Source organism: Episyrphus balteatus, chromosome 2 (assembly GCF_945859705.1).
Source record: "Episyrphus balteatus chromosome 2, idEpiBalt1.1, whole genome shotgun sequence".
In the NCBI taxonomy this organism is placed as follows: domain Eukaryota; kingdom Metazoa; phylum Arthropoda; class Insecta; order Diptera; family Syrphidae; genus Episyrphus; species Episyrphus balteatus.
Genome location: NC_079135.1, coordinates 129,289,060 through 129,361,148, shown reverse-complemented (window position 1 = coordinate 129,361,148; position 72,089 = coordinate 129,289,060). Strand labels below are relative to the sequence as shown.

The window sequence follows — 72,089 nt, the reverse complement described above, 5'->3', positions numbered from 1 at the left end:
TTCACTAATAGTATGTCCTAGCACTACGTAATTCCATACATTTTTTTCTTGAGAAAATAAGTAATGTCTGGCGGCCCTGGTATCTTGCTCTATTACGGGCGTAAAATTAAATTTTAAATGAAAATCAAATCAAAAAAAATTTATGCAAATAACACGGTGTTACAAAAATGAGGTTTTAAAATATACGCGAGCGGAGACCTATCAGGTTTTGTAGAGCTTGTCGCACTGAATACGAAACGGTATTTGAAAATCCCCTAACACCCCCAAAATCTGGAGTTACGGGCAAAAAACGGTTTTTTGGACCTTCACCAATTGAAAAAATTCTAGCTTCGACATTTTTTTACCCATTTTCGATTTTTTTACAGTTTCTGATAGAAGATAAATATACCTTTTTAACAATGTATAAAACATGTAACTCGGTTAAACCACTTAGAATTTATAAGATGTCAAAGTTCAAAAATTCAATTTTTTTTGTCATTTGCCCAACTTCGGCATCAATTTAAAGTATATGTTTTCAAAACAACATGCTATTTAAAAAATATATTCTAAAACTATATCTATTTCCCAATTGATCGAGGTATTTTTTATGAAAATCACTTCAAAATTGGCTTAGAAAAAAAAATTTTTCGATTTCAACTCAGATACAGAAATTCGAACTTTTAGGTATAGAACAAAAATGTTGTTTCGGCACTTAGTGCCGGTTTGTTCACAGTCGATTATCTTTTAATCAAGGATTATTCCATACAAAAATCCTTGATTAAAAGATAAATCGAGTGTCAACAAACCGGCCCTGTGAATTTTAGTAAAAAAATTACTCACACAGAAAACTGCCTCAATTGATTCCTTATCGAACCGTGAAAACTATATGTTTCTATGTCTTCTAGTTTTTGGGAAAATTGAAAAATTATTTTATCAGATTTTTCTTTTTTCAAAATATTTTTTGTTTTTATTTGTTTTTATTTTTCAATTTTCTCAAAAACTAGAAGACATAGAAACATATAGTTTTCACGGTTCGATAAGGAATCAATTGGGCAGTTTTCTGTGTGAGTAATTTTTTTACTAAAATTCACAGTCTGGACAAAAATAGTATAAAATGAGTTTTAAAAAAATTTGTTTCCCCTATTTTTAACTTTGAAATCGATTATTTCAAAAACTATTGGTAATATTATATTGATTTAAAAATTAGAATCAAATGCACAATTTTGCCTTTTGGAAATGGTATCATTTATTACTGTAAGTGTTGCCGTTGTTTTTTAATAATTTTTTTTATTTTGATAATATTTTTTTAGAAAAATGCCCCTCCCACCTAAACGGGGGGAGATAGACCCCCCTCCTAAAGAAAAAAATTGTTTGTATTTAGCTCCTCTACAAAAACCCTTCATCAAATCCTGGAGCCCAACTTATCCTACTAAGTGCCGAAACAACATTTTTGTTCTATACCTAAAAGTTCGAATTTCTGTATCTGGGTTGAAATCGAAAAATTTTTTTTTCTAAGCCAATTTTGAAGTGATTTTCATAAAAAATACCTCGATCAATTGGGAAATAGATATAGTTTTAGAATATATTTTTTAAATAGCATGTTGTTTTGAAAACATATACTTTAAATTGATGCCGAAGTTGGGCAAATGACAAAAAAAATTGAATTTTTGAACTTTGACATCTTATAAATTCTAAGTGGTTTAACCGAGTTACATGTTTTATACATTGTTAAAAAGGTATATTTATCTTCTATCAGAAACTGTAAAAAAATCGAAAATGGGTAAAAAAATGTCGAAGCTAGAATTTTTTCAATGGGTGAAGGTCCAAAAAACCGTTTTTTGCCCGTAACTCCAAATTTTGGGGGTGTTAGGGGATTTTCAAATACCGTTTCGTATTCAGTGCGACTAGCTCTACAAAACCTGATAGGTCTCCACCCGCGTATATTTTGAGTGTTACACCGTGTAATTGGTTGTCACATTCAAATTTTTAGTGAATTTTTGCTGTAAATTGCTTCCATTTTAAAGGAGCCTGAAATCTCCAAGTTGGAAATTAAAAGAGCCAAAATCCGATAAATCGAAAATCTAAATTTTAAGGATCGAGTTAAAAGTTCAAGGAGCCCGTTTGGCGATAAATAGCCGGCTCTGGCAACACTGCCTTCTAATAAAACTATCTGCTCCTTTCAGAGACGAATAAAAATTATTCTAAGGAATATCAATCTCAACAAAAATAGTTTGTCAAAGCTGAAAGAAACCAAAAACAATTATGAATAAAAATGACGTCTAATTTTGAATATTTTTGAATTTGACATTTTTTTTTGTTATTCTGTAGAATAACAAGCTGGGTGATTGAAATATTCAATGTTGTTATCTGATTGTTTATGAGCCTAAATATCTTTATTCATCGGACAGTTAACTGACTGTTTATTAGAAGATTGAAAAATCGGGTCTTAAATAATATTATGTTTTTATTTTTGTTTATCAAAATTATGAGAAAAAAACTCACAGATATTTGAAAAACAGATACCTAAATTTATGATATCTCAAAATCTTAGTGATGGTTAATGTAACTAATGGTTTTTTGAAGCAGATATGAAGTTAACTCCAGTTTTCGACTACTGATTTGCACAAAAAAAGCAAAACATTAGAGAAAAATATATTTTTTAGATTAAACATCAATCAGCATTTCATTCAAATTAAGTTTTTGAGACTCTATAGCGAAAATAGTGATGAGTAGAGCTAAAAAAATAGACGCGATGGAATAAATCTGTAAACAGTTTTGAATTCAGCACACTCAAAATAATTTAAATCACCTTACAGAGTTCTTGCTATCGACTTTTTTTTATACTTTACTCAAAAATAATGAGATAAATATAAAAAAAAAAATAATTTTTTTGATTTCTTATTGTTATCTTTGTCAAAAAATAGTTGCATATTGTTAAAATGTACATTTTTATCTTCGAACTAAGAATTCGAATTTTTTCAATTTAAATTTATTTTTTGAAAAAATTTCCAAATTTTTATTGAAAATGGAGTTTTTAAAAATTTTGATAAAACATTTTTTTGTTAAGACTTTTATTTTTAAATGGCGTCGAAAAACTTAGCTACTATCATAGAAAAATACTGTCAAAAACGAAAACAAGTTCCAATTTTCGAATTGATTTTTCAGTAAGCCAGTAAATGTGTTTTATTTTTATTTTTTTACTTTTCGCACAAATCGTAAGAATACTTGCCCCTTTCGATTTTTAACCTAATCTATAAATATTATTAATCCTATATTTAATATAATAATATTAAAATATTTGCCACTGGTTTTTTATTACTTACAAATCTTTATAAAAAAAAGAAGACATTTTTCTGCTACGACTGTATTTAATTTCCTGATGTTTCTAAAAGTAACCAAGTTATGAATTGCAAAAATAAGAACAAAATATATTTTTCAGTCATTGTAACAGGATGAATGAGATTCATCTTATGCCACTTGCAAGGTGACTTGCAGTCTGTGCAATATTGCAATCCTTTTAACAAACTTTATGTGTGTATGTTGTCAGAAAGAACATAAAACATTTATGCAATTTACACCTATACCAATCTTTTTGAAAATTATTTATTTATATTTTGTTTGATTAACTTTTAGAGAAAAGTGGACAGCAATATGTAGTATTAGTAATTTTAGAAACAAAGTTTTGTATCAGTTTTTGCCAAAAATAAACATATTTGATTTTGTTTTGGAAAATGGTTTCAACATCAAAATTAAATTGAAAAATCCGTTGGCGTATAAAGAGACTCCTTTATTTGAAAAACCATAAAGAATCAATAAATTACAATACAAAATGGATAGCTGCTGTTATCAAAACAATGAAATGAGTAACATGTGTTATTTACTTACGGGTCGTTTTCAATTAAAAAATGTAAATACTCTACGATAATTTGCAAATTAATTTATTGCATTTGGAAATGGAATTTAAATTCAATTACATGACACGAAATTAAAAAAAAAATATTTATTTTAGTACGAAAGGTGAAAGGTGAAAAAAATAGAATTACATTTACAAAATGATGAATTAAATTTGCAAATTGCTTGTAAAAGGCAATAAAAAATATTATACCTTATTGTTGGGTAGATTTAACGTAAGATTCCGCAGTGGCACCGCATTCACGGTTCACGGTAATCAAAATAAATAAAATGCACGACTCTAATGTTACGGCTTTTTACTGAACAAAATGAGGGGAACATTTAAAATATTAACTATTTGCTGAATTTCATAAATGGTGTAAAAAAAAATAAAATCTGTTTTTCTAATTAATTAAACACCGTTTTAAACGATAAACGAAAGTGCAGCGCCTGAGATGGCTAGGTCACGTGGAGCGCATGGACAACAATGCTCCGGCCCGGAAAGTTTTCGACTCCAATCCAGAGGGACGGCGCAGTAGAGGAAGACCTCGTCTGAGGTGGCGCAACCAAGTGGAAGGGGACCTCAATCAACTTGGCGTGCGCAACTGGAAGCAGCGAGCTAAGGATAGAGCTGGCTGGCGAAGCTTGTTGGTTGAGGCCCAAATCCACAGCGGATTGTAGCCGCCTTACGGCGCTGGTCACCCTAAGTAAGTAAGTAAGTTTAAACGATATTTTAAAAAAAGAATTTTTTGAAAAAAATGTAATGATTCAGCCGTTTTTTTTTTTAAATAATTTTTTGTATATGAACATTTTCTGAAATTTTTCAAAAATAAAGTTGACATGCCATTTTTAAGAAATTATTATTCAACACATAAAAATGAAATTTCGATAAAATTCATTTACCCGTTTTCATAAAATTGATTTTTCAAAACAAGATTATGAAATATTTTTTGAAAAATCCAAAAATGTGTTTTTTGAACAATTCAAAAAAACTGTATATAATGATTGTTTAAACGTTTCTGTATAAAAATTTTGGTCAAAATCTGCTTTGTCGTTTACGAGAAAATCATAAATGAAAAAAAAAAAAAAAACAGTTCTATGACAGGTAACGTTAATAACGGTACAAAAATTATTTTTTTTTATTTCCAAAGGAAGTTTTTATGTGTTACACTACACACAAACATTTTAATCAAAATCGTTAGAGCTGTTTTTGAAATAAAAAAAATTTACTTTTCTATTTCCGTTTATGACAGGTACCGTTAGTTTGGGTCCTAAAAACTAATTTCAAATTATCCTCACCCACTACGGTTAGCTACCAAGTTTGAACAAAATCGCTCCATTAGTTTAGGCTGCAGCTCGAGGTACACACAGAGGTACTGCAGATCGAGATAGAGACAGACAGAATTGCCGGACCCACTTTTTTGGAATTCTCCATCATCTTAATGTCATGTAAAATTGTTATCTCGAGTTCGATTTTTTTTTTATCCTAAGCATGCCCTTATAGTACCTGTATCGCAAGTTAAAATGTACATAACGTGCGGTGAAGCTGCGGTGGCTTCGTGCACCTTTCTTTTGTTTAAAAAGCCTCACATGTATTCACTAAACTGCTGCTTCACCGCGTTTGCGGTTGTTTTTTCCAATACATTGTATGTATTGACCACACCATTAAAGTATCGACAATCTTGTGTATCCTGAGAAATGATTTTCTTCATCGCAGCAAGCTAAATGCTATTTGAAATTGAATCCTGCATGTGTGCGTTGAATTATTGCGGCACCGCTGCTGTATTAAAAAGTCGCATCTGTGCATTGAGACTCGAATTAATAAATCTAATAAATTGAGCCTTTCACATATACGATAGATGACGCTGCGGAATCACGGAGTATTGAAAGATGCAAATGCGGTGCCGCTGCGGGGAAACCGACGAAGTTACGAATACCAGAGTTACGGGCGACAGAGTTACGAGCGTCAAAGTTACGCGAAACCGAAGTTCCGAAAAACTAGAGTTACGAATTCTAAAGTTATGTTAAGCTATGATATGTGATTTTTGGGTTGGCAACAATTGCGAGGAACGATATGGAATTATGGAAATACAAACAAGAGATTAACATATTTCTCATTGGTCAGAACTAAATGAGTAAAGCGAAAATGGGTGTTATTTGTAAAATTTTGATTGGATAGGTACCTATAAATATACATATATGGTTTTGTTTTTGTGAGAAGATCGCAAAAACTTTGAAATAGGAAAAAAACATAAGTATACTTATGTAAGTTTGGGGGACATAATTGAATTTAACTTTTTATTTGTTCAACTAATATTGCAAATACGTTTTTTTTTTTTCTATAAATTAATATAATTATTCATAGCGTATTTTGTAATACCCACTTTGAGAATCGATATTCTCTTATTTATGTTTCCATAATTCCATATCGTTCCTCGCAATTGTTGCCAACCCAAAAATCACATGTCATAGCTTAACATAACTTTAGAATTCGTAACTCTAGTTTTTCGTAACTTCGGTTTCGCGTAACTTTGACGGCCGTAACTCTGTCGCGCGTAACTCTGTTATTCGTAACTCCGTTACCATTTCGCCGCTGCGGCATTGTGAATTAAAAAGGCACATGTATTCACCGCACTTAAGAACTGTGACGCTGAGGTATCGAAAAAAGATCACACCTAGCTACATCTGTCAGAAAATTGCCGCACAGTCAACGCACTTGTGTGTGATCACTGTAAAAATGAAACGGCTGCGTTATTGAGCGTCAAAGCACGCATGTATGTACCTGACTTAATGTGTCATTTACTGATTTCATATTTACTTCGAGTTATGTCATCTCCGTATCTTGCATGAAGTTGAAGCTGGGTGAGGTATTTAATATTGCCAATCTACCTAGGTCTCTCCTAAAGGTTTTTTCTTCCCCATAAGTTCCTAGTCGTAAAGTTGTGAACAACTCCCTTCTACACCTCAAAATAAAACCCTCAATTCTGCAAAACATCATCCTTCAAAACTGGAGATGCAATTATTTTTTGTCTTAAAAAAAAAACACATCCTCGTCAATTCCTTACAACACTTCTCTCTCATATAAAATTTTAAAAGCTCTAGGTACCCATATACTCCAGTCAAAGCGTCGGAAAAAAGGGCCTCACCTTGCGATGAGAGGCACTGTCTGTTTTTATTTCATGGATCGATGGGGGTATATTTAAAAGGCTTAAACCCAATTTCTCACCACCTGATCATTCTTTTTAGCGGAGTTATTCACAAAAATGCATTTTTTGGGATATTTTACTTCTAAGCTAATATCTTTGCTCCAGATTATCGTAGACCAAAAACTAAACTAAACATACATTCTCTTCCTTATAATATTTTCTATCGTTATATGTAATTTCATTGTATTTGAGTGAGTAAATATAAAATGGCAGCCATTTAAAGTCAAATTTCTGTTGTTAAAAAACACATTTTTGTCATTATTTCGAAAAAAGCTTATATCATGATTGACATTTTTCTAACCTATTTTGTAGCCCTGTTCATGTCCTGCATTTTACAGAATACAGAAATGAGCTCTTTATCACCAAAGATGGCCGAGCTATTGATAAATGAACGCATGCAAAACCGGTGCGAAAACACCCAAAAATATCGTTTTTTGGGAATAACTCGACTTCAGATTGTCCCACGGCAAAAAATAAAGCAATGAATTGTTCGTTACAACATTTTCTATCAATTTAGTGCACAATCTTTTTGTTGAAACAAATAAAAAATAAGTAATATTAAGTCAAAGTCGTTTTTTTGTTTAGCAAACTCTTGCCTTATTATTTTGCAAACGGTGCGAGTATTGGCTAAGAAAATAAAATATTATTGTAGTCCTTTGAATTATCTACAATTTAAAAAAAAAATTAACTCTCTACGACCCACACGCGCCGAGTAATTAATTTTTTAAAAAAGGTCCAAATGACCAACGAAAAAACATAAGACAAATTCTCTTATAACAAGAAACAATGAAAACAACCCCTCTCACTGAGAACTAGTATTCGAATCATAAACAAGGGAATTTTTTTTGAATTTTCGTACGGATTAATGCTTTCTTAAAATTATAATAGCTCGGCTCCCGTGGGTCGTAGAAAGCTAAATTTTTTTTTGAATTGTAGATAATTTAAAGGACTACAATAATATTTTATTTTCTTAGCCAATACTCGCACCGTTTGCAAAATAATAAGGCAAGAGTTTGCTAAACAAAAAAACGACTTTGACTTAATATTACTTATTTTTTATTTGTTTCAACAAAAAGATTGTGCACTAAATTGATAGAAAATGTTGTAACGAACAATTCATTGCTTTATTTTTTGCCGTGGGACAATCTGAAGTCGAGTTATTCCCAAAAAACGATATTTTTGGGTGTTTTCGCACCGGTTTTGCATGCGTTCATTTATCAATAGCTCGGCCATCTTTGGTGATAAAGAGCTCATTTTTTCTGTAAAATGCAGGACATGAACAGGGCTACAAAATAGGTTAGAAAAATGTCAATCATGATATAAGCTTTTTTCGAAATAATGACAAAAATGTGTTTTTTAACAACAGAAATTTGACTTTAAATGGCTGCCATTTTATATTTACTCACTCAAATACAATGAAATTACATATAACGATAGAAAATATTATAAGGAAGAGAATGTATGTTTAGTTTAGTTTTTGGTCTACGATAATCTGGAGCAAAGATATTAGCTTAGAAGTAAAATATCCCAAAAAATGCATTTTTGTGAATAACTCCGCTAAAAAGAATGATCAGGTGGTGAGAAATTGGGTTTAAGCCTTTTAAATATACCCCCATCGATCCATGAAATAAAAACAGACAGTGCCTCTCATCGCAAGGTCAAATGACGCTTTGACTGGAGTAATATAATTTCACATAAAATTGAGATACTTTCACCAGAGTGTGTAGAGTTGAGGTAAAAAATACCATTCATGAGGATTATATGACTTTTGGAATGCAATTTTAGTGGTTTTATATATTTTAGGATTTATACCTTCTCCTACCTTTCCATTTATGGTAGAAGTTATACAGATAAAGAAAATCTTATTCGAAAATATACTTTGTGGGATGTTTGTTGGATATAAGTTCGTTGAAGTTGAATAAATGATTTAACCACATCATGTTCGTAACTTTGATAATATTCTTTCTATCTCTCAAAATTAAAACGAAATTGTCACAATTAAAACGTTTTCAAAAGCCCCTAAGAGTCAAGAGTTATATAAAGAACACAAAGGTTACTTGAATGTTTGTCCTATCTCTCTCTATCTCATCTCGTCAACACATATAATTGAATAAAATGTTTGCTGAGTTAGTATTTTGTTCTTTTTACTTGCTTTATATAGGGCAAGTTTAGGATTCGGAAAAAAAATCGAACTCGAGATAACAATTTTACATGACATTACGATGATGGAGAATGCCGCCATTCTGTCTGTCTGTGTGTACCTCGAGCTATAGCCTAAACTACTGGAGCGATTTTCTTCAAACTTGGTTTTGAGTGATTCCCTAGAGGACAAATTGAAATTTTTGAAGTGAAAACTTCTTTAGTATCGTAATGATTTGAAACACGATAAATCGAAAAAGCGACGTGAAAAATCAATTGAATATAACTTTTTTGTTTTAATAGATAGATGAATGAAATTTATATTGTAGATAGGTTATAGAATAACTATAATTGTGAAAAATTTCATGTTCAAAATCCTGAGATAACGGTGAAAAGATTTTTTGATTTAGAGCCCGTACAAATTTTAATACACATGCTGATAGTAATACCTTTTATTTGATATATCACACATAACGGTACGTGCTCTACAAGTTACACAACCCTAAATTAAAAAAACTTGAAAAATACCTCAAAACTCTGGTAGATATCTGTTGCCGATGACCAGTTCAGGAAGTACCGTAATCTCAGTTTGAAACTTGGACATGGTTGGTCTTAAACAATTCGTACTTTTTTTTATAGGCATCGTAGAAATATGATTGAAGCGAGTTAACACTTCGATTCTATTCAAGATGAATCATCTTGAAGTGTTATTAAAATTTACCGGAAATATGACATCCGTCAAATAAACATCTTCAACAGTTCTCATGGTAATATGATACCAATGAGAACGTATAGCATGGATCATCGATCATCAACCATCAGCTGAATCATCCATCGACATCAAGTGGATGATATAGTCAGTTCATAGATACTCATCAAGCAAACCGGTTCTAAAATTGTAGTTTAGGTTATTATCTAAGTTCATTTAAATAAAAGTTCTTTTTTAAAAACCCAAACAGGAATTGCAATTATTAATTGGCGCCCGAGCAGGGACACGCGAATAGTTTTTAATTGAAGTTTAATTTTGCTAAGAGTGCAGTGACGGTTATTAAAACCCAGCATCGAAAAATTTTACTATTCAAAATTTTAAGCTATAGTGCATCCAAAGGGGAGAACAGTACAAAGTATCCTCTAGCCGCGTGTGAAATTTTAAAGTGAATAAATAAGTTTTAATTAACAAAATAAGTTTTGTAATGCAGTGACGATTTTTAATTTTAAAATCAAGCAGTGACGTTTTTTTTTTAATTTTAAATCCAGCAGAAAAATTTTCAACAATTTTAACTTGCGTACTAAATCTAAAAACTCAGTAGTCCTACTCAACATAAAACATTGAGAGGCAAAAAGTTTAATTACAACAGATCATGAGAAGTATACTTATAAAGTAGAAAATCAGAAAAATAATTAAAACAAAAAAAATAAAATATTTTTTATAAACATATATTCAGTGAAGTGAAACTGAACAATTATAAAGACAAACAGAGTGAAAGAGAAGAAAGACAAAAACAAAATAAATGAAATAAAGAAAATAAAAAAAATTTTTAAAATATATTCAGTACTCATAATAAAGAAAGACAGGAAGTGAAGAATAAACAAATATTTTTACGAAGTCATCATTGATCAGTGTTAAGCAGAGATTCAACTCTACATCAACAAATCAACAATAATTATATAGTAAGAAAATTTTTATTTAAAAAAAAAATATTTAATTAATTAAGGAAATTAAAAAAAAAAATTACTATACTTATTATTAAGAATCTTTATTTATAAAATTAAATTTTATATAAATATCTATAAAACAAAAAAACTCAATATGGCATTAACAGTGGATCAGATACATACGTTGATTTCTCAGACAGTAGCCGAAAGTACGGACAAACTAGATAAGAAAATAGATGACTTGACGAAATTATTAGGTAGATTAGCTCCCATTGATAACATTGAACCATACGAGGACGTTACAATAGACCCACTTATAACAACCACAGAAAGTTTAGAGTTAGTTAAAAGTTTGCAAAAGTTTGATGGGGAAAACTATATTAGCTGGCGGACATCAGTAATCCACTGCATGAAAGCTTATGAATGTTGTAAAGGTAGTTCAAGTTACTTTACAGCAGTTAACATATTAAGAAACAAAATAATAGGGAAAGCTAATGACGTGCTGACATCTCATGGTACGCCATTGAATGTCAATGCAATAATAGGACGATTAGACCTAACTTACGAAGATAAAAGACCAGTACACATGTTACAAACCGAACTAGCGAGTGCTAGGCAGGGGAAACAAACTTTGCAACAGTTCTATGATCAAGTTAGTCAGTTACTGACATTAATAACTAATAAAACAATAATGAGTTATGGGCCTAGAACGGCCGAAACTAATGTGCTCATTAATGTAGCCCGAGAGAACGCTTTGAGAGTGTTCATAATGGGATTAAATCAACCCATGAGTAACATCGTATTCTCTCTTAATCCTGGTGATCTGCCAAATGCGTTGGCCAGAGCTCAAGAAATTGAGGTAAACCAGAATCAAAGATTAAGGGATATAAATCCAAATCCACATAGAATGGATTATAATAGAGGAATACCTCAACTTCAGCTTCCACCTATACCAAGGTACACAAATAATAACAATAATAATAATAACAGACAGAATTTCATACCGAGACAGAATAATCAATTTGTTCCACCACCGCAAAGAATGGACTTAGCAAGTGGAAACTACCATCCTCCTAAGCCCCAAACAAATAACAATTATTACAATCAAAACAGATATTTACATAACAATCCATATAGGGACCAACGTTTTAATAACGAAATAAGAAACAATAACAACCCTTTCAAGCGCGATAGGCCACGAAGTGAACAGATTCCGGTAAAAACACCGAGATTAAATAATTTAGATGAAGGGGATAATTTTTTAGAATAAGGAACGACCTGCCTTTTATAAAAAGAACAGATCCAAAGACAGGCCGTATATTTACAATTTTAATTGACACAGGTGCAACACATAGTTACGTTAAACCAGGTTTATTCAAAAATAAAGATTTAGAAAGGACTACAAAGGTCAGAAGCGTCCATGGGACAAGCATTATAAACAAGTATCAGGAGATAAATATGTTAGGAATTAAGGATATTTTTTACGAAATTAAAGAATTAAAAGATTATGATATAATTGTAGGAATAAGAACACTCAGGAAAATTAAAGGCAAAATAAATATAGTCGATGGTACATTAGAATACGAAAAAGGCATAGTACCTTTATTATTCAATGACGAACTATTGAACAATTTGGCAATCTGCATGAGTACAGATGAAACCTATATAGAAAAATTGAAATCAATTTTAAAACGTTTTCAAGGTATTTTTACAGAAAAACCGAATTATCTTCCATATAATACGAACATAGTAGCGACTATAGATACTACAACAGACGATCCAATATGGTCAAAATCATATCCATATCCGCAAGCAGTAAGCAATTTTGTAAACAATGAAATAAATAATATGTTGGAAAATAATATAATAACGCCAAGCAGATCTGCATATAATTCACCAGTGTGGGTAGTTGATAAGAAAGGTACTAATGAAGACGGATCCAAAAAACACAGATTAGTCATAGACTACAAAAAGCTAAATTCATTCACTAAGACAGACAAGTATCCAATGTCAGATACTTTAGTAATTTTGTTCAATTTAGGAAAGTCTAAATTCTTCACGACACTAGACTTACAAAGTGGTTTCCACCAAATAATGATGAAAAAGGAAGACAGAGAAAAAACAGCTTTTAGCGTAAACAATGGAAAATACGAGTTCCTTCGTATGCCATTCGGGTTGAAGAATGCACCCTCTTTATTTCAAAGAGCTATGGATGATATTCTAAGACCTTACATAGGGAAATTTTGCCACGTATATATCGACGATGTGATCATATTTTCTGAATCGGAAGAAAAACACTTGGAACACATAGAAATCATAATTAAAGCATTAAGCGAAGCCAACATGAAGATAAGTAGTGAAAAAAGCAAGTATTTTATGCAGGAAGTAGAATTTTTAGGATATGTTGTTTCCTACAACAGTATTAAAACGGATCCAAAGAAAGTAAAAACTATTAAGGAATACCCAGAACCTAAGACATTAAGACAGTTAAGATCTTTTTTGGGACTAAGCGGTTACTATCGTAAATTCATAAGAAATTACGCTATGATCAGCAAGCCATTAACAAAGTATTTAAGAGACCAAGACGCAAACACAAAAAGTAAATTTATACCGATAGAATTAGATAATGAGGGGAAAAGAGCATTCCAAATTTTAAAAGACAAGTTAGAAGAAAATATAATATTGAACCAGCCAAACTTTGAAGAAGGTTTTGAATTAACAACTGATGCAAGTAACTCAGCCATAGGTGCAGTGCTTAGTCAAAATAACAAACCAATAACTTTCATAAGTAGGGGATTAAGTGTAACCGAAGAAGGCTATGCAACAAATGAAAAAGAATTATTAGCAATTGTTTGGAGTTTGAAAAATTTGAGGAACTACCTCTATGGAACAAGCGGCATCCATATATATACGGACCACCAACCATTAACATTCGCTATGTCAGATAAAAACCCCAACGCAAAAATGAAACGATGGAGGGAATTTGTAGAAGAATATTCTCCTATTATAAAATACAAACCAGGTAGAGAGAATGTAGTAGCAGATGCTTTAAGCAGACAAGAATTAAATATGATGGACTCGGACGTTGCAACAGTACATAGTACTCAAAGTAGTCCAGTTGAAGAAATAAAAAGATTAGGAGGTATAATTAATAGATTTAGGAATCAGTTAATCATTAAAGAAGGAAATAACAATAGTATTAGTAGTGAACAAGTACATAAAGGATACTGGCGACACACAGTAATATATAAAGATGAAAATATATTTAGTGATTTTAAAGAAATTATTAGGAAAGGCATTAATGCAATACATTCCAGCGAGGAATTATTATTTAAACTAAAACCAAAGTTATTAAGTGAATACCCCACTACTCAGTTTGCATATGTAACAAATATAGTAGAAGACATTGTTGACAAAGACACACAAATAACTATTCTAAAAAACGAACATAATAGAGCGCATCGTGATTCAAGAGAGAATTTCAAACAGATTACAACAAAATATTACTGGCCTGAATGCTTTAAACAATTATTAGATTTAACAAGAAATTGCTCTGTTTGCAAAGAAAACAAATATGATAGACATCCAGTTAGATATAGGATTGGAGAGGCTCCAATTCCAAAGAAAGGGGGGGAACGAATACATGCTGATATATACTATATAGACAATGATCAATTTTTAACCATGATAGATTCTTTTTCAAAATTTCTCATAGTAAGACATATTGAAAGTAAAATAGATGCTAAGGATAAACTCATTGAAACAATACCAATATTTGGCAGAGTTGAAACACTTGTAACTGATAATGAAAAGACATTTTGCACACCATCAGCACAACTAGAATTAGAAAGACTAGGCGTCAAACATGAGAGAACAGCTCCAAACCATAGTAGAACGAATGGTATGATAGAAAGAGTGCACAGCACATTGACTGAAATTATACGAATTACGAAAACAGATATCCATGCGGAAACAAATGAAATAATGCCATTTGTCGTTAAAAAATATAATGAATCAATTCATTCAGTGACTAACTTCCGACCAATAGACGTGTTTCATAACTTTGAAAAACATATTAGTTTGACAAATGTATTAAAAGAAAAACAAGATAAGGATCTTGCGTACTTTAACAAAAACAGGACAGAAATAGAATTTAGACCAGGACAAAAAGTACACGAAAAATCGACACGAAGGCAAGGGAAAGTAAAACCTTTGTATAAAAAAAAAATAGTAAAAGAAGATAGAGGAAGAGTTATACTAGACAGTAAGGATAGGATCATACACAAAGATAATTTGAAAAAATAATATATTCAAATTCAACACCAATTCTATTTCAGATGACTAACAGTATCATACTAGTATTTTTGGCATTACTAGCCACGACATTTGCGCAAGTGCAAATAACAAACTATAGTACAGAGGAATACATTCTTATAGAGGACGGACCTGCTGCATTATTCTACGAAAGAGGTGATGTTTATCACATAATAAATTTAACACATTACAAAAATATACTAAATGATATAAGAGGTAAAGGTGCTAGGGTAACCAGTTTAATTAAGACGAATCTTGAAACTGCAGACAAATTAATTAATCAACTTATTATAAGAGATAGATTTAGACGAGGAATAAATGAGATCGGTACTCTATGGAAATGGATATCAGGAAGTCCAGACCATGATGACAAAATAAAGATAGAAACAAAACTACAGGAACTAATTGAATCTAACAACAAACAGTACCAAACAAATTCAATATTATTTAAAACAATAGAAAAACTGACCAGTGAGGACAATAACATTGACAAAGAAGACGAACTAATTTTAAAATTTATAATTGAAGATTTAAGAGACATTATCAATACCATCAATTTAAGAAAAAATGGCATTTTAAATACAGTGATTTTAAATATAGAAGATTTAGAGAAAATAATAAAAACAGAAACAATGCCAGTTTCAATTACAGATGTTTTAGATGCATCAGATTTTCAAATTATTCAAAATAAGGAAATAATCATGTTATACATTCAATACCCGATTGTTAAGGAAATAAACACTAAATTCATTGTAGAAAGCATTAATATAGGTGATGGCAAGTTACAAATCCCAAATCAAATTGTATTGTACGAAGAAAAATATAAAATGGCAAATTGTAAACAAGAATTAAACAATATGTATTGTAAAATAAGTAATGAAACTAATTGTCTAACAGATTTATTAAATAACAAGAAAGCAAACTGTCATAAAATAAAGGAGAAGAATCCAGACATTAAAATAATTAAAGATGGTATAATTTTTGTAAGTGGAGAAACCACAATCAATAGGAAAATATATAAGGGTACATATCTCATTAATTTCAAAAATAATGTAACTATTAATTCTAAAATGTATGAAAATAAAAAAACAAAAATTGTAAAACATTTTAAAATGAATGTACCATTAGAAATTAATATTTTGAAATATTTAGAATCAAGAAATGAAAAATTAAAATTCAGAAACATTGATCTAATTAAACCTTATATTGAAGATATAAAAGAACACCCAATATTGTGGGGAATAACTTTAAATATAATATTAATATTTAGTATTGTAATAGTTATTAAGATGTTGAAAATTTATAAAAGAAACGAAGAAAAGAAAAATAATTTAGCATTTAAGAAAGCAACAATTAAATGTTTAACAGCAACAAGAAAAGCTATAGAAGAGCGATCGGGACGATCACTATAGAAGTAAGGGGGGAGTTAACACTTCGATTCTATTCAAGATGAATCATCTTGAAGTGTTATTAAAATTTACCGGAAATATGACATCCGTCAAATAAACATCTTCAACAGTTCTCATGGTAATATGATACCAATGAGAACGTATAGCATGGATCATCGATCATCAACCATCAGCTGAATCATCCATCGACATCAAGTGGATGATATAGTCAGTTCATAGATACTCATCAAGCAAACCGGTTCTAAAATTGTAGTTTAGGTTATTATCTAAGTTCATTTAAATAAAAGTTCTTTTTTAAAAACCCAAACAGGAATTGCAATTATTAATTAAGCGTCATATAAAAGGTGAAATAATATGCTTCCAGATGATATTAAATTTATTAAAGGTTATCATATAAAAAAATTGATTTAATGGTGTTAGAAGAGAAAAAAGATTGATTTTTTTTGATGAAAACTGATTGGGATCAAAAATTCTAGCTCTTTTTGTAGATGTTGTATAGACATGGTCGATATAAATATTTTGAGCTGAAACAATAAGCTTTTAGATGATATAAAATGTATTATAAGTTGTTTTAAAAAAGTGGATTTAATGGTGTTAGGAGAAAAAAAAAGATTTTATTTTCTTTTTTCATGAAAAATGATTGTTTGGAATAAATTGTTTTTTACGTTTTGCGCGTTGTAAAAATTTAACTATGGCTTTATTCTTTAGGAAAATTTTTAAGCTTTTAAATGGTGTATTTTTTTTTCAAGAAAAAATGATTTTTTAAGGTTTCACTTCTTCGACGTGTGAATTGCACACATGATTTTTTTTTTAGAACCAAAACTAACGGCACCTGTCATATAACGGAAATAGAACAGGTAATTCTTTTTCAGAAACGGCTCTAACGATTTTGATAAAAAATTTTGTATAAGTTGTAACACATAAAAGCTTTCTTTGGAAATTAAAAAAAAACATTTTTTGTACCGTTATAAACGGTACTTGCAATAGAACTGTTTTTTTTTTTTATTTATGAAATAGGTACTTGTAAGCGAAGAAACAGATTTTGATCAAAATTTTTATAAATTAACTTTAAAACAATCAGTATATACAATTTTTTTCAAAAAACACATTTTTAGATTCTTAAAAAAATATTTCAAAATTTTTCTTAAAAAATCAATTTTTTTGAAAATGGGTTGATGAATTTTATCGAAATTTCGTTTTTATGTGTTGAATAATATTTTCTTAAAAATGTCATAAGAACTATTTTTTTAGAAAAATGTTAGAAAATTTATATAAATATAAAAAACTATTTTGTTTAAAATGGTTCTAACGATTTTCAAAATTTTTTTTCTAAAAATTCCATTTGGTTTTGTGAAAAAAATTATTTATAAATTTTATATACAGATTTTATTTTTTTTTACACTACTCATGAAATTTCTTAAAAATATCAAATTTTCCCTAATTTTGTTAAATAAAAAGCATTAGAGTAACTTTTACCATAAGAGCAAGTACGTGCGACCCCAGTCGTGCATTTTATTTTTCTAGAAAACTTGACCTCAATAGTACACTAAACTGACAACAATTTACATTTTAAATTTGTTGTACAAACACGTAGTGTAGACTTAGTAAATCATAAAACTATTTATATTCACTTTTTTTGGGCTAACTTTTTAAAGCCCTTAGGGATGTTGGAAGTTGAACTTTATGTTTACTGCCCGGAAGTGAGCTACTTGGGATGTGATTTTATATAAAAAAGGGCATAGAGCATGTTTTATTGAGAGATAAGGCAGTAGAATTTCCCTAAAAACAAACAAAATGAGTTTGTTTGTTCGTAATTGATGGTTCTTGTACTGAAACTAAATGGTAATCCAATAGCCTTCACTTAATTTTCGTAGTTCTCCAAAACAATGTGAAATGTCTATAATTTGTAACTCTCGTTCCCTGACTATTTTTAAAGAGATGAAAGAGCATCATTTTTTTTTGCATTCCACCATGTCTTTTAACCACACCGGAATCACTGGGATTCCGTTATATATGCTAACGTTAATGTAGTTTAATTCACATACTCGTATTCTCTTGGTAGATTTGCTAATTATGATATAGAAAGTTTTCCTTTTTCTTTTTTTTTTTGTTGTGTATAATTTTTTTTTTTGATAAAAGGAAGAACGCACTAATGCGAAAAGGACTCATAGTTGATTAATAGCATTTCAAGAAGATTTACTTTCATGTAGAAATCATTAATGATGTGTTAGTAATTACCACAGAGATATAGAATACAAAAAAAAAGAAAAGAGACGTGAAAGGGAAAAGTTTACGCCATTTTTAAAGAATAAAAGCGTAGGAGTTATAATTTGAAAAAAAGGACGATTAATCATAAAATCCTGAAGGAATATATCATTTCTTATTGTTACTTAGAAAATCTCTCAAGAATGTTATAAAGATTTTTTAAAAAGAATGAATCATATTTTTTGGTGATGCTTTTTATCGATTTATTTTTTTAGACATTCGTATATTTAAGAGGTTCTTGTTGTTAAATTAAAGAAAGTTGAATAAATGAACAAGACATTTTTATTTTTGAGTTGTCTCAAAAAAACTTAAAAGTGCACGTCATGGTTACCTAGAAATCATCAGAATTTGTTCTTAGAATTGTGTTTGAAGAAACCTTAAAATATTTCTGAAGAATTATGGATGTCAGTTTTACAACAAATGAAATATCTAAAAGAAACATAAGTTCATAGAATGGCTGGCTACTCAGGAGGCATTTTCCCCACTAACGGTAATGTCACTGGTTTTCACAAAAAAATTCCTCAACCACAGTGACGACTTCAAACGAATGAAAACTTAAAAAATCATATATTGATAGTACCAAAGTTCTTTCTTTTTTTCAACCACATTTAATGACACAGTCACATAATTCGAAAGTTTCCATTGAATCGTGTTACTATAAATTCAAGTCTTTTATATTTCATGAAAATTTATTGAAATTGTATAACATATTTGATGCTTAAAAAAAAGGCATAAGCAGGAGAATAATATAAAATACATAACTAGAATTGATGATCCATTAGAGTTTTATGAACACACTGTTAAAAACAGTTCAATGAATTTCAGGTAACAAAATATTCCACATACGCCACAGTGACCCCAATTTTAGTTTAGTAGTAATTAACCCACAAAATTGTTGCCATATTAATAGAATAATGATTTCAATGTAACGAAATATTTCTTGTGATTATTAATTTAACAACAAAATTTAAGAACATTTTCAGAGACACATTTTTGGATTAAAAAAAAATACATAATTCAACTTTTTTTTTTTTTAATCAATTTTTTGAAAACAGGGAAGTAAATTTTTTTTTGAAATTTCGTTTCTAAGTGTTAATTAGTTATTTCTTTGAAATGGCATACTAGCCCAGGGTCAATAATTTATGAAACCAAAAATAATCATAGTAGGATGAAAGCCATTGAAAAAGTAGGTGAATATGATAAAAATGAAGGGAAAAATAAATTACGGGCGATCCGAGTTCGGGAAGTGGTAAAGTTGAGTCTTTAATGGTAAAAAATGGTATATCTCGATTTCCGGCAAAACTACAAGTCCTATGGAAAAAAGTTGTATGGCAGGGTTGTAGGTAATAAAAAGATTTACAGCTGAAGTATTAACAATTTTTCGACATAACCTCAAAATTTATGTGAAAAATTAAAAAAACCGAGCTTTTGGTTTTTTATTTTTATCTTTTTCAAAAAAAAAAGTTTTTTTTCTACGAAATTTGGTGAAAACTTACCTTATTATGTCCCGAATACACAGTAATTTATTTGATTTAAAATATATATTTTTTAACCTTTGTTTGACTTAATACCAAAAAAATACCCTAATTTTCAATCGAAAATTCACGTGTCAAAATATCAGCTTTTTTTTCAAAAAATCGGTGGGAATTTTGTTCGTTAAAATCTCTACTTTCCAATAGTGTAAACAAAAATTTACATTAGAATACCATAGTACATGTTCTCGGCAAATGCAAAAAATGAAAAAAGCTAAAATTTTATTTTTTTTATCATTATTTACAATTTTGGCCTATCTATTAAAATTTACACTTAAAACCGTAACATTAATCAATGTAACATTAAATCTTACGGTTTTTGAGTAATTTAAGTGTAAATTTTAATAAAAAGGCCAAAATTTTAAATAATGATAAAAACATTTTCGAATTCAAGCTTTTTGTATTTACCGACAACATGTACTATGGTATACTAATGTAAATTTTTGTTTACACTATTGGAAAGTAGAGATTTTAACGAACAAAATTCCCACCGACTCTTTGAAAATAGCTGATATTTTGACACGTGAATTTTCGATTGAAAATTAGGGTATTTTTTTGGTATTAAGTCAAAAAAAGGTTAAAAAATATTGTAGTTTTGCCGGAAATCGAGATATACCATTTTTTACCATTACAGACTCAACCCTATCACTTCCCGAACTCGACTCGCACGTTATTTATTTTTTCCTTCATTTTTATCATATTCAACTCCTTTTTTAATGGGTTTCATCCAACTATGATTTTTTCTTACTTTTTAATGTTTTTGGAGACTTCGACACTGGTCTATACCAACTTTTGACTTGATAACGTCTTATGATTCGATGAACCAAGTGGGGCCATTTTCTCCCGTTGCGCCTGAAATTTTTAGCAGTGTGGCATAAATTTCAATTAAAAATAAACTATTAGAAATACAAGAATCTTCTATAACTTATGAAATTGCAAAAAAGTGGCTATTTTCTAAACGCGACGTTTAGGTAGATTCTTTTAATCGATAGATAAACTTATTTTAAGGCTGACAATGTATTGAAAAAATTCTAAAAATTTCAAAACTAAGTTATGAGCGGTTTTTTAGAACTAAAGCATGTTGTAGAATGTAGACCTTTGACAAAGTGGTGATTATAGGTAAGGGAATTTTTTTTGACAATTTGAAAAATGGCATTCAAAAGATATTTTTTTTTTGTAATTTTTTTTTTTTCAATTTTGACATGGTTGGCCTTAAAAAATTCTTACTTTTTTTGGAGGCATCGTACAGATATGATTGAAGCATCATATTTAAGTTAAAATAATAAGCTTTTAGATGATATAAAATTTATTATAGGTTGTCATATAAAAAAGTGGACTTGAAAGTAAGGGAAGAAAACAATTTTGATTTTCTTGCTTTTTTTATGAAAATACTAAATTTTTTTGTAGATTTCGTACAGTACAGATATGGTTGATGTGAATATTTTGAGCTGAAACAATAGGCTTCCAGATGGTATAAGAGTTACATATATTATAGGTTGTCATATAAAGAAAATTGATTTTTGGGTGATGGAAGTGATTTTTTTTTATTGCTTTCAATATTTTTGCGCATTGTAAAAATTGAAGTAGGTATGGTTTGATTCTTTAGAAAAAATATCAAGTTTTTCAATTGCATAATTTTTTTTGTAAGCTTTTTATATAAAAAAATTGAGAAAAAAAGGTAATTGTTTTAGCTCAAAAAAAAAAAAAAAAAACATACAGATATAAAGCTGTCTTAATCTTCAACTAAATTACAATACTATGAGATGGTATTATTATCTTAAAGTTTTTAACAAGAAAGTTGACAAAAATAATTTAAAATGTGTTTGTTTTTTTTTATCACGTTATCACGTAAAATTATCGTCCGTAAGTCGACTTTACAGATAGCCTTTTTTTTTTTAAATGTTAGAAAATTTGTATATGAATTAAAAAATATATCCAAAAAATCAGCTGCCTGTTATACGAGAAAGTCGTAATTTTTTTTTCGAAAGAACCTTAAAAGCCACACCTAAGTGAAAGTTTTGGAAATAATATTTTTATGGCAATAACCTTTTCAAAAGCCGCAATGGGATTAGTTAAAATTATTCTATCGCCCACGTCAAAAATGTGAACTACTGATTGTAAAGACTTAAAGACCGGCGGGATTAGAATATATGATTAACATTATAAATCAACGAAAAGAGGCAAATTATGTTGTTATAAATGTTAAGTTACTTCCTTTTGTTCATTTTACTTGAACTAACTTCAGTGTTAAGAAGTTTTCAAAAGAATTCCCAAAACATATTCTTGTTGTAGTAAAAAAAAAATAAAATGTTTCAAAACACTCTGGTGGCTTGTTGACTCTACTTTTATTTCCGCAAGAATAATATAATATAACAGAATAACACCTCAAAATGTTTCCCTCTAGACACGAAAATGTCAAAACATATCATATGAAGTAGATAGAGTCGTCAGGACATTATTTCAGTTGAATACCTTACTTTTACATTTAAACCACCTCTGTGCTCGAACGTATAAATGATTCATGTTTTTCAACGTAAAAAAAAGCATTCTAAATGGAATGTTGTGTTGTATAGGAAAAATATTCTCTCTGTATTTCAAGAAAATTTAAATAAAAAAAGAAAGACAAATTTATTCTGTCTGAAAAATATCAACATAAAAGAGGATTTTATGCAGAAGAGAAAAAAAAAATAAAAAATACGAGAATAATATGAGTATTCGCGAAAAAAAATCATCATCGTTCTCATTTTTCTTTCACTTTAACCAATAAACAAAAAAACACAGAAGGAACTATTGCATTGAACGCAATGAATTATATCCCACGCCTGGAAGCCAAAGGTGTTGTGCAGGTATCGGTGGACTTGAGATTGTTGAAATTCAATATTCAATTTGCTTATTTTCGTTCGGTTGCTGTACGATGAATTCTGAAGCTCCATAGACAGAATACAAATTAAAACAGAATATGGCCTCTTCCGGCAGGAGATGCTTCAGACAAAAGTTCCTTTTGAATTTTTGCTTTGACTTTTGAAATGAAACAAAAATTAAAACAAATATGGGTTCGTTATTTTTCGTGTATTTTCAACAAAAAAAAATGGTGGGTGAGTTTTTACTTTTAATTTAAAAACTCGAAGTTTAACTTTCAAGGTCGGTCGCACAAACTTGCTCTATAAATTGTATTGTAAGGTGTTCTTAACTTAAGTTAACTTAAGCTGAGCACAGGGGCGTACACTCCCTTGGGGGAAGCGGGGCGACGCCCCGGGGCCCCCGACCGACCTCAGGGCCCCCACTGAACACAATGCAGAGAAGGAAACTGTTAGCATAAATTGAGTTACGAAGTAAATTAAAATTAATTTGAATCACTTCGGATACAAGGGAGACAAATTATGTCATTCAGTGTAATGTATAATGTAGCCACATAATATATATTGATTTGATAAAAAGGTTACCCCAGGGGCTCCAAAAGGAAATAAACTGCTTTTTTAAAAGAAAAATTATAATTTTATCTAAGGGCCTCAAAAAATATTACTTGAAAAATCTTTGCAACCACAAATAATACATTAGGGGCCCCAAAAAAGCAAAAAACAACTTCAAGCCAGGGCCCTGCAGGGACCCCAAATGCCTTTACTTCAGTACTTAAAAAAAAATTAAGTTAAAAAAAAATTGTTTTTTTTGCCCCAACATAAATACATCAGGGCACAAACTAAAAACATTACGTTATTGGTGGCATTCCGAATATTACATCAGAACAGAGGCTTCAATACCTATTAATTCTTGGCTCCAAAAAAATTATATTATATTTTAGGGGCCTCTAAGCACTTAATTTTGATAATTTTGAGGAACCAAAAATTATTTTTCAGGGGCCCCAAAAGAAATAAACTATGTTTGATGATGGAAAATCGAATGTGTACACATTACTTTAGAACAGAGACCCCAAGAACTATCAATTCTAAGCTTTAAAAATTTTTATTTTAGGGGCCGCTAAATATTTAATTTTGAGGGCCCCAAAATGAATTTTTCAGGGGCCCAACAATTAAAAAAAAATTATGTTTGATGATGGTACATGTACATATTACTTATATTACTTCAGAACAGAGGCCCCAAGAACTATCAATTCTAAGCAAAAAAAAAAAATTATTATAGGGGTCTCTAAATATATCATTTTAGGCAAAGTGCATTACGAACATATTAAAACATTAAAATATGCCTTAAAATATATAAGCCATACAAAAAATGTATGGCGTATACATACTTTTTTTTGTATCTAAAGGGCCCCCAAATATGAAAGGGGCCCCAAAATTTAGTCTTGCCCCGGGGCCCCGACGACTCAACGTACGCCACTGGCTGAGCATCTTTCTTGTTTATATTTTTCATTAGTTTAATAATTTCTTATAATTTAACGGAAAAAGTTGTACCGGTCTCATCGGAATGCGTTCAAAATTCACACTAATAAAATAATTATTTTTTGATAAGCAGAAAAGTATTCGAAAAAAAAATCATGTGTGCAATTCACACGTGGTAGAAGTGAAACTTAAAAACCCTTTTTTTATTCCATCAAATCTATTTTTTTATATGACATCCTATAGTAAATTTTATATCATCTGACAGCTTATTGTTTCAGCTCAAAATATTTCTATCGACCATGTCTATACAACATCTACGAAAAGAGCTAGAATTTTTTTAACCCAATCAGTTTTGATAATTTTAAATTAGGCTTAATGATCGATATGAAAAAATGCAATCATTTAATAACTAATTTATTCTTTTTCCCAACGTTTCTCCGGTTTTTCCGGCTTCATCAGGGTTTTCATCAAAAAATCAATCTTTTTTTTTCGCCTAACACCATTAAATCAATTCTTTTTAAATATACCTTTTATATTATTTGAAAGCTTATTATTTCACCTTTTATAAGAAGCTTCAATCATATTTCTAACAATGCCTACAAAAAAATGTAAGAATTTTTGAAGGCCAACTATGTCGAAATTTCAAAATGAGACTACGGTACTTTCTACATTGGTTGCTGGTCATCGGCAACAGATCTCCACATGTGTTTTGAAGTATTTTTCAAGTTTTCAATTTAAGATTGTGTAACTTATACAGCACGTACCGTTTTGTATGATATATCAAATAAAAGGTAATATTATCAGTATAACTATTAAAGTTGAATTAAATTTGTATGTACTCTAGATCAAAAGATATAACGTGTTTAAGAAAAGAACATCTTTTCACCGTTATCTCAGAATTTTGATTTTTCCTGTCGCTGTTTTCGTTTCATCGTGTTTCAAATCACTACGATACTAAAGAAGTTTTCACTTCAAAAACAAAAAAGATATTCGTTTACTGAGTTTTTTTTAACCAAAGATAATAAATCATTCTATTCTAGAGTATTCTATTATCTTTGGTTTGAACGGATCTATTGTGATTTCAATAGTTAAACAATGAGTGATGTATCCAAATATAATTATTTCTAATAAATTATTATAATATTGAACTTTTGTGTATGAACTTAACTATAGCACTGATTTTATATAGGTAGGTAACACGAAAGTTACTAAGCTTTTAAAAAAAGTTTGCTCTTGTAGGACATAGTTTTATTTAAAACAAAAAACTATACATACATATAGTCTGGCTACTTTTAAAAATATTCAGAAAAACCACTCACAATGAAAAAAAAGTTGAATGTTTTCAAATAGCGGTTTTTGTAACTTGCATTAACATTTTACCTCTTATATTTAATAAAAACAAATCTGTTCGCGTTCAATGACACCATTTTTTAATTAAGTAACCTTTGCAATAAGCCATCTGTTGTAAATTTGAAAACCTTATTTTTTACATAATATTTCGTTTATTTTTATTAATTAATTCATCAACTATGCGTCGGGATGAATAAGCGTGATTTTTTTTACGCTTCAAAATTGTAAATAAGTTAAGAATATATGATTATATAAGAATATATAAAATATCGAGCAAAGTGATAATCTAGGTTTTTAATGTTTTTTCTTTGTCTTGAAAAAAGCAACATTATATTTTTTTAGATTTTTTTTTAAATTACCTTATTTTCCAAAAATGTTGAAGAAAAGTTATTTTTTTTTCAATTCAGCTTTATTTTTTTATTTAAATCTTAATTTTAGATGCTAAAGAAGAACTTTGCTGTTGTATCGGAAAAATGATGTCGAAAACAACCAAAATATCCCTTTTTTGGAATGGTTTTTTCATTAAATGCTAGAAACGAGGTGTATTCACTATTGAATCTTATCTACATTATAATCACATTTTTTTAAGCGAATTTCAGACGAATTAAGGGATGAAGGCCCTTTTAAGGATTTATGTTGAAGTTTGCATCAGTATGCAATGTAAAAAGTGAACCACTAAGTCGTTCGTTGCTTTTTAAAAATATCTCATATTTGTTGGAAGTAGCTTTTTTTCTCTTGCAACTCACAGAATTAGGTATGGCTAATGCAAATATATGAATATTTCCAATCACGTATAAATTTGTCGAATAACAATGAAGCCATTTGGTGTCCAATATCATCAGCAAATGTAATTTTTTTTATTCCTTTCTTTAAATGGTTTTGCAGAAAAGTTTAATAAAATTATATTAATTCCTGAGAGTTTCAGTGTAAAGGAATTTTATATCTTGCATCATTTTCAAAGCAACCTAATTTCACTCAAGAAAAATCAACTTAACTCAATTTTTATCATATGTATGTATAACCACTACAAGGACACAAAAATTGACTTCACCTTGTTAAGCGTAAGCAAATATTTGGTCACATATTTTTGTGTTTTTTTTTTTTTTTTTTAATATTTTCTTTCTAAGGAATTTGAAAGGTTTTCAAGAGAATACTCATCCGGCGCGGCGCCACACTTCTTTACGTAGACAGAATATACTTCTAATTCTCGTAGAGTAACCATCCTCCTTTTACCATTGTGAATTCTTTTAATTTATATGGCAACCATCAAAGAAGTCACTTTTCTGATAATATAATGTTTATAAATGGAATTTCTAATTTGTACTTTACATATCGTCGGCCGATGAGAAGAATGTTTTCGTTATCACTTATCACAATGACTGGCGGTGTTAATAGGAAGAAGATAGAAGAAGCACTCCGAGGTTTTGGCCTCATTTTCTTTTCTTTAAATTAAAAAAAAAAAATTGTTTAAAAATATGGTCACCTCAAAATTCTATTAATAAAAAAACAGTCTAAAACGACACACAAATTTACCAATGAAAAAAGTATTCTACCCTTGTTTGAAGGTATTGTATTGCTATTCAGAGTATTTATGTTTTTCGAATAATAATTATTAGAATGTGTGAGTTACCATGGCAACGTCAGATTATATTTTCATCTTAAATTTTTAATCATTTTCAGAGAAAAATCAATATTCATAATTTTTTGGTTATTATTTCCAGAGAAAAACATACTTACCTACATTTTTATACAGATTGAATTTCTTTACTTGGAAAGAGGCATTATGCATGTAATATTATATTATTGTTTGAATTATATTAAATCTGTCAAATATTCTACAGCATTTTGTATTTACTCAAGTAAATTTATTTTGTTTACTAATTGGATCAATAAATAATAGAAAATATGTGTAGGTTTGTATATTTACCTTCAAGTAAAGGTATGCATAATGCTCTTATTAGGACTTAAGAGTGCAAAAGTAAACTGAAGTGATTTTTATTATTATTGTCATAAGCTTATGAGAATTTTATATAAATTAAGAAGGAGTAGTATAATAATTATGTAGATATTGGTTATTTGGAATTTTAAAGTCAATGAGCACTTTGAATGCCATTTCCTATTAAGTCAAAATAATGTATTTCAGTTGACCAATTCTGACCAAAACAACCGCCCATACGATTTTTGATTTTGTATATTTAAAAAAATATTTCTCGAATTGTTCCACGGAGAAAAACTAACACCAGGGATAACTGTACCTCTGGTATATTTAATCATAATATAGTTAAATATACCAGAAATCAGTTAAATATATCAGAAATAAAGTTAATTATTCTAGGAGTAAAGTTATTATTGCGTTACATTTTTACTTGGTACTATACATCAATAATAACTTTCATTTACTGAAAAATCGATCTTAAAAATCTTTTTATTTTTTGCTCTATGTTTTCTTAAACAAAAGTATAGTTTTTCTACATAATCTTAAATAAAAGGTTTTAATCTAAATAACTGCATTCCAAACTTTTCAAAAATCAAACATTTTTTCGGTAACTTTTTTGATTGAAAAATAGGCTATTTTTTCAAATTTAATTTGTCAAAAAATCCAAAAATTAACTTTTTGGTTTTTGCTAGGTAAGCTTATTATTAAATTAAAACGGTACCTGTCATATGCCAATTTTAGAAAAGTATGATTTTGATTTAAAAAAAATCAAGTAGGTATAAGTTTTTAAATAACACGGTGTAACACTCAAAATATACGCGGGCGAAGACCTATCAGGTTTTGTAGAGCTAGTCGCACTGAATACGAAACGGTATTTGAAAATCCCCTAACACCCCCAAAATCTGGAGTTACGGGCAAAAAACGGTTTTTTGGACCTTCACCCATTGAAAAAATTCTAGCTTCGACAATTTTTTACCCATTTTCGATTTTTTTACAGTTTCTGATAGAAGATAAATATACCTTTTTAACAATGTATAAAACATGTAACTCGGTTAAACCACTTAGAATTTATAAGATGTCAAAGTTCAAAAATTCAATTTTTTTTGTCATTTGCCCAACTTCGGCATCAATTTAAAGTATATGTTTTCAAAACAACATGCTATTCAAAAAATATATTCTAAAACAATATCTATTTCCCAATTGATCGAGGTATTTTTTATGAAAATCACTTCAAAATTGGCTTAGAAAAAAAAATTTTTCAATTTCAACCCAGATACAGAAATTGGAACTTTTAGGTATAGAACAAAAATGTTGTTTCGGCACGTAGTAGGATAAGTTGGGCGCCAAGATTTGATGAAGGGTTTTTATAGAGGAGCTCAATACAAACATTTTTTTCTTTGGAAGGGGGATCTATCTCCCCCCGTTTAGGTGGAAGGGGCATTTTTCTAAAAAAAAAATTATCAAAATAAAAAAAATTATTAAAAAACAACGGCAACACTTACAGTAATAAATGATACCATTTCCAAAAGGCAAAATTGTGCATTTGATTCTAATTTTTAAATCAATATAATATTCCCAATAGTTTTTAAAATAATCGATTTCAAAGTTAAAAATAGGGGAAACAAATTTTTTTAAAACTCATTTTGTACTATTTTTGTCCAGACTGTGAATTTTAGTAAATAAATTACTTAAACAGAAAACTGCCTCAATTGATTCCTTATCGAACCGTGAAAACTATATGTTTCTATGTCTTCTAGTTTTTGGGAAAATTGAAAAATTATTTTATCAGATTTTTCTTTTTTCAAAATATTTTTTGTTTTTATTTGTTTTTATTTTTCAATTTTCTCAAAAACTAGAAGACATAGAAACATATAGTTTTCACTGTTTTCAGACTTATTTGAAGACGGTATGTTTTTTGTAGCTAGAAGTTTATTCGTCTAAAGTGTCACAACTCGAAAAACATACAAAAAATGTACGAAAATAGGGTTTGTTTTGAGTTGAAGTGTTTGTAAAATATCTGCCCTAGCTAGCTTAAGGTTTCATAAAAAATTGGAAGCATTTGTGATTTAAATGAGCTTTAAAAAGCAATATTTTTAAATTAACAACAAAACTGTTTCAACTCTAAATTACAACTTTTCATTTATCTAAAGTGTTGTAACTTAAAATAATACAAAGAGGATACGATAATCTAAATCAACTAAAATGTCACAATTAAAAATGAAACAAATACTTTCCTCAGAAAATTCAGCAAAAGTGTTTCAATTCAAAATGCAACACTCGATTTACTTGAAAATGGTACAACTAAAATGACACAATTCAAATTAAGACACTTTTAATATTTATGAAACAACTTATTCCAAGAAGAATCACATCACAACTAAAAATATGTCATTTTTCTCAAAGTACTTTTTATTTCAAATAAAACATCTAAAACCACATTTTACCTTCTGGAATAAAAACTATTCAAATTATATCAATGGCAACTAGATAGATTTGTCCGGGAAAATTTTAAATATTTTTTTTTTAGTCAAAAACTAAAAAAATGTGTTTTTTGAGTTGTGACACTTTTGTACTACATGTGCGATGTATTAAATTTTCGAAAACTTGACATTGAACTTTTTCAAATTTTTTTTTTTTCAAAAAATTATTTTACCTACCTAAAAAATTAAGATTTTAAAAAACGGCTCGAACGATTTTAAATTTTTTTTCTAAAAATGCATAGGTACTTGATAACAGAAATTAAACTGCTTACTTTTTTTGGAGCTCAATTTCATTTAAAGAATTGTTTTTTTTTTTTATATTTTAAGAACGAATTTTATGTTTTTTTTTATACATTTACCAAATTTGTATAGGTAATACCTATTAGGTATACAAAAGTTGTTATTTCTAAGAGAAAGTTGATGCGTCCCAGTTGTGCATTTAATTTTTTGTAGCTAAGTCTCGCACAAGTAATGCACAACAAGAAACTATGAAAGTTGTTCATTTAATTTTTTTTTATTTGATGAAAAAAACCAAGATAAAAATTTAAATATAACGAATTAAGAAAGAAGTAAAGTGGAATAAAATATATCTTTTACGATTTAACAATCCTATTCTTAAAACTTCAACTTTATCATAAAAAATATTCGTAATATTATTCTAGACATGATTTTTATTTGAAGTTTGTTTATTCTTTTGCCTCAAGCAAGTAAAAAATCTATTTTATGTACCAATGAAAAGAAAAAAAAAATAATTTCCATTTCTTCTTGAATTACATTACTACAACTTTTCTTTCGCATGAAAAAGAAGCCAAATATGAATAACATCAAACTCAGCAAACTATCCATGTATCTAGTCAAAGATTAAATAAAGTGCCATTGTAGTAACATGTTATAAACTTTTGAGATCCCTTAAACTCTGGGTGACAGAAGAATTTTTTATGTTAATCTTAAAGCCGCGCCGCAGTTATCAGATAATCACGAAATTCCAATTAACGTTCATTGTCTGCCAGGGTCTTAAAGAAATGTTTTTTTTTCCTTTCTCCTTCTTGGTTGTTAAATTATATCCCTACAATCTAAATACCACCTACACCTGGTAGAATTGAGATTAAAATATTCAAAATATCTTATTCCGTGACCAAAATAATCCCTCAAAGCCAAATAACAACAGTCGCTTGTGGATTTAATAAGGATACTTGAATAGAATGTAAATTTTTGCGACCGCCAACTCCTGAATTAAGGAAGGATTTTCATGCTAAGGTTAACTACCTTTATTAACTATTAAATAATTTAAATGTTTTTGTAAATTTAAATTAAATAACAAGGTAAAATTAAATTTAAACAAAATTAATGATTTTTCTTTGTTAACAAAAACATAAGCCAATGAACCACTTAATTCCGATAAATTTATTAAAGTTTAAAATATAAGTTCCAAAATACATACATACATACATATAAAAATAATTGGTTTTGCTTTTGGCAACAAAACTAATTTATTCATATTTTTTAAACTAAAAAAAAAAGACAGGTAAATTGAAAATATTTTCATATTTATTTTAAAGCCCGCACTCCCCACCAATTAATGATATTTTTGATCTGCGGTGAAGGTGTGGTCGTTGTGTGAGTGATACTATGTATCTGAAACTATACACACTTAATACGATTTATTATTATTTATTGGCCAAAACCGTATGTTGAAAAAAAAAGTTTCACATGATAGATTTATAACGTTTAATCCGAACTCATTTTAATATAAAATATAATAAATTTCATGATAATTTCTCGAATGGAAGAGAATTTTTTTTTTTAAACTAAAACTCATAAATGGAATGTTCACCAAACCAACCAACAATAGATTGTTAGTCAAAAGTCAGTCAAAAGCTAATTGATTTTAATTGAATTTCAATAAATTTAATTTTATGTTATAGTGCGAGTCGGTGCGATGCGCTATCAATCAAATTTACATTTTTATTTCAAAATTTCAATCATAAAATTCCTGATGGTTGTACAAAATATATAAAATAAATCCATAACAATCGGATTCATTTTTGAGGAGAATGGAAATGTAAATTGAATATATGTATGGTGTTTGGCAAAAAATTGCAATTTGAAATATAAATGCATTTTAGTTATTTGAAGTTTTTTAAAGAGTTGTATGAAAGTATGAGTGAAAGCTGTCAAATATTGTTGTAATTTTGTTTTTCATGAAATCTGCATTTTTATAGTTTTTCATGAAATCTGCATTTTTATTTTTCATGACATTACGATGGTAGACAATGCCAAAAAAGTGGGTCCCGGAAGTCCGTCTGTCTGTCTGTCTGTATAAGGAGCTACAGCCTAAACGGATGGACCGATTAATGTCAAACTTGGTATGTAGCGTTATTTGGCGACTCTCCAGAGGGATTTTTGGAATTAATTTTTTTGGACCAAAAATAACGGTACTTTTCATATACCGATTTTAGTAAAATTGAAATATCTCGAAAACGGCTCCAATGATTTTGTTTAAAAAATTCAAATGTTAGTTTTAAGCTAAGGTCTATCTTCAAATGAAAAAATTTTTTTGGAAAATCATTATTAACGGTACCTGCCATAGAATCATTTTTTTTCAAATCCGATTATCTTCGAAACTGCTTATTCGATTTCAACGAAACTTTTTGTGAAGAAGCATTTATATAATTTTAATATAAACCAAAAATAAAATTTTGAAAAAAATAATTTTTGGATTTTTAAAAAAATTTTGAAATTTTTTTTTTTGAAAAATCAAATTTTCGAAAACGGGACATTTTTTTGAAATTTTGGTTTTAGATGTTGATTAGTGATTTCTACAGAATGACATACCAATTTTATTTTAAAACTTTTTTTCCAAAAAATTATTTATAAAAAATTAGTTTTTTAAAAAACGGCTCTAACGATTTAGAAAATTTTGTTTTTAAAATGCATCTTAATATATCAATCAAAACTGCATACTTGTTTTGGAGGGCAATTTAATTTCAGATTTTATTTTATTTTTTTAAAAAACGAATTTTATTTTTTTTTTTCAAATTTCTATATAAAAAGTCTTAAAAATTTAAGCAACTTTAACTCTAAGAGCAAGTTCGTGCGACCCAGTCGTGTATTTTATTTTTTTCTTGAAATCTGCATTTTTGATCATGGCCAATTTGTTGTATGAAAAATATAAAAATTATTGGTATTGTTTGAAAAATATCTTGGTATTATTTTTGTCTAAGCTTTATAATAAAAAAATGCACTGGGTCGTACGAACTTGCTCTTGTAGCCCAAAGTATCTTTATAGAAGTTAAAGATTTTTTGAAGTGAAAACTTTTTTAGTATCGTAGTGATTTGAAGCATGATGAAACGAAAAAGCGACAGGAAAAATCAATTGATTATAACTTTTTTTGTTTTAATAGAAAGATAAATGAAATTTATACTGTAGATAGGTAATAGAATAAAATATAATTGTACAAAATTTCAATTCATTTCATATTCAAATCCTGAGATAACGGTGAAAAGATGTTCTTTTTCTAAACCCGTTATATCTTTTGATCTAGATCACATACACATTTGATTTAACATTAATATGCATGCTGATATTATTATCTTTCATTTAATATATCACACATAACGGTACGTGCTCTACAAGTTACACAATCTGAAATTGAAAAACTTGAAAAAGACCTCAAAACACCTGTGGAGATCTGTTCCCGATGACCATGACCACGACCAGCCACCAGTGTAGGAAGTACCTTAATCTCAGTTTCAAATTTCAACATGGTTGGCTTTAAAAAATTCTTACTTTTTTTGCGGGCATCGTAGGAATATGATTGAAGCTGCATATAAAAGGTGAAATAATAAGCTTTTAAATGATTTAAGATTTATTATAGGTTGTCATTTAAAAAAGTGGATTTAGTGGTGTTAGAAGAAAGAAAAGATTATTTTTTTTTGCTTTTTTCATGAAAAATGATTGTTTTGAATAAACTTCTTGTGCATTGTAAAAATTTGAGTATGGCTTTATTCTTTATGAAAATTTGTAACGATGTAATTTTTTTTCCAGAAAAATTATTTTTGAAGGTTTCACTTCTACCACGTGTGAATTGCACATACATATACTTTTTTTTTAAATTTCGAGAAAAAAAAGTTAAAAAAAATCGAAAGTTAAGAAACATTTAACTCTTCATTATTTTTTTTCAAAAAACTTTTAAAATTTTTTTTACATTTTTCACTTCAAAATGATGTCTGTCAATTTCTTGGCTTATGCTTTGATGAAATATATCATCTTAAAAAATATGTCAATTTTTGTAAAAAACGGCAACGCCATATTTCCGCTCTCCAATTTTTTTTTTTAGAATCAATAAGACTATTACGTACACCAAATTTAATCGAAATCGTTAGAGCCATTTTCGAGAAAATTACAACACTTCGAAAACGTAATATGGGAGATATGTGTTAAAAAAAGGAGATATTAAAATAATACAAAAATGGGTCTAGGAAATAACGCAAAATGTATTATGCCTGAGCAACGAAAAAATAATAATAATATCGACGTCAATAGTACCCAAAAATCGGGCTTTTGACCTGTTGCTGTTAATATTCAAGTAGTTTAAAGAATGATAATGCTGTGAAATCACAAAAATTGAAGTTGAGAACTGCGCTAATGAAGACTTTTCTCTTTCAAATCGTTACATGAGAACTTTTTTCCCAAATCCTTATCTCTAGAATTTTACTAAAGAAACTCACATATTTTTTGTGTAGAGCATTTCTTTGAATTCATCATTAATTATTTAAATGAATTCATCTTAGTCAAGTTACAAAACTTTTCATCTTTATTATCATCATCATTTTTCATATTCATATTCAATTTTATCTACGAACGTAAAAACTTTTTCGTTACAAAAAAATTTCTTCATACACAACTTTCTTTCCTTTTACCTCAATTGATTCATAATAATTTGGTTTTTAAATGACAGAAGCTATTGCACACGTGGAACCAAAAAATTCATTTGAATTCTTTTGAATATTTTATTCAATGGTTATTATGTAAGTGTTAGTATATGAGAAAAAAAAAACCATTCAAATAAAGTCGAAAAAAAGGGAACTGCAATCCCTTTTAAGTGCTGATTACTTCGTATATCTTCTTAAAAAGGCATACACTATACACACGTGAGTTCTAAAGAACACCAATTCTTAAGAATTTTTCTAAATATCCATTTCTTGTGTGCTTTACTTTTCTTGATGTAAGTTTAAGTGGGTGATTTGGTTGAAAACCAAAAATCTAAAAAAAAAAAAGAAACGACAAGATGTATTTGTTTTTTTCTTGGAAATTTTCTTCTCTCAATCTCACAGATACTTTTATCTAAATAACATCTACAATTTTCTTGTAGATTGTCAATTAGCTTTAACAATCCACCCACCAGCCACACAATATACAAGAGGTAAATTTGCAAAAAAGTAACTTGTATAACGTTCCTATTGGCATTTAGATATTATGTCTAGAGAGATTTAAACTTATTGAATTTGGTATCAAGATTTTGGAAATTTACATAATTCCTTGCTTTATCATGGGCAAAATGGCTATGGGGAGATTTTCGCCTATAGAAGGTGTTTATTTTTATCAATGAAATTCACTTTTAGATAATATCACGTGTAAAATGCTTATACTGCGAGGACTTCTGCTACATAATATACACAAGATAACAAATAGATAATTGGATAATTTATATTGTTCTCAAATGAGAAGATAATGAATAATAATTGATATTTAAGTCGATAGGTAATTTCATTAATTTTCTCAAAGTGAAAATTTATGTGATTAAAGCTGAAGTAAATTACACATTTCTGACGTAAATTACATTTTTGAAAAAAAAAACAAAACAAATGAGCCCGCTGTGCTTAAAATGTTCCGAAGCTGTTGTTTTTTCAGTTTTATTCCTTTAGTGGCATTTGTTGAAATGGAATTTATTATTTTAGAAGAAAATAACTCTTATATTCTACATTTTCCTTTGTATAAAATGTAAAGTATTTACTTTTGTTAAACTTAAATGCTTATAAATTTCGTTTAAGCACCGACTCTATATTTTTTTTACACGATTTCCCTCAGTTAACTATCATAATTGGTGGTAAATTTGCACCATTAAAAAGCTTGCAAATAAAGCCATATTAAACATTTTACAATGCGTTTAAAAACAATCACTTTTCAAGTAAAAGTGAAAAAAAAAATCACTTATTTTTTCTTCGAACACCATTAAATCCATTTTTTATAAGAAAACCTATAGTAAAATTTATATCATCTGAAAACTTATTGTATTTACATCGACCATGTCTGTCCGACATCTTCAAAAAGCACTAGAATATTTTGAACCCAATCATCAATCAAATCAATCAAATCAATCTATTTTCTCTTCTAACACAATTAAATCCATTTTTTTTATATCACATATCACTGAAAGCTTATTATTTCACCTTCTTTATGACAGTTCAATCATATTTCTACGATGCCTACAAAAAAAAGTTACAATTTTTTAAAGCCAACCATGTTGAAATATCAAACTGAGATTACGGTGCTTCCTTCACTGGTGGCTGGTCTCCACAGGTGTTGTGAGATATTTCTGAAGTTTTTTAATTTATTATTGTGTAGCTTGTAGTAAATGAACCGTTATGTGTGATATATCTAATGAAAGGTAATATCATCAGCATGCTCAATAAAGCTAAATCGAATTTATATATGCTCTAGATCAAAAGATATAACGGGTTAAAAATAAGAACTTTATTTTACCGTCATCTCCAAATTTTGAATATGAAATTGATTGAAATTCTGTGTTATCTGTTAAAAAAAACCTACCTATAGTGTTCAATAAGTTTGAGATTTTTAGAACGCTCCAAAAAATTGCGAAAAATAAAAAAAACACCTAAAAATACCTCTAAAAAGTAGATGTTTTTCAAAAATTCACATTTTAAAACCCTATAGACAAAAAAATTCGTATAAGACCCCTAATTTTTTTTCACTATCTTTTGAATGGCATTTTTCGAAATGTCAAAACAAACATAATCACCACTTTGTGAAAGGTCTTCCATATGTTTTAGTTTTAAGAAACCGTTCATAACTTGGTTTTGAAATTTTTTAGAATTTTTTCAATACAATTTCAACCTAACAATAAATTTATCTATTGATTAAAAAAGAAAATTTTAATTAATTTTTGGTTTTTTAAACTTTTTTTTAAGTCCAAAGGAATGGCTACCAATTGAAAAATACATAAGATATTTTCAAATATGAATCAAACACCTTTTTGAAAGATACAAACTTTTTATTATTTGAATTAAAAATTAAAACATAAATATTAAATATTCACTTCATTTTATTCTATTAATTTATTGAAGAACATTTTTTTTACGGTGGCAAAGCGTTGATTCCATTTATTGATGAAATTCTCAAGAATTTTATACTTAGATTTTATGTGAATCAAAGCCGATAGATATCAGTATTGCCAGCAAGTCCATTTACAGTGAAGGCAAAAACGTTACTCTGCCAGCATGAATAAGCGGTTTTTCCCAGAAAATTAAAATGACAATGCAGCTTTTAACAGAGATAAAATATCTATCATAGCATAGTGCCAACATTTTTTTTTTTGTTCTTTCATAATCATATTAAAAGATGCATTGCCATTGCAATTTTTCTCAGAAAAGCCGCCTATGAATGGTTTTTGCCTTTGCTGTAAATGGACCTGCTGGCAATATTGATATCTATCGCAAAAAATCAGTTGTGAGCTCTTAGACTAATAAAAGTTTCATTCAAAAAGATCAAAATATGGTATGTATTTAATAATAACTACCTATCTAACTTTTTCGCTGTTATTTTATTTTTGTTTTTCTTGTGAAATTGATAGTTTTTGTAAATACATTCTAAATGAAGTGCACAATATTAAATATTTCTCAAAAAAAATTATTGAATTCAAAATGTTTTGTTGAAGGTTACAAAAAACGGCGCGCCGCGGTTCTTATTTGAAGGAATGTTTTTGCAGGACTTTTGAAATAAAACAAAAATTATTTCATTGAAATTTGTTAATCTTTTTCGTTTTAAATGCAATCAAAATTTTTTAATAAAAATCCATGATGTTGTTTTCTCATAAACAATTCAATTTACAATTCAATGGAATAAGTTATTTTCTGATGAGTACCTATGTAAAACTAAATAACAAAAAAAGGGAAATAATAAATATTTACATAGCTTTTATATTTTCGTATGAAAAATAATTTTAACAGTCAAAACGAGCATTTAAAATATGATGAGTCGTTTGGATATGAAGTAAAATAAGTTAATTGCATGAATCCAAAAGCGTATTTTAAAATACCGAGGCCCCCGGGGAAAGAATACATTTTGAGCCCTTTTTCTTTTATTTTTATATTAACTTAATTGTATGGAGTTGATTTAGTTTTTTTCTTAAATATTTGAATTTTGTCAGTTCAAGTATTCAACTAACAAATTTGCTTAATGCTGACCAAAAAAAAGCTATCGTAAAAGAATTTCAGAGTAATGTCTTAACCGTTTAGAGAAGTATTCATGTACGAGATTTGGGTAGATATACAAAAAACAGCCGTGGGCAGTGTCGAAAAATAAAAATTAATCGCTTCTGCCAGAAAGATTTTTGATTTGCGAAAGGGAAGGGTGGAACCGTGGAACAATTACAGGACTGTTGTAATACTCCAGCCGTTTTTATCAGCTGGACGCCAAAATTCATGAGGTGAGGTAAGAGATGCTTATGGTGCAAGACTTCTTATGTACAAATTCGGGACAGAAAAACAAAAAAAACATTCTTCGTCCGTTTTTAAAAGATATTGAATTTTTTTTTTCAAAAATTCATAACTTTTTTTTAATTCGAAAATTTTCCTTGATCTGAACATTCAAATTACCGTTTGGTCAAGAACAGAAATCGAGAAGACGACTTATTTTTTTTTGTATTTGAATAGTTGGACCTTATTTGCACACAGATATAATTTTACCTGCTCCATAGGGCAAGTATTGGTTTCGTGTCGAAAAATAAATTGAGGGTTTGATCAAAACAAACATTACGATGATAGAGAACTTCGAAAAAGTGGGTCTAGCGATTCCGTCCGTCCGCCTGTGCGTCTGTGCGTCCATCTGTACACATTTCCACAGCCTAAACGGGTGGACGGATTTTCTTCAAATTTGGTACAGATGATTTTTAATTCTGAAAGTTGTTTTTTTTTTATATCTCGCTTAGAAGGTGTACCTCCCATACAATTTTTTCAAGTTATACCAAATAACTCGAGAACGGCTCTAACGATTTTGATTAAACTTTGCAGACGTAATATTTTTAAAGCCATTGCAATAAAACTGCATTTTAATTTTTTTCAAAAAAAAAGTAAAATACAAATTTGTTTTCTTTTAACATAATTTTGGCGGCTCTTCCCAAATCAAATTTTTTTAAAAACTTGTACAAAGCCATCTCTTAAAATCTACAAGTAAACTAACATGAAAGTGCTTTGAACTGCAAGAGCAAGTACGTCCACTGGGTCGTGCATTTTATTTTTATATAAATCCGTTCGAGACGTTTAAGAAAAAAAAACAAGCTTTTTTATTTTCAGTAGTTAAGATCTACGGTCAGACGGACAAACTTTAAGACTGTAAAGCGGTAAGAACGGACAGACAGTTTTAAGTAGGGTTGATCATTATGGCACCTGAAATAGAAGAAGATCTCAAGAAAATACACTGTTTTTGTCTGGCATGTTAAATGTTTCCCTATTTGAATAAAATACAAAGAAATAGGGTTGCCACATAGTATTTCCCATTTTAAAAGTGGCAACTCTTTGTTTTTTTTTTTTATTTTAACTACCAACTTATCTTTACTTCAATTTTAATCTCTAATGTAGGAACTTGAAAGTCGCCGTTTAGACCAATAGTAAAACAATTTGAAAGGGAATGAATGCATTCTGTTGAGCTAAAATTAAAATATAAAACCTTTTTTTCTTCAGAATATGATGGTGCCTAATGTTTTCACATGGTAGGAAACTCTCAAAAATTTTTATGTGATGGAAATGAACGATGTAAAAATGTGGGTATACTGCTGGAGTACAAAATTTTGGAAAAATTATAGACACGGCTTTTTTCTGTAAAATAGCAGTAACCTATCCACAAAGAGACAGTGGTAAGAGGTTTTGGCTTCAAACTTACACTTAATCTTGCCCGCACGAAAATGGCGCCCAACGAAGACATAATTTTTTTTATATTTTATTTTAGAGCAAGAAGAAATGTTCAAAGTTCTTTCTGTTTTATTTATATTTTTAGGTTGTTAAAACTTGAAAAATGGAAGAATTTGGTTTTTGATTTTTTATCTTTGGTTTTGTTAATTTTTAAATGGGTTCATTTTTTTCTTCCGAAATTTTCCCAAAACTTAAAAATTCCTCAAACTCTCATTAGAAACGATTTTCTTTTTATTTAAAATAAAAACTCATAACAATTATTCATTCAAAGAAACCAAAGAACCCAAAAAATGTTTCTAAGTAATTTAAAATATTAAATTAATAACAATAATTGATTATAACACCATCAGACAAAGTCATTAAAATTCTCTTTGAAAGCAGACAACCTAACCAAATTGTAACCAATTCAATTACATACCTTCTATTTAGGATTTCGTCTTAAGATTCAAATTCCAAATACTAATAAGATTTTCTCATCAATTGATATATTCAATTATCTTGGCAATGGCAAATCTTATAATGGTTAATTAGGTTTTCCATCTTATGAGTAAAATTGGTTAACCACAACCGAAAATTTCCATATATAAATATCTTTCCAACTTCTGATTGCTTTATTGGAATTAACCATAAAGACGTCAAACCTTATTAATCATTTAAATCATCCCTTAAGGTCAATAATAATAATAATTATAATTTATATTCTCGCAGATAAAAACAAATACACACACAAAAACAAGCAATAAAATCCACGAGGACCATAACGAGGCGACCCATAAATATCGGTAATAAAAAAAAAAACGTGAAACTCAATCTTTGCCGGCACACTAACCAACCGCGTACAAGAAGACCTCTCCGGTTTTTTTTTTAATATTCATGGTTTGATTGAAAGATATAAAAATTCCATAATTAAAAAAAAAAAAATTATGGAAGCGCATAAATGAAATAATTGAAATAAAGGATTAAGTTATCGCAGTTTTTATGGCTTTCATTGTCTGTGTGGTTAGACCACCTTTTCGCCACCTTCCAACAACCCCAAACTCATTTCCTAAAAAAACATTGTCTTTACAAATTGAATAACTTATTCAAAAAGGATTCAGCAGAAAAAATAAGTTCGTTTTATTGAATCCTCTTGATTCAATTCTCTAAATCGCTTACCGTAAAATGGATTTCTCGTACTTGACTCGATGAAAAAAACTCCTTCCTCCGAAAAAAAAGGAAGAAAAGTATCAGCCAGCCAGAAGATACCAATTGTTTACGCGGTGAAAAATCCTTTCAGGTTTAGTTTTTTTTTTTTTTTGTATTATTCTCACAGAAAAGGATCTTTTAGAAAACACTCACGTTTAATGAATTTTTTTTTTCTTCAAAACGAAAAAGGACACGAAAGAATTTTTAACAAACAGCTGTTAGAAAACACTATTAAACAGCTTCCGGAAAATCTTATCATTCAACCTTTAATTTAGGTATCGGAATAAGTTTCAGACACACGTTTATATTATCAGGATAAAGAACTTCAAGGACTCCACACGCACGAAAGGTTTTTATCAAACTGAGAATAACATCTGACGATGCAAAGGTTGTTATGGTCCATATTCCATCATCATATAATGAATGGAACATATCATCTTGGCGCCAAACTGAGCATGACACCGAAAATTTTGTTTCCCACTGTTGTTACCAAAATGTTTGTTCCTTTTTTGAGTATTCTGATGAGCTTTTACTACAAAAAGCTCTTTTTTTATTTTTCTGTCTGTTCAGAGTCGAAGAAAAATCTTTTAAACTCTTTATGAAAACAAGAAAAACCAAGACCAAAGGATGTGAGAGGTATAATAAAATAGATACCGTATCAGGGACTTTTTTGCAAGGAATGCACAGCACTTGACTTGAGGTTGAATGTTGTGGGTTGGATGTGGTGAAGACAGAAGGAGGAACTTTTTGGTAGGTTTTTAGCCGATATACGGGTATATAGGGGGTGGAGAAATGAAATCAAACATTTTATGGTTGATCCTTATCCGGCAGACCAATGGATGTTTTTTTTTATTTATTTTTTTATTTCCTTCGAAGCATAAAAGGATTGGAATTACGATGGTAACCAAACATTGGGATAATGACCATTGTAAGAGGGGCAATGGATAAACTCGGGAATAAAGGTAGATAATGAGTCGTATGGAGTTGCTGAGGTTTATTAATTAGGTACTTGATTTTATGATTTGGTTTCTCAGAAAAATTGATGCTTTAGACAAATTAACTCAGCCAAAAGTAACTATAAAGTGTTTGGTTTCAGTTTATTAGTCTTTACAAAAGTATCCAGATTCACAAGAGTCAGAACAACAAAGGATCAAATGGATGAATTAACTTTGCCGAAAGAATCTTTAACTTCGTTTTGAAAAGGCTTCCAATAATTGCTTCTTTCCCAGAAGTTTAAGAATATTGGTGGTACTAACGTATGCGGAAAATATTAGAAAAGTTATACAGGAGAGTCTATGTAGTAGAAATGCCTTTTAGTACAAAAGTGAAAAACTCTTAGTCTTTCATTTTTCAAAAACCTTTTTATTCATTGTGTAAAATTTTAAATTTTTAATAAGGAATAACCTGCCAGGAGTCTATTGAAACTTAAACTCTTTGTTGAAGGAAGAACAATATTATGTGCCAAATGAAAACCAGATCTCTTTTCTTTGTTATGATATGGTACAACAAAGATGCCTGATTTATTCAATACCCTTCGCACCTTAAATTCCCGATCACCTTTATTCTTGTCACTTTTTCGTAGAAGTCGTATTTCTTGAGCTGTCTAAGGATACATCAAGATCCCAAATGCGCCAAATAAGTGTTTGTCTACGTTTCCCAACCATAATCAGTGTTTAATAAAGTTTCTAACTCTTCGCAATAAGGGCTTACTGTTTGCTCAGGTAGACAAATTAGCTGAATACCTGGAAGTTATGTATAAGTACTTATTAGAAATAACGTTCTTATCAAGTGATGATAAAAGATTCTACTTGATGGTAACATGTACATTAGGGTGTGTCTCTTTTCTATGGCCGAAAAGAAGCACTCTAATTTTGCACACCCTAATGTACATTTATTCTTCTTATCACATGAGATATGAATCACAGTGTTCGCCTCTGATGCCTGAAAATATGAAACTGGAAAAGCACTTTTTTTTCTAAACCAGTTCGACGCCGTCAGCAAATCCCACAAATTGTAATACCACATGCGACATGCCGAATATTGCAATATTGAAATAGTATTCCTCTAATTATGTTGTTTAAATGCTTCCCTAAAGCGTTCACCAGTTAGTCCATTGAAATGTTACATTAACCTTGCATTTTGGGTAGGACAAGATTTTTTTGTTTTGGTGTGTAGGGGAGGTTGATGTGAGTATACAATCTAGTTTTCGAGGTTGAAAGCCCCCCCATTTGGCCGCCATCTTGGAAAAAGTGGTTTAAACTGTTTTTTACCAATATCTTGCGAACCGTTAATCCCACAAAAAAATTGTTAGCATCGTTCTTGTAGATAATTTATTTCTCTACAATTTTAATTAAGGTACTTTTTTCTGTAAAATTGAAAATAAGAAAGTAATACTTGAAAATAGATGTACATTTTCAAGAAAAAATACTTTGAAGGGCCACAACTTTTTTTCTCAACTTTTATTGAAAAAATACTGAAGACAGTTTTTAAAGATCATTTAATTTTCAAAAATTTGATGTGCTCATTTTGCAGATTTCGTTTATATAAAGGTGCTGCAATGGTTTTACAAAAAAAAGGTAACCATTTATTTTCGTACTTTTATAACATATATTTTAATTTTTTACTTCAATATGACTGATTTCAAAGGAATATGTAAGTGAGGTCGAAACAAGAAGAAAATCATATAGTATAGGGCCTCTCGTTTAGCCAGGAGAAGTAATTTTCAAAAAAATTACTTTTGAAAAAAAAAAAAAAAAAATATAAATCAACGGTTACACCTACTTTCAGGCGTTATACTTTTTTGTAGAGCAACAAAAATTCTTTTATTCTATTATTACCTAATTAAACCTGTTTTATAAAATAGGTTTTGAAAAAATAATTTTCAAATCAAAACTTTGGAAAAATTTATGAAGAAAAATTTCGAACTAATTTTGTTCTAAATGTTATGTAATTAAGTACTAATTTAGTTTTCAAAATTCAATGCTGTTATGTGTTTTCAAACAAAAACAAAAAACCGAATGCAAAAGAGTCTTGTCATTTTCGAGAAATTAAAAAAAAACTAAGAAACCCCATTATTTTTTGTTTTTACGTGACTGGATATTCAAATGGAAGAAATAATTTTCTTGAAACTTAAGGATCAGAAAACATGATCTAAAAGTCTTTTCATTATTATCAACTGCTTGCTCAAAATTGAGATTTTATTGCTCCAAAGTATTTATCTCAACTCATTTTTAGTGGAGGAAAAATGGTTAAAGTTGATGGATTTAAATACTGTGTTTTATTCGTACAGAATATCCTTTAAATAAGATATTTTTGTGAAATTTAAACTAAGATAAACATTGACTTTAATGTGTGCACAAGACATTTTTGATTTATAATCGTTTGAACAAAATTAGTTCGAAATATTTTTTTCGTAATTTTCTTCAAAGTCTTGATTTTGAAAATTATTTTTTCATAAACTATTTTATAAAACAGGTTTTAATAAAAATAGAATAAGAAAAAAGGTTTTTGGCCTTACAAAAAAGTATAAAACGTTTAAAGTAAGTGTAATCGTTGATTTTAAATAATTTTTGTTTTTCAAAAGTAAGACATTTTTTAAAAAATTGAACTGGTCCTCCAGAACCTGTAATCCCCTATACTATACGATTTTCTTTTCGTCCCAGCTTACATATTCCTTTGAAATCAGTCATACATATTAAAGTAAAAAATTAAAATATATGTTATAAAAGTACGAAAATAAATGGTTACCTTTTTTTTTTTGTAAAACCATTGCAGCACCTTTATATAAACGAAATCTGCAAAATGAGCACATCAAATTGTTGAAAATTAAATGATCTTTAAAAACTGTCTTCAGTATTTTTTCAATAAAAGTTGAGAAAAAAAAAATCATGTGTGCAATTCACACGTGCTAGAAGTGAAACCTTAAAAAATAATTTTTCTTGCAAAAAAAAAAAAATAGAAAAAATCTACCTATTTTTATTCTATCACCTTCAAATCCATGTTTTTTATATGACAACCTAGATAAATTTTATATCATCTGAAAGCTTATTGTCTTAGCTCAATATATATCGATCAAGTCTATGAGACATCTACAAAAAGAACTAGAATTTTTTGAACTCGATCAATTTCCATCAAAAAAAGCGAAAAACACGTATTTTTATCTTCTCACACTATTAAATCCATTTTTTTCCCTAACAATCAATACAAATTTTTACACCATCTAAAAACTTATCGTCTTAGCTCAAAATATATATATATCGATCAGGTGTATCGTGTATGAGACATCTACAAAAAGAGCTAGAATTTTTTTAAACTCGATGAAATTTCATCCAAAAAGCAAAAAAAACATTTATTTTTATGTTCTCATGCTATTAAATCAATTTTTTTGTTTGACAACCTATACAAAATTTTATACCATGTGAAAGCTTATTGTTTCACCTTGTATAATGATGTATAAATCTTATTTCAAAGATGTCTACAAGAGAAGTTAGAATTTTTTAAAGTCTAACCATGTCGAATTTCCAGACTGAGATTACGGTACTTCCTACACTGGTAGCTGGTCATCGCCAACAGATCTCCACAGGTGTTTTGAGGTATTTTTAAATTTTTTTTTCAATTTAAGATTGTGTAAGTTGTAGAGCACGTAACGTTATTTGTGATATATCAAATAAAAGGTTATGTTATCAGCATGCGTATTAAAGTTAAACCACTTTTGTATGTGCACTAGATCAAAAGTTATAACGCGTGTTGGAAAAGAAAATCTTTTGACCATTATCTCCGAATTTTGAATATTAAATTAATTGGAATTTTGTACAATTATAATTTATTTAAATACCTATCTACAGTACAAATTTCATTCATCTATCTATTAAAAAAAAAAGTTATAACAAGTTGAAGTCGTGTCGCGTTTTCGTTTCATCTTGTTTCAAATTACTACGATACTAAAGAAGTTTTCACTTCAAAAAGTTGTGGCCCTTCAAAGTATTTTTTCTTGAAAATGTACATCTATTTTCAAGTATTACTTTCTTATTTTCAATTTTACAGAAAAAAGTACCTTAATTAAAATTGTAGAGAAATACATTATCTACAAGAACGATGCTAACAATTTTTTTGTGGGATTAACGGTTCGCAAGATATTGGTAAAAAACAGTTTAAACCACTTTTTCCAAGATGGCGGCCAAATGGGGGGGCTTTCAACCTCGAAAACTAGATTGTATACTCACATCAACCTCCCCTACACACCAAAACAAAAAAATCTTGTCCTACCCAAAATGCAATTTTTGGTTAAAATTTTGTAACATTTCAATGGACTAAGTGTCATCTTTATAAGACACGTCAGCTTGACAGAAACACAAAAATACTGGTTATTGCGTGGTTATTGAGCTTTTTGAGAATAATCGCCTTTGAAATATTTGGTTTATGTTAGATTTTCCAGTACTGAACTGAAGCCACACTTACCTAGCACCAAGCTGAGAAATAGTTAAATCATCAGCAATTAGATTATTTTCGATTCTGCAAATAGCTAGTTTTCCTTAATGTTAGCTCCACACCCGTGTCCTCATGTTGATTTTGGAATATTTAGTTTTAAAATCATATTTGATTTCTGCTTAACGATCTTTGGATCTCCTTAGCTGTCAGAACGTGCTATACATTCCCATATTAGATTTGTTTGTGCCAGCACGTTTTGTTCTATTTTTTTGCTTGCTCTATAGGGCAAGTATTGGTTTCGTGCAGAAAAAAAAATTATGTGTCCAATTCACAGGTGGTAGAAGTGAAACCTTAAAAAAATCATATTTCATATAGATAAAATGAATGTGAAGGTAATGGAGTTAAGTTAAATTTTTTCGATTTTTTTTTTTCCAAGAAAAATGATTGTTTAAGGTTTAGCTTCTACCACATTTGAATTGCACACATGATTTTTTTTATGTAAACTTATAATACATTTTATATCATCTGAAAGCTTATTGTTTTAGTTTAAAATATTTGTATCGACAACATCTACAAAAAGAGCTACAATTTTTTGAACCCAATCAGTTTTCATCAAAAAAAGCAAACAATAATCAAAATTTTTATGTGACGACCTGAAATAAATTTTATATCAATTGAAAGCCTATTATTTCACCTTTTATATGAAGTTTCAATCATATTTCTACGATACCTACAAAACTGTAAGAATTTTTTACATCAAACCATGTCGAAATTTTAAACTGAGACATACCAGTGGCTTCTAGATCTCCATAGGTGTTTTGAGGTATTTTTTAAGTTTTTCAATTTAAGATTGCGTAACTTGTAGAGCACGTACCGTTATGTGTGATATATCAAATGAAAGGCAATATTATCAGCATGCTCTAGTGTTTAGAAAATGAACATTTTTTCACTGTTATCTCAGGATTTTGAATATAAAATTAATTGACATTTTGTACAGTTATAGTTTATTCTATTACCTATCTACAGTATAAATTTCATTCATCTATCTCTTAAAACAAAAAAGTTATAATCAATTGATTTTTCCTGTCGCTTTTTCGTTTTATCATCTTTCAAATCACTACGATACTAAAGAAGTTTTCACATCAAAAATCGAGGTTTTAATCATAACCAACATTACGATGATGGAGAGTATAAAAAAAGTGGTTTTCGTCATGCCGTCCATCGGTATGTGCATCTGTGCGTGTCTGCGTCCATCTGTACATCGAGCTAGGGCCTAAGCGGATGGATGGATTTGCTTTAAACTTGGTACAGATGATTTTTACGTAATTCTCTATGCTAATTTTTTTTATTTTTTTTATTATCTCCTTTTTAATGCATATCTCCCATATAACGTTTTCGAGGTATTGCAATTTTCTTGAAAAAAGGCTCTAACGATTTTTATAAAATTTAATGAACGAAATAGTCTAATTGATTCCAATAAAACTGCGTTTTTAGTTTTTCTCAATAAATGCCGAGAATGGAAATATGGCGTTGCCGTTTTTTTTGCAAAAATTGACATAAACTCCTGCTCAAAATTATTGGTGCATTTTTTTGTGTTTTGTTATTGTTGAGCAAGTCGAAAAAATGCTAAACTGCAACAGTATTATCAACCAAAAAAAAGATAAACCAAATTTAACAATTCAAGGTCTGAAAACTGATAAAATAATTTTTATTTTTAAGAAGAAAAATTTAAAAAAAATGGAAGCGGGTGACGGTTTTTTCCCATAATTGTATGCAATACTTGGTATAGTCTCCTCTAGCGCATATGACAACCTGGAGTCGTTTGTCCATTCCACTAATTAACTTTTGAAGGTTTTGTTTTAACACTTCTTTCACTGAAGTTTTCAGTTGATCAAGACTGCTTGGAGGTGGATTTCGGTCTCGAATGCATCTTTTCAATATTTCCTACACTGGTTCTATTGAATTCAAATCCAGATTTCTGTGTGGTTAATCCGAAGCTGGAATATTAAAATCTTGAAGATATTCTCAAACTACTCTAGCATGCATTATCGTGCATCAGACTAAACTGTGGACCAAATCTAGGGGTGATTGGAACCAAATGCTGTTCGAGGGCATCAGTCAAGTATTTTTGGGTACTTAACTCAGGTCTAGAAAGGCTCGCTAACTCCGTAGGTGTTGTATAGCAGATTTAACTCCATGAAATTTTATGACTCTTCTTTAAAAGGCTCGCGGGTTAACAGACTGACTTCAGCAAATCTCTCCCCAAATCTTCCCGACAAACATATTATTCCATACCTTTAATTTAAGATCACTATTGTCTCATTTGAGAAAATAACCATGATGCTGTGGCATAAAGTAATAGCAGGACTTTATTTTAAAATAAATAGGATGTGCGTTAAATTTGAGCAGGAGTGTATTTTCAAGGTTTGTATACAGGGTGTCCCAAAAGTAATGGATCAAACGAAGTATGCTGATAGGGGGTCTTAAGGGCTCTCAGAATTTGGTAACTTGTTTATCCCAAATCCTTACGGTTTTCAATTTAATGCAGTTTTTGTGAAATTTCGAAAAATCCCGACTTTGCAACAGTATTTTGCTTCCAACGCTCATAATTGATTTTTGTTTTTTACAATACTTTCACTAAAACATTGCCTAATAATAAGAAATAATTAATTAATCAAAATATTTTTTATTTCATACGCCATTTTGCTGCAAATTAATTAACAGTTCCATGTTTTATAAAAACTCGATTTCTTTCTTTTATTTCAGAGCAACACCCTGAAAAAAATTTGTATGGTGTGGTACTGGTTTATTATTTTGAAAACTTGCCGTGTTATTGCAGTTTTCAAAAATGTATAAAAATTTCCAAAGTTGAAATTAGAACGAAAGATATTAGAATTTGAATGCAAAAAAACAGACGTTTTCAGAGCAAAATAACAAACAAAAATAGAGGCTTTTGTTCAATAAGAAATAAACAAACAACAGTCGAGAAAATGTGTTTATTTTTCTTTGTTATTTTTCTCTGAAAAGACCTGTTTTGTTGCTTTTAAATTGTAATATCTTCAGTTCTAACTTCAACTTTGGAAACTTTTATACATTTTTGAAAACTGCAATAACACGGCAAGTTTTTAAAATAATGAACCAGTGCCACACCATACAAATTTTTTTCAGGGTGTTGCTCTGAAATAAAAGAAAGAAATTGAGTTTTTATAAAACATGGAACTGTTAATTAATTTGCAGCAAAATGGCGTATGAAATGAATAATATTTTGATTAATTAATTATTTCTTATTATTAGGCAATATTTTAGTGAAAAAATTGTAAAAAACAAAAATCAATTATGAGCGGAGGAAGCAAAATACTGTTGCAAAGTCGGGATTTTTCGAAATTTCACAAAAACTGCATTAAATTGAAAACCGTAAGGATTTGGGATAAACAAGTTACCAAATTCTGAGAGCCCTTAAGACCCCCTATCAGCATACTTCGTTTGATCCATTACTTTTGGGACACCCTGTATTTCATCAAAGCATAAGCCAAATTTTTTTTAAATTTACAGGCAGGTATTTCCTATTATTTTGAAGTGTAAAGTGTCAACAAATTAAAATTACTAAAAAATAAAATTTTTTTACCTCACATTTTTTTTTATTTTTTCTCAAAACTTAACAAAATCATGCATTTCCAATAGATATTTAATATATCGAAACTTCAAGAGCAACTTCATGCGACCCAGTCATGCATTATATTTTACTTCGCACTCCTAGTAACTTATCAATTCTTCCAGAGACTTTGTGGGTCTTGTTAACAAGTTTTTCGATTATTATTTTCTTACTTTGATAGTTTTGGTCTAATAGCCTGTGCGAACCTACCCCTTCAAGTTATTAATTCATGTTTATTTGATTATTATAAGGTGTCAGAACGTAGCTACTCTATTTCAAAACTAATGTCTTACTTCCGTTCTCAACCAAGTTTTGGGCATTTATTTACTTCTATTCATATATGAATGAAAACCCTACCAGACCCTTGGAACAAACTAAATTATAACTGTTATAGACCTTCACTCGGAAGTAATCGGAGAAAGGAACTGAAACTCGAATAAATAACTCAAGAGTATCCCTTTGTTGTTCGCGTTATGGCTATGGCTCAAATTCTAAGCTTTTTTTCTTCTTTTCTTTGACTTGTATTTCTTGTACATTTTCATGTAGACATAGTTTCCGATTACACCACCCAAAGCATCACCGACAAAAATTATTTTCATTCTTCTTCATTATCAATGTCTTGATTATGTGACAAGAATGTCTCATAAGAAGGATTTTTTTTCGTTTGATGCTTACTTTTAGGCCTCTCTCTGAACCACAATCATACCATTTTCATCCATCAACGCACGAAATTTGTACGTTTTTTCGTCACTCGTCAGTTGTTGTTGTTGTTGCTCAGTGCTCACGTACAACCAAACTGTCATTGAAGCATTAGTACACCAAAAAAAACAAAGTCTCTCTTGTTAGAAATATCAGCCTGAATCCGACAGAGTCACAGTAGTTCATCTGGAATGATGACATTATCTCCCAGGAAGACTATATAAGTGGGGAAAAAAACAAAAGGAATCTTGTCGCGACATAACATAGACGCCATCAAGTTCGTAATTTAATAAACTTATATAATTTCAAATCCAATGGATTGCTTATTCTTCTTCTTCTTCTTGGGGACTCTTGTATTTTTCCTGTATTCCGTTCCAACGGCGGTAATATTTTCTTCAACATAAAGATGACTGAATAGGACACAAACGGAGCGACGCACGACGCGCCGGATGCGATGTGGAAAATGATGTTCAAGACATTTCCGCCTGAAGGAGCTTTAATAAATGACAATTTCAGAGAGATGATGTTTTCTTCCTATTAACATTCCAGACTCGGAACAGGAGCGTTTTTGTTTATTGAATTCTATGTTCAGATAAATAATATTGTGAACCTATTTGATGAAATATGTAGGTGATTTTAGCTTCAGCTTCAACAGTCTTGAGGAAAAAAAGAGTTGAGTGAAGAGATAGAGGAGGAAGTTAGACGCCATCAGGAAATAAATTAGCTCACTGAGAGGTAATAATTTTCAATTTCAATATCCAGACTTGAGGGGGTTAATAACATGAAATGAGTTTTTGTGGTTAAATTAAGGAGGCTAATAATTATATTGAGTAGATATAACATCCTGTTGAAGGCAGGTAAAAGGATGATGTTCATGAGTTCGCTGGAAAACAGCTTACGTTAGAAAATAATCGGGTTAAAGAATTTGAGGCTCCTTATAGATGAAAAGAAATAAAAATCTTAAATTACGATGTGTGAATGTTTTAATAAAGATACTGGATCCTTCAGCAGCAAGGCACCTGCGTTGTGAATTCCTTTTTTTTGTTTTGTTTTTCTTTTTTTCTTAGTTCCTCCTCGAACCAATCTCGTTTGATAGTTTTCATGCAATTTTTATTCAACCTGTTAAAGTTTGAGGCAAAGGTGTTAACAAGAAAATCTTGTCCACGTTTTGTTTTTGGTCTTTATTTTGTTTTGTTTTGTATTTTTATAGTTTTTCTTTTGTAAACCACATTTTCTGCACCAATAGTTTGATATTCATTTTGGCCCAAAATTTCCTGCAGAAATGCTCTCAAACATTTCAACAAAGGAGGCAATCGTACCCATCTAACTCGTTGATTCTTTCTTCTTACGTAATTAAGTTTAATAGTTTTTTTTTCACAAAACCAGACTTCGTATTGTACTTGAAATGGTGTTAATGTGTTTTGGAAATAGAGTTTCTTCACCTAAAATCCTGAACATGTTCCCGTCCTTATTATTTTTTTCATGAATTTCGTAATGGTGCAGAAGCATTTTTACTTACCTAATAGGTGTTGAGTTGAGTCAATAAAGGGATAGTTTCTATTGTTGCTGCAGAGAAAGTTTTCATTTTTTTTTTCGTAAATGGTTAGTTTTTAATTGAAACAGGTGGAGACTATTTTCTTATCTTACTATTTTATTATCAAAAAAAAAAAAAAGAGGTTGTCTGTAAAGCCGGTTTACGGACGATGATTTTACGTGATAACGTCGTCAGAAAACAGGTTGTGTGCTTTTGCTTACAATGAGTCAATTAAAGCGTTTACTTATTTCAAACAATCATAATTTACAAGAAAAAGCTAAAAAAATACCCTTTTTTATTTTCTCATTATATAAATTTTCTTATGTTAAAAGCTTACAAAAAAAATTATGCAATTTAAAAGCCAAGTATTTCTTCTTAAGAATAAAACCATTTTTAAATTTTTACAATGCGCAAAAAGTATAAAAATAATTTATTGAAAACAATCATTTTTATCAAAAAAAGCAAAAAAAAAACAACCTATACAAAATTGTACTTACACCATCTGAAAGCTTATTGTCACAGCTCAAAACATTTATATCGATCAGGTCTATGAGACGGGTTGGGGTCAAAATTCTGCCGGGGTCAAAATTCTTTTGTCAAAATTCTGCTTTCAAAATTCTGCTTTACAAAATTCTGCTTTCAAAATTCTGCTTTTTAAAATTCTGTTTTTCATAATTCTGTTTTTCAAAATTCTGCTTTTCATAATTCTGCTTTTCAAAATTCTGCAAAAAATTAAAAAAGGGTTTGGAAAATGTTAAAAAGCGCGCGCTTTTTAACATTTTCCAAACCCTTTTTTAATTTTTTTGCAGAATTCTGTAAAATCATCTTTTTGAAAAAATTATCTGCTTATTTGATTACTTACCTACATAATTTGTCATTTTTTAAATGCGAATTAATTTTTGTTTTATAAATGAATACATTTGAAAATATTAAGAAAAGGTTTTTAATATTAAACATTTCCGAAAATAACTAAAAATTTATTAATTTATCAAATAAAGATGAATATTCAAAAATTTGAATAAGAAAAGGAATATACAACATCGGTTCCAATTAGTATACATATTTTATTTCAAAGAAAGTCAGTATATGCATTTCAAAAAATATTTGCGACACTTAAATAAAAGAATTTAGGAAAGTACCAATGTTTAATTACATTAATGAGGTGTATTTTTCTTTAGCCAGCGCATATGCCATACAAAAAAAAACAGAATTAGCAGATTTTTTTTGTTCAAATATAATGCTGGCAGAATTTTGAAAAGCAGAATTTTAAAAAGCAGAATTTTGAAAAACAGAATAGAAAAAAAGCAGAATTTTGAAAAACAGAATTTTCGCTGAAAAAGCAGAATTTTGAAAAGCAGAATTTTGAAGCCAGAATTTTGACCCGATCCCCTATGAGACATCTACAAAAAGAGCTAGAATTTTTTTAACTCGATCAAATTTTATTAAAAAAAGCAAAAAAAAACATTTATTTTTATGTTCTCACGCTATTGAATCAATTTTTTGTTGACAACCTATAAAAAAAATTTATACCATGTGAAAGCTTATTATTTCACCTTCATATGACGTATCAATCTCATTTCAAAGATGCCTACAAGAGAAGTTAGAATTTTTTAAAGTCAACCATGTCAAATTTCCAGATTGAGATTACGGTACTTTCCACACTGGTTTCTATTCGGGGGGCAACAGATCTCCACTGGTGTTTTGATTTTTTCGCAAGTTTCTTGATTTAACATTGCGTAGCTTGTAGTTAGTTTACCGTTATGTGTGATATACCAAATGAAAGGTAATTGTATCAGGATGCTCATAAAAGTTTAATAAAATTTCTATCTGCTCTTGGTCAAAAGTTATAACCTGTTGAATTTTAAAATTTTATTTCACCGTTATCTCAAAATTGTGTTTACGAAAATGATTGAAACTTGGCACACACTTAGTCGTGGTCATGGTCTATCATTACTGTATATACTTTATTCCTGTATCTATTAAAGAAAAAAAGATAAAAATAAAAAACTATGAAAATCGGTTAAAAACGGTAAAAAAAAGTGTTTTTTTAAAACTTGTTTCTTCCGTTATTTAGTTAAAACTAAACGACTCCAATGTATGTATAAGGGCAAAACCTACATGTGCTATGAGTTTGAGATTTTTTGAACACTCCAAAAAAAAGCTAAAAATCAAAAACTACCCAAAAATACCCCTAAAAAACAAGGTGCTTTTCAAAAATTCATATTTCGAAACGCAGAGTGTTGGAAAAAAATCTGTATTAGACGCCTAATTTTTTTCCCTCATCTTTTACCTGGCACCTTTAGAATTGTGAAAAAAAAAATTCCCTACCCAAAATCATCATTTTGTCATAGTTCCAACTCGTGTCTACTGTTCAAAAAAAAAGTTATCTTAGTTTAAAAAATTTTTAGAATTTTTTCTTAAGTGCAGTTATTCTTAAACTAGTCTCATCTATCTGTAGCAAAAAAAATCAACTGTCTACAACTTCGCGTTTAGATTTTAGCCCAAATTTCATCTTTCTGTTTTACCCCTGTTTACCCTATTAAATAACGGAATTTTTAAAAATCCTTCATTTGGATTAAGCTTTAGGTTATTAACATTCAAATAAGCTATAGAAGATTTTTGTATCTCTAATAGTTTATTTTTAATTTTGAATTGAAATTTTTGAAACGAAATTTTTGCCGCGAGAGTGTAACGTTAGAAAATGGCGTCACTTTTTTGTGGTGGCTGCCATGGTTCATCGATTTATAAGACGTTATCACGTCAAAATGTTTTGATTTTATCACAAAGTGTTTGAATTCTTTAAAGACTGCAAAACTTCATTGATAGTTTTATTTGAAGTTCGATAGCACCCTTAACCAGAAAAAAACCACAAATTAGGTTTGTTATTGGTGTCTGCGAATGTCTTATTTTACAATTTAAGTTATTGGACTTATAGCTGGTACCTGTAGCCTAGACATTTTAGGATGCTGTATATCGTCTGAGGTAGCAGTCGTCTATACTTAAAAAGCTCCTGCGTCCATTCAACACATGTTTGTCCAACGATGTGCAGTATCTTTCTGAATCGCATTATCGTGGAATTCACTCGCTTTTGAGTTTATTGCTTTGCTTGTTTTTAGAGGATCTAAGTCCAATTATGATTGCTGTGACATGAAAATTTCTACGTAGCAAACAGTGTTTCTCAGGTCACTCAGGTTTCTGAGTGTCCAAAAAACGCTTGAGTGGTTAGAAAGATGAAAATGATTCGATGGTGGCCAAATTCCTTTTCAATCAGTTCGTTCTACAATTTGTATCAAAAATTGTAAATTCGTTTTTCCAAAAAGGTAGTTTTTAAGTACTGTTTTTTCAGCAGATTCATAAATGAAATCAGTAGAGCAAGGCCTCTCAAATCTTTTGACAAAATCATTATATTTAAATAAAAACAAAATCTATCCAACAATTTATTCACACTCTATTAAACTAAAAGTCACCATTAGGCCCTGGTGGCACTTCTAATTCAAGCTAAGGCCCCTTTTTTGTATTAAATATTCCTTTTAACTATTTGTAGAGAGGTCTACAGCAACTAACTAACTTACTTTTGATTTCCTTCAACTTGAAATAGGGAAAGAAGATATTTCTTTGTTGCAGGCAATTTTCTGTTGTAGCACTTTAATTTTCAAATAACTTCCAACTTGTTATCACTAAAACCCAAAATCTACTCTAGGCTCATAGGCTATACTTTTGAATTTTTCTTTTAAAAAATACAAAAAGCTTGTATTTCAATAAGTTTAGATTTTAGAAGAATATACCTATGTTTATTTTTTTGACCTACAGAGAGCAAAATGAGTACGTTTTCTTTTATTTGAATCTTGTCTGCTAACAAAAAAAAAGAAAGCAAAGAAAACCAAATAATCACCGAAAAATACCAATTAAATAACAGAAGAAAAAAATTGTTAGTTTTCTTTCTGCCCGATGAACAAGAAAATCCTCTCATACTACTAAAACATTTTTTCTTAGAATTCCTTAAAGCTGCCAGTGGTTGTTGTTAGAGTATATATTGTTTCCAACTATTTATAGTAGCCTCATTTTTTTTTAGAAGAAAAACTATTTGATTTTCAAGAGTTTTGTCTGGCTTATGAAGACTTTTCAAACAATAACAGAACAAACATTTCCGGGAACACAAAAGTCAAAAAAAAAAAAAAAACTTGCTACCGTTGTCGAAGTCAGCTTAACTAAATAAATTTAGAAAAGAGTTTATTTGTTGTTTCTTCAACTCAAATTTTGTTTGCTTTACTTGGCAAATTTTTTGAAAATTGTAAGGCTTAGATTTAAAAACTATTGGAGTCTTGGAAACAATATTTCTGGTCCATTTGAGTTCTTAAGCTTTCAGACAGACATTTATTTGAAAAATAAATATAATTCAATTTAAAGGTAAATTTATTCAATCAAGTAAAATAAACGAAAAAAAATTATTCTAAGCAATTCTAGACTTTAAAAAAATATAAAATAACACAAAAAGAGAAGAAATAAATGTTTGAAATCAAACAAATACCGACACAATCTTTTGATTATGTTCCGACAAAAAACCCTTTGCACTCTCCACCCTCCTTTAGGTAATGCCATGAATCAATTTTGTTATTCCAACAAACATGAGGATTTTGTTTGTTTTTTATTTTCATGTTGACTTCCTGGCAAAAGTTAAAAAAAAGGAATACAGAAATATAGATTCATATAAAAATAAAAATTCATTCCTATGTGGAATATCCTTATATTTTTTTTTATTTTTATAACAACTCAAAACAATACAAACACAGTAATATCGCATCCTGTGTGCATTCTTTTTCATACCCTTCCATTCATTTGCTATTGAATAAATTTTACTTTTTTTGTATTTAAGAGGATGTATAGGTAGTTGTTTAGTTACCTAGTTTGTAGAGATATATGTAAATTACGAGTAAAAAGTAAAAATTGTACGTGCGCAATAGTAATAGAATGTAAAAAGGACATGTTGGGTTAATTTGTAAACCACTCATGATTTTTTGATTTTTTTGGAGGCATTTCCTGGAGTTATTTTACCCTAAATAACTCATCAAAGGTTAAAACCATTTTTACCTGCGATATAGGTACTATATATCAAGTTATGCATTTGTACAAAAAAAAAAGTTGAGATAACATTTTTCCATGACATTACGATGGTAGAGAATGCCAAAAAAGTGGGTCCCGGAAGTCCGTATGTCAGTCTGTCTGTATAAGGAGCTACAGCCTAAACGGATGGACCGATTGACTTCAAACTTGGTATGTAGCATTTTTTGGAGCCTCTCCAGAGGGGTTTTTGGAATTAATTTTTTTGGTTCAAAAATAAGGGTACCCGTCACACAAAAATTTCGAAAAAGTTTAATTTCACGAAAACGGCTCCAATGATTTTGTTAAAAAAATTCAAATGTTAGTTTTAAAACGAAGTCTATCTTTTGAAGAAAAAAATTTGTTTTGAAAATCAATATTAACGGTACCTGCCATAGGACCGCTTTTTTCAAATCGGATTTTCTGCAAAACTGCTTATTGTATTTCAACGAATACAAAAGCATTTATATACTTTAAATATAACCCAAAAATAAAATTTTGAAAAAACTAATTCTTGTATTTTTAAAAAAATTTTGAAAATTTTTTTTTGAAAAATCAAATTTTCGAAAACGGGACATTGAATTTTTTTGAAATTTTTTTTTTTATGTTGATTTGTGATTTCTACAAAATGGCATACCAATTTTATTTGAAAACTATTATTTAAAAAAAAATTATTTTTTTTAAAAACGGCTCTAAAGATTTTGAAATTTTTTTTTTCTAAAAATGCACCTTAATATATCAAATAAAACTGCGTACTTGTTTTGATTTCATATATTGTTTTATTTTTTTGAAAAATGAATTTTATTTTTTTTATTTGTTTTTTTTTTTTGTTTTTTTATACCTACATTTCCTAAGTTTCTATATAAAAAGTCTTAAAAACTTAAGCAACTTGAACTCTAAGAGCAAGTTTGTGCGACCCAGTCGTGCATTTTATTTTTCTTGGAATCGAGTAAGTATACAAAAATTTGTAAGGTTCAAGACCAAGCTTTTTATTCAATTATAAATACTACCACCACCTACTTGGTGCAAGATAAATTAGTTGACTATTAATGTCAAGAAAAACCTACTCAACATTGACAGACGTAATATTTACAACCTAATTCAAATAACATCACCAAGCAGTCTTTGTGGCATTTCCAAAGTCCTAAAATAAAGTAACAATTCCAAATAAAAAAACAAACTTGTACAAGAAGACTCAAAGCTATCTCTTTTGTCAACAAAAAAAAAATTCTTTTGTTTAAAAACCCAAAACAAAGAAATACAAGTAGTTATAAACTCTTCACATAAATCACTTTGGTTGAGTGGTAACTTCCAATATTATAACAAGCAGTTCACCATTTTCAAATAATTTAATAAGATGAAGACATCCGCCGCCGCCTGCGTCTACTCTTCTGTGACCTATCTCAAAATAATGGACTATAAATCTCACCTTTTATTCACGGAAAACTCTCATACTAGACACTTAATAAAATTTTGATACTCTTCCCGAATTAGAAAAAGGTTCCTTCATAGATAAATGAGATATTTAAGTTATTCTCATTTACATTTTTTAAATCATTGTTGTTTTTCGGCCTTAAGGTAGGGTAGCTCTATTTTCTTTAAATTTCAATATCGATCGAAAACAGAATTTCTATTTAAATTAAGAGTGAAATTTGACCTATTTTCAATGTGCACGGTGTAATTATTGACTGCATCTTTTACAGTTGAATTCACTAAGTTAAGTTGACGGCAAAAATGCAAGAAAGTTCAGGGCTGAATTTATAAATATTCCAGTACATTGTAAAAATATTGTCATTCAAGTGGTAAACTAAACTTTTTTGGGTCAATGTGGTGTATGAGTAACATTTTTATTGACGATACGTACAGGTCCTATAGAGCCAAGTAAAAGGGATCGAAACAAGAAAAAGAATTCCAGATAACGATCAAAAATGACATTACGATGATAGAGAACGCAAAAAAAAGGCTGTCGCAATTTTGACTGTGTATATCGATCTGGAGCTGCAGCCCAATCCTTTGCTTTTTTTGATTAGGAATAATTTTTTAATTTTCTTTTGACGTTATTACGTAAAATGATCGTCCGTAAACCAACAAATAGATACCCAAATTAAGTTTAAAAAAAAATTAATAATGGTGAAAAAAACGTGAATCTTCTCAAAAACGGTTCTAAGGATTTTGATAAAAGAAATACACATGAGGTAAATAAGCCCTATTTAAAAAAAATTTTTTTTGAGCCATTACTTAGGCTACCTGTCATGGAAGCAAATACGTCAACGATTTCATTACAAACAAAAATTTAGTACAAAACATTTTTAGGAATTTCCATGCTAAAATTAACAAGAATTTTAAAAAATATGTTTTTTTGAAAAAAATTAATTTTTTTTTACAAATATGTAAATTTTTTGAAAACTCTGTTTTTTTTTTATGTGTATTTCCTTTTTAATTTTTGCCAATTTTTATTTAATAAAAAAAACTTTTTTTAGATCTAACGATTTTCAAAAATGTTTTTCTAAGAGCTTCTTTGTTACGCAAGAAATTAAAAGTATGCACTTTGTTTTGATGTTGAAACTATTTACAGAGGTGTTTTTTGTAATTTTAAAACAAATTTTATGTTTTTTTTTAAGTTTTTGTTAAATTTCTTATAAAATTAAAGTATTTTTTTTTTAATTTTAAAAGATTTTAATGATCTTAACAACTTTTATCATAATTAAAGAGTCATTCCGAAATAGTTTCGTCATTTGCAAATGGAACTTTTTTAGTTTTAATAAAATTAGTTAATCTATAAATTCTCTTATTCGTAAATTCCGCGAGTTGAGTTAAGTTTTTTAACTGTCGAGTGAATGGGCATTTCGGAGTTATTTATTTTTCTTTTAGGAATATTTTTTGAAAGACTTGAAGAAAAACTTTTTAAGAAACTGACAAAAAACATTGAAATTAAAAATGTAACATTTTTTTAAATACTCTTTTTTTATAAATTAGTCAGGAAAAGAATAATCCCTGTGCCTTACTTGGTGAACCAATTCTTTTGACAGACAATGTATGTTTAACAAAAAATTGTAGAACCATCAAAAATCTCTCTTTAAAAATTGAGTAATTAAAATAATTTGAACTAATAAAATTCGTAATCTGTTGTAGGCATCGTATTAAAAAACGGATGTTTCTAAACTCTGGCCTTTAGAGCTCATGCTAAATGAAAAACTTCACATCACCAACTAAACCAATTGAAATATCTGAAAAGTCATCTCATCTGATTGCATTTCGATTGCTGTATACAAAAAAAATCATGTGTGCAATTCACACGCGGTAGAAATGAAACCTTAAAAACTCATTTTTCTTGAAAAATACTTTGAAAAAATCTATCTTTTATTTCTTCCATCACCTTCAAATGCATTTTTTTTATATAACAATCTATAATAAATTTTATATCATATGAAAGATTATTTTTTTTTTTTTCATCATCCCACATCTATAAAAAGAGCTAGCATTTTTTGAACCCAACCAGTTTTCATCAAAAAAAGCAACAAAGTCAATCTTTTTTCTCTTCTAACACCATTAAATCCATTTATTTAAATTACAACCTATAGTAAATTTTAAGTCAACTGAAAGCTTATTATTGTACCTTTTATATGACGCTTCAATCATATTTCTACGATGCCTCCAAGAAAAGTAAGAATTTTTTAAAACCAACCATGTCGAAATTTCAAACTAAGATTACGGTACTTCCTACAAAGTTTTTCAATTTAAGATTGTGTAACTTTAGGTAATATTATCAGCATGCGTATTAAAGTTAAATCAAATGTTTATGCGCTCTAGATCAAAAGATAAAACGTGTTTAGAAAAAGAACATCTTTTCATCGTTATTTCAGGTTTTTGAATATTAAAGTAATTAAAATTTTGTACAATTATAGTTTATTCTATTAACTATCTACAGCATAAATTTCATTCTTCTATCTAATAAAACAAAAAAGTTATAATGAATTGATTTTTCCTGTCGTTTTTTCGTTTCATCGTGTTTCAAATCACTACGATACTAAAGAAGTTTTCACTTCAAAAAGTTACGTATACGCCACAGTGACACAAAAAGATATTTTCGGAATCAACTTTAAACTTATTTTAATTACTCTGATACAATAAATGTTCAACAACAACCAAAAACTGCAATTGTTCGTACATAATATCATGAGTTCAAAATTTGTAAATACTTTATGTCATTATTTCAGCAAATTGAAATTGAACATAAAATTTTTAAACCTCATATAGAATTGAATTTAACAACTAGAACTTCTAATCAACTTGTGCAACCTTTGACTTTTACAATCACATCGATTCCATTCCATGCGAATATTATTAATGACTATTTTCTTAAATTCAACATTCCATAAATTCAGTTCATTATGCTTCATTCAATTTGTATGAAAAAAAAAAATAAAAAAAAAAACACACAAAATTAAAACCAAATCTCCATGTATGACAAAATTAAATTTACTTATGCAGCAAACCAGTTTGCAACGCACAAGCTCTACACACTTAATAATGCCTCTACTATATAGTAGGTACCTCTCAGCTACCTTGATGGCTTGATGTAAGTATGAACAAGCGATTCGAGCCAAAACAAATTAAAACTGGTCGACTTAATGTCAACTAAATTGACAGACTACTTAACTGTGCCTTGCAACTGTAAATTAGTATTATCTGTAAGGCCGAAGTGTGACAACCGTTGCAATGGAATCTAGTAATATCAATAATCGCCAACTACGACCCCCGACATCAGCATCATCAACAACTCGAACGGCACAAAAAAGTACCATCAAAGTGATTATTTGTCTGGCAATTTGCCTAATTTGTCTGCAAGATATCATCTCCACCTGTCAAGCCGTCGTCGAAGGCGGCAATGATGATCACAAAAATGTTACGAAATCGGCGTGTAAATCGGGCGAATGTGTCGCAACCAGTTCGTGCCAAATTTTGAGGTCAGCCATGAGTCTGCAGAGTATTTCCAAAGAAGTCATCGACATCGTCAAACAACAACGATGCGGAAACAGAGAAAGTGTAAGTCTGAAGCATTTCTAAGGTTGCCCTATACTAGTCTGTTGTTTGTCATATTGGCTTACCTTACCGGAGTGCGTCACTTTCAGCGCAGCGTGTGTTGCAGTGATCTGGCGCTGGAACTAGTGAGCAACAACATTCTGGCAAACGTGACGGACCCGAACAGCACGCGTGCTCTAGTTCAGCTGATGACGACACCGTGCGGAATATCGGATAGTTCGAATCGCATTCTAAATGGAGAGACAGCTTTTCTCTTCGAGTTTCCATGGATGGCTTTGCTGGAGTTTAACACTAGCGTAGGGCGTAGTTTTATGTGTGCTGGATCGCTTATTAGTGATCGATATGTTCTGACTGCTGCACATTGCTTCGTTGCTACTAATGCACAATTGTAAGTTGTATAATAATAACAGTTATATGTTGCATTTGATATTCAAGTATTTGATTGGTTAATGGTTTTCAATTACCACAGAGTGAGTGTGCGATTGGGGGAACATGACACGAGTAAGGAAATCGATTGCGAAGGCTATGGGGGCGAGTTTGACAGGGAGTGTGCACCTCCGGTTCAGAATCACAAGATTGACGATGTCATCATACACAATGATTTTCGATTGGGCATATTTGCCAATGACATTGCTTTGATAAGACTTCAAACTAAAGTTGCATATGAAGGTTAGTAGACAATTAGTAATTATGATTCAGTGCTATATTCTGATTGATTTAAAAATAACGCGTGAGATGTAATACATTAAGTAAAAGAAAACTATAAAAAATTAACGATTTTAATAGTTTTTTTTTTCAAACTTATGCAGTTCTAAAAAGCAAAACATAGTTTTTTTACGTATAATTTCTTTAGTATCTTAAATATTATTATTTTGTAGAAAAAACTGGGTTTATTTTCAATAAAAAATAATGGCATCACCAATTTTCATATGCAGTCTTATTATAAGTAATTTGAACATAACATGCATCAAGTTCTGAAATTCATATTTTAACTTTAAATTTGAATACAAGTATTGGATTCAAATTAAAAAACTAAAAAATAGGTTGCATGTTATAGACTTTTCTGACTTTGGATTCGAATTTCAACAAATCTTTAACTAAATAGTTACTGTGCAACAAATGTTTGCGATAATTAAAATTTATATTTAAATTTCTCAAAATAAATGTAAGAAATTTGTTTTATTTTGAAATGTGTTTACTAATAAAATACTTTAGGATGAAAAAATATTACGTATACGCCACAGTAACCAAATTATTTAAAAAATGATTTTGTAGTTTAAAATTCTTCTGAAACTTTTATAAAAAAGTTTTCAATTAAATCAGATTCAAGAACAAAAAATCCAAATAAAATAAAAAAGGTTTGATAAAAAAGCGTAGAGCGCCTCTTAGTTGTGTGTACACTGAGGGAAAAAACAACTTAAAATCAACAAAAACCACGTTGATTCAACTATTTTTCGGAATGATTTTGGGTTGAAGACGAAAATTTTAAAATCAAAGTAGAATATCGTTAGTTTAAAGTGGTTTACCGTTATAAAACATCTTTAAATCAAAGTTGTTTCAACTTTCAAAAAAAAAAGCATCAATTTATTAAAAAAAAGAGTGTGTGTACACATGTACACGCGACTGAAGTTATACTTCTCATTCAGTATATGTAAATGAATTTCATTTGATATTTTTATTTTCTATTATTAAATTAATTAATCCACACTTCGTTTTTTTACATTTTTATCAAGTGAACAATAAATTAATTTTTTCATCCTCCTTGCGTCCATGTAGTTTTCAATTTATTCTGTGAAATTTACTCATGTTGTGCGGTTCAGAAGGTACGGTATATACTTAACGAAAGTAAATGAATTGCGCATAAAATGTGCGATATGGTAATTTTATGAGAATTGTGTGTGCTTCAGCACTAGTAGTTGCAATATGCAACTTGCGGTTGCTACAAAGCTCAAAAGTGAGCTAAGCTCAGCTCACAGCTCAGCTCAAATTTTGAGCTAGCTCACTTTTGAGCTTTGTACCACAGCTCAGCTCATTTGAGCTGAGCTGAAAGTGAGCTGAGCTGAGCTGTTGGGTGAGCTAAGGTAAAGTGAGCTGAGCTGAGCTGTGCTGTGATGGGTGAGAGGATACATTGATTTTTATTTGGAAAGTATAATGAAATATGAAGATATATTAAACTTTTATAAAACACCATAGCTTAAGATGTTCGGTTCTAGTTATTAATTTAATTATTTTAACACATGGATATTTTTATAAATAAAACAGATAATTTTTCGTGATCTTTATTCTTGGTTTTTTTAATAGTAAATATATTTCTATTTTTTTAGTAAAATATTTCTTTTTTTATCATAAAAAAAAATTCCGATACAATCCGGTTTTTCGACTTTTTTCAAAATTCCGAGAAAATCGAGTTTGAAAGTTGGGGTAAAATTTTTTTTCGAATAATAACCGAATCTTTGAACGCTCCTGGAAGCTAAATCGCTTGAGAGCAATTTTTGGGAGTGATGCCAAATGATAGCTTGTGTCATGGGCCTACGCTTTGCACATTGTCAGATTTTTAAAAAATCGCCTTCCATGTTAAACCGCCACATCATGCCTATTTTTTCAGAATCGTGCCTATTTTTTTTTTTACTTTTAAGTTCTCCCGGTTTGAGAACGCGTGGACCTACAGGGATGAGAGTTGTACCCAAATGTAGGTTAGAGTCCCCGCTACCTTTTGGCATCAAAAATTTTATTTTCAATTTTCTTCAAAATTCCGCGATATAGGCGTTTTAACGCTTTGATCTAGAGACAGGGGAGTGGTGCCATATGAAAGCTTATATTATCAGCTACCTGATAGTGGTCTAATCCGGTTTTTCGATTTTTTTCAAAATTCCGAGAAAATCGTGTTTGAAAGTTGAGGTAAAATTTTTTTTCGAAAAATCCCCGAATCTTTGAACGCTCCTGGAAGCTAAACCGCTTGAGAGCAATTTTTGGGAGTGATGCCAAATGATAGCTTATGTCATGGGCCTACGCTTTGCACATTGTCAGATTTTTAAAAAATCGCCTTCCATGTTAAACCGCCACATCATGCCTATTTTTTCAGAATCGTGCCTATTTTTTTTTTTACTTTTAAGTTCTCCCGGTTTGAGAACGCGTGGACCTACAGGGATGAGAGTTGTACCCAAATGTAGGTTAGAGTCCCCGCTACCTTTTGGCATAAAAAATTTTTTTTTCATTTTCTTCAAAATTCCGAGATATAGGCTTTGGTAGTTGGGGGCGCTCACTTTCAGCTCAGCTCAGTTTCAGCTCAAATGAGCTGAGCTATGGTACCTAGCTCAAAAGTGAGCTAGCTCAAATTTTGAGCTGAGCTGAGCTGTGAGCTTTTTGCAACCCTGGCAACTTGCCACATGGAAATTACCACATGCAACTTGCCACATGCAACTTGCCACACGTAACTTGCCACACGCAACTTGCCACATGCAGCTTGCCACATGCAACTTGCCACACGCAACTTGCTACATGTAACTTGCCACATGCAACTTGCCACACGCAACTTGCCACACGCGACTTACCACATACAACTTGCCACATGCGACTTGCCACATGAAACATGTTACTTGCAACGTGTTGTGTGTTTTATGTTTTGCCGCACTGCGGCGTACTGCATTTTTAAATACTAAAGTACTGCCTACTCTAAAGGTGAAACGACAGCCCTGCTACCCAGGGTGATCGCGTCATAATCCCTTTGACATTCTTGTCAAAAAGTAAATTTTCATACCCACCCTCCCATAAGAAGTATAACTTCAAAAAAAAGAAAAAATGGGCAGCCGCTGGGGATCGAACCTACAACTCTTGGGTTACTAGGCGAATGCTTTACCAACGTGCTATCTCACTGTTGTAAATTAGAGTGATAAAATGCAACAAAAGCTGAAGTCCGACAAAAATAACAAAATTTCTTATGTTTTTTCCATTTTATTTTAGAGAAGTTTCATGTTAACTTTTTCAACATTAAATCAATGTTGAACATTTTACATTTTACGTTGCGTTTTTTTCCCTCAGTGCATTTTTATTTAGTTTAAACAAAACGCACATAATATTTTTTTAATAATTTTTTTTTCAAACAGCCAGTAATGTTTAAAAAACGTTGTTTGTTCATTAAAAAATATTGATATTTTATATCTAACGTTGTAGAGAATTTATAGCTTAAAAATTAGCTATTTTTTATAATTTTTTTTTAGAACTTCCAAAAGAACAAAAAATCATTTTTTAACAGGCACAGGCCAAGGAGGTCTAAACACGCTAGAACTGAGTTTTCAAACCATTGTTTCCCTCTATCTTTTTTGAAATTCATTTAAATCTTGGTAACAATTATTAAAAATAAAAAAGAATTTCGGGCAGTTTGCCATTCTCCATCTTCTGAAGCAGTAACAAAAGAGTGTCAAAAGTCAAACCTCTGATATAAAATGTTCAAAGGAGAATATTGTTTGTTTTTTTTCTATCATTTATTTACAATGGAATAAATTAATTTGAAAAAATGACGTGAGGCGGAAGGAAAATGAGAGAGAAGCTGTAAAGGAGAAAATGACAATTTGTATTCTTACACTTCAAAGAATTATAAAGTGTAAAAAAAAAATCTGTTAATAACACGGTGTAACACTCAAAATATACGCGGGCGGAGACCTATCAGGTTTTGTAGAGCTAGTCGCACTGAATACGAAACGGTATTTGAAAATCCCCTAACACCCCCAAAATCTGGAGTTACGGGCAAAAAACGGTTTTTTGGACCTTCACCCATTGACAAAAATTCTAGCTTCGTCAATTTTTTACTCATTTTCGATTTTTTTACAGTTTCTGATAGAAGATAAATATACCTTTTTAACAATGTATAAAACATGTAACTCGGTTAAACCACTTAGAATTTATAACCTGTCAAAGTTCAAAAATTCAATTTTTTTTGTCAGTTGCCCAACTTCGGCATCAATTTAAAGTATATGTTTTCAAAACAAAATGCTATTTAAAAAACATAAAAGTATAAAAATATATATATAAATATAAAAACTATATCTATTTCCCAATCAATCGAGGTATTTTTTATGAAAATCACTTCAAAATTGGCTTAGAAAAAAATTTTTTTCGATTTCAACCCAGATACAGAAATTCGAACTTTTAGATATAGAACAAAAATGTTGTTTCGGCACGTAGTAGGATAACTTGGGAGCCAAGATTTGATAACGGTTTTTTGTAGAGGAGCTCAATACAAACATTTTTTTCTTTGGGAGGGGGGTCTATCTCTCCCCGTTTAGGTGGGAGGGGCATTTTTCTAAAAAAAAATTATCAAAATAAAAAAAATTATTCAAAAACAACGGCAACACTTACAGTAATAAATGATACCATTTCCGAAAGGCAAAATTGTACATTTGATTCTAATTTTTAAATCAATATATTATAACAAATAGTTTTTGAAATAATTGATTTCAAAGTTAAAAATAGGCGAAAAAAAAAATTTAAAACTCATTTTATACTATTTTTGTCCAGACTGTGAATTTTAGTAAAAAAAATTACTCACACATGAAGCTGCCTCAATTGATTCCTTATCGAACAGTGAAAACTATATGTTTCTATGTCTTCTAGTTTATGATAAAAATGAAAAATAAAAACAAATAAAAACAAAAAATATTTTGAAAAAAAAAAAATCTGATAAAATAATTTTTTAATTTTCTCGAAAACAAGAAGACATAGAAACATATAGTTTTCACTGTTTGATAAGGAATCAATTGAAGTAGTTTTCTGTGTGAGTAATTTTTTTATTAAAATTCACAGTCTGGACAAAAAAAGTAAAAAATGAGTTTTAAAAAATTTTTGTTCGCCTATTTTTAACTTTGAAATCGATTATTTCAAAAACTATTGGTTATATTATATTAATTTAAAAATTGGAATCAAATATACAATTTTGACTTTCGGAAATGGTATCATTTATAACTGTAAGTGTTGCCGTTGTTTTTGAATAATTTTTTTTATTTTGATAATTTTTTTTTAGAAAAATGCCCCTCCCACCTAAACAGGGAGAGATAGACCCCCCTCCCAAAGAAAAAAATGTTTATATTGAGCTCCTCTACAAAAACCTGTTATCAAATCTTGGCTCCCAAGTTATCCTACTACGTGCCGAAACAACATTTTTGTTCTATACCTAAAAGTTCGAATTTCTGTATCTGGGTTGAAATCGAAAAAATTTTTTTTCTAAGCCAATTTTGAAGTGATTTTCATAAAAAATACCTCGATTGACTGGGAAATAGATATTGTTTTAGAATATATTTTTTAAATAGCATATTGTTTTGAAAACATATACTTTAAATTGATGCCGAAGTTGGTCAAATGACGAAAAAAATGGAATTTTTGAACTTTGACAGCTTATAAATTCTAAGTGGTTTAACCGAGTTACATGTTTTATACATTGTTGAAAAGGTATATTTATCTTCTATCAGAAACTGTAAAAAAAACGAAAATGGGTAAAAAATTGACGAAGCTAAAATTTTTTCAATGGGTGAAGGTCCAAAAAAACGTTTTTTGCCCGTAACTCCAGATTTTGGGGGTGCTAGGGGATTTTCAAATACCGTTTCGTATTCAGTGCGACTAGCTCTACAAAACCTGATAGGTCTCCGCCCGCGTATATTTTGAAACCTCATTTTTGTAACACCGTGTAATTTTTTGATGTTTCTTCGAATTTTTTTCTAATTTCACTGTACTAAAAAATTGAACAAACATTATATTTCTTCTTCATTTACTCCATGCTATTACTTTTATGCTGAGGAGAATATTACTTTCCCACGTATACTTGGGATGACCTAAGAAATTGTTTTCCGGTTTTAAATTATTCCATTTCTGTCGGTCACTGTGGCGTATGCGTAACATTTGTTCTATAGAAAACATTAAAATAAAATATATAACACTGAACAATTAATTGAACCATTTGTTTTTTGTTACAAATGATTCTGGTTATAAAGTATGTTATTTCACATTAAATAAGTAACAGCAATTGACTTCACAACAAAAGAGAGAAATTTCTAGATAAGGAACCCCTTTCATTCAGAACATAAACTTATTTCCTGAAAATCCATTTTTTTTTTTAAATTTTTCACAAAATATAATAAATATAAAACTGTTTTTTTTTAATAATTTTTTTTTTATTTTCTTAGAATTCTATAATAGACATCATAACATTAAAAAATGTCACTGCCAATGCTCAAAATAAGCATTTCTAAGAACCGCAGTTAAACAAAAATTCTATTCTCCCTAGAATTTTTTTTGTTTTTTTATTTTCTTATGTTTTTTAAAAGTTATTAGCTTCAAAATCAAAACATTTATTTATATCCCATTCTTCAGATACGGTAATCCCAATTTGTTTACCAATTTCCAAGGACCTAATAAGGAATCTGGATAGTGCTACTGTCGCTGGATGGGGACTAACTGTTACTGGTATGTAAATTTAAATACCCTTAAAACCCACACTGATTTATAACTCTTCTCTCTATTCTCTCCAGGAAACACTTCTAATGTTCTGCAAAAGGCACAGCTGCCAGTTCTTGCAAATGACTATTGTGGCAAACTATTTGCGAGAAACTTCACCTCGGCACATATTTGTGCCGGAGGACGCCAAGGAGTGGACACATGCAAAGGTGATGCGGGTGGACCATTGTTCGCACGAACTGGCAGTTATTTTCCAAAGTTTGTTCAGTATGGAATATTATCTGGCGGCGGGATGGCTTGCGGTGGGAATAGTACGATTCCGAGTATTTATACAAATGTTGTAGATTATGTGCCGTGGATTATTAAAAATATTAGAATTTACGTTTTTTTTTTGGATTTTTTTTAGATTTTTAGATTTTTTTTGACACAAGAGACTATTTCCGTTTAAGTTAAGTACATTTGATTCCTTTTTTGTGTTTTACATTGAAACTACTTTCGAATAAGTTTGAAATTAAATCAACTGAAAAGTCTTCATATTCTTGGATTGCAAACCTATTTGAAGACACAAAACCTATCGATACCTTCGTTTTATATCTTTTTCTTTCATCTACATTCACAAGTGCATTCCTTCTCAATTACCTAATCGATAAATGCATAAAAGTAAATCCCCAGTGAACTTTTGGAATTCCATTGTGGGCTTGTGGCTACTTCGTTAGGTACTTTAGATTTATGACCTCACAGATGGTTGCGGAACAAAAAGTTTAACATCGTGTAGAATAAATATAAAATTAAAAGTTTGTAGAAGATTGTAGCAACTTTGTAAAGGAAATTTCGAAGAATTTTATGTTAAAACTTTTATCTCTCAAGTAACACGAAAAAGATTGAAAACTAAAATTTTTGAAGTTTGTGTTAAAAATAATAATTTTCCAAAAGTTTTAAATCAACACGATCTGCGGAGTTTGGTAACCCTATTGCTGTTTTAATCGCTTAGACCTTAGAGTTTTAATTATAAATTCTTAAATTAGGTATAAAAGAATTCGTCCTTAATGCACACAACCTTTCAAAGCGAAAAACCATTTTTCGAGAAAATCACCCATGGAATCTTCTTTAGAACTTATACCATCCACATTAATATTCTTATTTTGTAAAAGTATCTTCTAATCCCTTAAAAAAAAAGGTACAAAAAATCCAATTACACATCAATGGTTTTCTTGAAATATTATTTGCCAAAAGCTGAAATTATATTCCCTTAGTCCAGACTATGGGCCATTAAAATTTTTCAAAAAACCTCATTCACAAAACTGCT

At 29.6% G+C, this 72,089-nt stretch overlaps 1 protein-coding gene across 1 annotated transcript; it reads left to right on the top strand.

Annotated features, from left to right (window-relative positions):
- Nucleotides 1–62,780: 62,780 nt before the first annotated feature.
- LOC129909762 (phenoloxidase-activating factor 3-like) lies at nt 62,781–71,774 on the top strand. The gene is made up of 6 exons (XM_055986833.1): nt 62,781–63,343; nt 63,430–63,728; nt 63,810–64,009; nt 70,700–70,792; nt 70,858–71,164; nt 71,717–71,774. The coding sequence occupies exons 1-6, from the start codon at nt 63,017–63,019 to the stop codon at nt 71,772–71,774; spliced, it is 1,284 nt and encodes a 427-aa protein (XP_055842808.1). The 5' UTR covers nt 62,781–63,016.
- The last annotated feature ends 315 nt before the right edge of the window (nt 71,775–72,089 follow it).

Excerpts from the sequence above, each read along its gene's own strand:
- LOC129909762 (XM_055986833.1), top strand. The coding sequence starts at position 63,017 with ATGGAATCTAGTAATATCAATAATCGCCAACTACGACCCCCGACATCA. Across the intron at positions 64,010-70,699 it reads AACTAAAGTTGCATATGAAG|ATACGGTAATCCCAATTTGT; the intron begins GTTAGTAGACAA and ends CCCATTCTTCAG. Across the intron at positions 71,165-71,716 it reads ATTAAAAATATTAGAATTTA|TTTTAAATCAACACGATCTG; the intron begins CGTTTTTTTTTT and ends ATTTTCCAAAAG.